This window comes from Cydia splendana, chromosome 7 (assembly GCF_910591565.1).
Source record: "Cydia splendana chromosome 7, ilCydSple1.2, whole genome shotgun sequence".
Taxonomy (NCBI): Eukaryota; Metazoa; Arthropoda; class Insecta; order Lepidoptera; family Tortricidae; genus Cydia; species Cydia splendana.
In genome coordinates, this window is record NC_085966.1 from 13,569,369 (window position 1) to 13,641,457 (window position 72,089).

Here is a 72,089-nt window from a genome sequence, read left to right on the forward strand (position 1 = left end):
ATTTGGACTTAATATAAATTGCCATTTACTTAGTAAAAAAATGCATGATCACATTGATCACATAGGCTATTATTACAGATTTCCAAAAATACTTGTTGAATATACAGGAAGTGACATGCGGTCTGGTAATGAAGTGAATGAGACTCGTAGAGTGGCCGTGATGCGAGTATGAATACTATGAATATTGTCGAATATGCCGTGTGCACGGTGGACATGAATTCATCTAATTACCACTGCTAAATAAATTGCCACGGGTAGCGGGAGGGAAACTAAAGCTTATTTTGACTTGTTGCTTGTACTAGAGCGAGCAAGTATTTTTTTCGAGTTATCTATACAGCTGCCAGATGAATGAACATTTCATAGTCCTAAGAAAAAGAAAGGTTTAGGAAGCCAGTAATAATACAGCCTCTTAAGAGGACGGGTGGTTATGCGCGTGACGAGGTTTCGCGCAAATTAACGCAAAGCCCCAGACCTTCCGGCACACGTCAGTTTAATGTGATCATTAACTTGAGTAACCAACTCACTCGATGCCATTTCGATCTCGAAGGGAATAGGGCGAGCGATTGGGCGGGCGGCCGGCGTCCGGGAGGCTGCGGCGCGGCCGCGGCGCGCGCGGCGGCAGTCACTGCTCGCCCGCCGACCCGAGCGCACGCCGCGCGCTCCGCCCCGGTACGCGGTATTTCGCATGCAAACCTACCCCTCCGCCCTGACCCGCCCCTCCCGGCCACAGCCTCCGCGACCTTCACGTGGATACATATTGCGCGGTGCATACGTCCATCACCCACTAACCGCTTGATAATCTGTTAACAGTTCATTGCTCATTGGCCGGCGTAACTATAGATTTTTTTAAACATTTTTTTATAAGCTAGTACAACGATGTTTAAGTTACTAAAGTTTCCAGAACTCTTCATTGTTTACCGGATACTTCTTGAAAGTTGGACGCGCTCTATTTCTAGATGGCGTATTTCTAGGAATACTTTGCGCAATATGTATCCCGTTAGTATCTGTTTTGAAATAAAGATTACTTTTCAATAAATGTTGCATGGTTGTACGTAGAACTTTGATCTGCTCCGTCGTTTCTCTTATTTCGATATCTATCTCTTTTACTTAAGAATAATTAGTCTGTCCATCACTAGTTACATTACTGTCAGGTCCTCATTTACAACTTTCCTTAATGAGTGTCCTATCTCTTTGTAAGTACCTACACTGTTTTGTAACTTCGCCGTTTAAATACTTCAAGTATTGGGATAGCTATAATATTCCCTGTAGATAATTAATGAACTTCATTAGCTAGTCTAGACTTAGATATTAATTACTCTCAGCGGTATCACGGACCCCCAACATCAGTCGAACATCTAGTCATTGGCTACGTACAGTCAGCTGCAATAATATGTTACACAACGAAGGCCGCAAAAGTATCTGACACGATCTTATTTGTAGAGCCATAAGAGCATGTCACATATTTTTGCGGCCTTCGAAGCGTGAAGCGTAAGCGTTTGCGTAGCGTCTGTTCGGGTTTTATTGCAGGTGACTGTACAGCCAAAGAATTTAATGTCTGTACCAATTTTTACCTTGTCACAGTGACAATCAATATGAAAGTCGCTAGGGACCTCATACTATTGTCACTGCGACAAGGTACGAAATGGTACTGAAATTAAATTCCTTCCGTACACACATAAACTTGTAAGCTTATAAAATAAAGACCGTTTCATAAGAGCTTGTAACTTCTTAATTAATACAAGCGGAAGAATTGTTTCAACTGATTTCTTTACTCGTACAAGCATTCATGATATGGACGCGTCGACGTTACATTCAAATTTAAAACCTGCATCTATTGGTGGATCGGTTGGCAAGATTAAATCAAAAGTAAACGACATTTATTGAAAAATAACTTGATAGAGATGCTGTGCTACGCAGATCGCAAAAGTACCTGAATGAATTTATTTACTTTTAATTAATGTCTAACGAACTGATTTAGAAAGCTATAACTCGATCACAAAATATATAAATGCTAATTTCATTAAAGGGTTTTAATACTTCCTTTTCATAATTTAATCAAAACCAAAAAGTTCATTGATTCTAAAGCGAATTTTCTCCTTTCATCCCTCGCCATAAGTATTTGGTGGAAAATCAGAAGATATTTGCATTAAATTTAAATTACTCTCTTCAGTGCCTCGCGTACAACATCATAGCTTTAAAAGGTTTCGGGAGGACAGGAATATAATTTTAATGGCATTCTTTTTGTAATATTTCTTAAATGTCTAATTTGGATTTCTTTGAAATACATATATCAAAGTCTAATACTTTTTTCAATATCTCGTTCGGGTTTTTTTTCAGTTCCAGTTCAAAAGATAAAAGTTACCTTTGTTGCCGTACCGTTGTCTCACGACTTAAATAATTATCATTTTTTATAACAAGGGTACAATGTTCAACAATTTTCTATCCAATTATGTTAATTTTATTCTTTTATAGGTACTTAAAGTCTAAATGCTACCAGATTTCATTTGAATCAATTCAGGCAGCATTAGTACTACGTATTTTGAAAGCAGAGTTTAACCAGTCTTAAAATTCACATCGTAAGTATGTTGCTGTCTAGATTTGCCTGCATTTTCAAGGAACCGAATTGTAGCTGTCATATTTATGTCATCCTCTTCCACTATATACCTACGTATAACTACACTTGCCTGCAAATGAGTCTTAATCCTATTATGTGTTAGATCACCCACTCCTATGCTCGTCGCAGATGTTTATGACGTGTTTACTGAACCGTAGTGGCCGTGGCGAGGCGAATCGCGATTACACACTAGTTTACAAACAACTCTTCTGAATTAGCTCGTTTTTTCATGTAGTGCAGTAAAGGCTGCGCAGAAGCAGTCCGGTGTGCCGTCCGTGTATAACGCGGACATGGATATTTAAAACAAGTGTGGAAATAATATTAAGCCTTTGGAATAAAAGTAACCAGTAAGTCTAATGTTATATATAAAAACTTTCTTCGGCAATGTTGAATATTTTTTCAGAGTAGATTACTTTAAGGGCACCTTGCACCAATCACTAACCCGGGGTTAACCGGTTGAACCTGAAGTTACCATGGTTACCAGTTCAATCTGTGGTAACTCCAGGTTGAACCGGTTAACCCCGGGTTAGTGGTATAGTGTATGTGGCGCTTAGTGTATATAATTGCCACTTCGCAAGACGCCATGCATACTTCTGTATATTGTGTTAAGGTACTTCTAAATATTACAGATTTTCGCAAACGGTAGCTATAGCACTAAATATAGGTACTCCAGGTGCAAATAAAAAAACAAAACTATCAGTAGTCGAAAGTAACTAATTTGTGTAGTTAGTTACAGTTTAAACATAACTACTAATTTATTATTAATTGACAAATACATTAAAGTGGATTCCATTATTGGTTAAATGGAGCGTCCATATCATTTAAATTTATCGCTTGAGGTCAGTTTTCACATCCATCGCAATCACTGAAATTAATGCGCCGCGTGAATAGGTACCTATTATAAACTTGCTCAAATTGTCTACTACCTAAGTACTTTATTAAGAAAAAAAAGTTCGTGACAAATTCTTTGTCATGTAGTGGTAAGAGTAGTGTGGCTCCCACGAGTTTGGCACTGACATAAACGTTACCGAGAACGTAACTTATATTCTATGCATCTTGCTCGTACTAGCATATAGCAAGCGAGATGTATAGAAAGTAAATTACGTAGACGTTATGTCAATGTCAGTTTTGACACTGTCAGTGACTAGTAACTAATATTTTTAGACTTAATAACTTTTATAACTTGGTAACTTTTGTTACGATATTTGAAAATGAAAAGAATAGAATTTATTTGACACAACAATCTTAAGATTAACAGATACTAAATACCTATAAGACATGGTTTTGTAACTTGTTGATTCAAAGAGGATTCCACTCAGCTTGTGTCGGAGCACATAGTGCAACGAAGCTGATTTTCAGTGGACCCTTTTTAAACTTAATCCTTAAATTTAGAAATAAAATACGTTACATCATTAAGAACAATAAAAACACAATGCGGAGCAGGTAGTCTTAAAAATAATATCCAGCATAAAACAAAATTTGAATTATTCTAAAAACATGTGAACAAGAGATGAATGGAGAGTTTAATTACCTACGCAACATAAACTTTAAACTTTTTTTTTATAATAGACTAGGTGACTAGGAGTGGGAATTTTTTTTTTTTTTTATTATTTTTTTTTTTTTTTATTTATTTAACATACACACAACCATCTTTACAGGCTATCCTAATTCGACAGTATGGAATTTTAACACAAAAGAAACTAAACAACATAGGTACATTGTTACAAATTACAGTAACACAATACATATAACGTGGCCTTTGTGAATTCGTTCAAAGAACAAAAAAACAAATCTAACTCGATCGCTACTCGATTAAGGGTCCGAATTGCGCGCGTAAAGGGGGCCTGGCGAAGGAGTTGCGTTCGAGCGCGCGGCTCGGCCAGCAGGCTCGGCCGCCGCCGCCGCCACACATACCGGTCTGGTACGTTCAAACGCACCTCTGCCAGGACTCCAGGATTGCACAACTTCCCTCGTACCAACTTAAATATATATGAAGCTAGCCCCAGTTCCCTTCTAACTTCAAGTTTATTGTATCCTACCATTCCTAACACGAACAATGTAGGATACATTAATGGATAAAAAGGGTATACTCCGTATAATTTTAAATATATAAACCTAATAAATTTATTTTGAATTCTTTCCAACATTAGCCGATATTTCGACTCGTGTGGACTCCAGATGGCCGCATTACCCTCTAGATGGCTCCTGACAATTGCCTCGTACAATACACGTATCGCATTGATGTTAGTAAACGCATGAGCCTGTCTCATCACAAACCCCAGATTTCGGAAAGCCCTTTTACATACTGAAACAATATGGTCTCGAAAGGTAAGGTCGGACTTCAGCAACACCCCTAAGTCCTTCACTTCTTCCACACGCTGCATCGGTGTCTCTTCTAACACATATTGGTAGCAAATAGGATTCCGAGATCTGGTGAATGAGAGTATGGCGCACTTTGCCGCGTTGAAATGTAGCTTGTACGTTTTACTCCATTTAACCACTCGATGTATGTCCTCTTGTAATTTAATACAGTCAGAGCTGTCATTGATTCTGCAGACAAGCTTGAGGTCATCAGCAAAGAGTAGACAAATGGAGTCTCTAACAACGTCAGGAAGGTCATTTATCATTAAAATGAACTCTAAGGGACCCAAATTGCTCCCCTGACTTACGCCAGACCTCGTGAAATATGGTTCTGACACGTGACCTGCACAGTCCACATACTGGCGCCTGTTACTCATATAGCTGGCAAAGAAAGTGAGAGTATGCGGAGTGAAACCCGCGTTTGCCAATTTCACGAGTAAGACATCAAGGTCGACGGTATCAAATGCCTTCCGGAAGTCGAAGTACGCCACGTCCACCTGGTCTCCTGCATCCACTGCCGGCACTATATTAACCATGAGACGCAGTAGGTTACCTGTGGTACTGCGCGCCTTCCGGAAGCCATATTGCGCGTATGTAGTACCTGCTTAAAAAAAGTAATTATTTTCGATACTTAATCCTCGCCGACTTGATGATTTTAATGAATTCATTAACCTTTAATAAAATGTCATCATTTAATTGTTTTTATTGGCAGTTCCAAGTTCCAATACACTAAACGGTTGTAGTTTGCCTTTTGAGAGCAAATGCACGAAATTAGTATACAAAATTACCGAAATGAGGTTAGAGTGCGCCTGGTAATATTTAAGAAGTTTCCTCGATTTTTGCAGTATCACATCATCTCCCATCATCAGAAGACAATGGGACCTGACACAAAAATCACAATTTTAATTTTTCATACCGGTACAACCATTTTCGAGAAATCGAATCGAGCCCTATCCTTCGAATTAAGTTAAAATTTATTTGTTGTATCGGACATGTAATAATCGTACTAAATGTGTATATCTTACGATAGCATCATAAATGAGAACAGCAATAATAAATAAAAACAAACTACCTACTACGGCAGCAAAAATACGTTTCACACATAACACAACATTGAAAAGCGAAGTAAGCTGATGTGACATAGCTATCGAATCAAAAATATGCCTACAGCCGTGCAGACAAAGTTTGCACTCTGTTATGCCACTAGCTATTCAATGCAGTGCAACTTGTTTGCGAGGCCTAGTGGGAGCCTTTCAGACTAGTCGAGTGACACTGCAACGTTGTTGGGCATTGATAAAGTTTACTTGCTAGTTATAGTCATAAGTAGTACCAAACTTTAGCTTCAAGAATAACACATTCTTAGGTAGGTAGTAGGTAAGTTAGGTACACGTTTTTGTGCGTTCTCCAGAATGTTGAAACATTGAGACGTTTGCGTCTATTTATTTAAAAATAGTTTCAAGAAATTATTATTTTTATTAGATTTTTAAATGAATAATCGATTATTATTCGAACATATCAGGTATAACGAAATAAACGTATATTTGTCAATGTGACATTGTAACATTTGCCTGTAACTTTTGTTTTCCCGCTAGGTGCATTTTTAGCAGTACCCACCAGTACACACCAACCACCACCAGTATACCAGTACCAGTTATATGTTTTAATATACAACCTTTAAAAATAAACTCATACCTATTATTTTGAATTGCTAAGTAAAATTCTTTAAAAAAATTATATTTCAATATTTTATGTTTTCATTCATCACGCGCAAGTAGGTATCTACTTTACTGGAATACAATAGAATGTAAGAGTAAATGGCCACAATATTCACAGGTGCAAAGAAATGTTAGATTTTTTAAATTATATCTTTACTATTTATAAAGTACTACAAAGTCCTAAAACCCTAGGTTTTATTACCTACATGAATACACTAAATGAACACTGAACTGCTCAAGCTCAGGTAGGTACACGTTTATTGTCAGCTTGTAATATATTTTTTGGAGTATTTACGAATACTTTTAGCGATACTTTTCTGCCTTGTTTTACAGGCGGTTGGAGACAGTAATTTGTAAATATAATAACTTAATAATACCCAAATAACTTAGCATGTATTATTTAAACATTAGAATTAAATGTCTTGTCTAAATAATCCGCGTATATAAACCCCTGTTTGAAATCTAGATATATTATGTAAGTTCTATTAAGCCATATTTTCAAAATAAACCTGTATATTCCGATTACCCGCCGGGCGCCGTCCCAATTTTGCCGACTTCATTCTAGTAATCTAATTTTAATTAATTCAATTTAATAAGAGGTAGACCGTAGCAATTATCATTAATGAATTAATGATCTATAGTTGTTAAGACAGCTGTGTAGTTACTGACTTACTGACTACCGTGAAGGTACTGCAAATAAGTGAGCTTAAGGAGAATTTCTATTACTATTTGTCATAGAGGAAGTGGCTGCTTAGATGCTGAGAAAGTTAAAAAAAAAACACAAATAAAAATCTACATCATTTTCGCCTTTCTAAGAACTTTTTGTTTAAGTGTCAAAATTCAAAATATTCTTTATATTTGTTTTTCATCTGTTATTTATAACGTAGATACCTATGTATAGCTAATAACATAGAATTCGACTTTATAAAAGGATACACCGACCCGTCAACCCGTCATAGTTCAATATTACATTTTAAACAACATTACTGGAACAAATTAATGCAACATCCAATAGCATACATTATTTCACACACAACAGAAGACGCCAAGGAACGCTTAGAAATTATTCATATTAAGCTACGTACCAAGAGTAATCTGTTTAACCGTGACTCATGAAAATGACGTGGCTAATTATAAATATACTCTACTTTACTGTAAGTTTGTTTAGCGTGCATAAACATCGGCGAAGATAGAGCGCTCATATTTTATAAAGAAGCGGCTTAACTATTTCAGCCGCTGAAATACTCTAAATACCATGGACCTAGAATACTACGGACGTAGTTTCGCTAAAACACAACCGTGATTCCATCATTCACCAGTTTCCTAGTATTTACGCGTGGCACACACACATTGACAGCTATTGTATCTCTATGCCCACTGCTATGCCCTCATCCACCAGTTTGCCGTCAGACGGGTCGAAACGTCAGTGAAGTAAATTTGTCCAAGAAAAATGTAAAATATGCGCCGGCATAGTTAAATGCGTAGTTAAATCCTGCAAGAATTGTACCGAAAGAAAAAAGTGACGGAATAACTTTTCATAGGTAATTTTATCAATTATCACGGTATAGTACCTACGTAAAATCATGATATTTTATTGTTTATAAATGCGAAACAGGATTGTGACGAGTAAGTTGAATAGGGTAATTTCCCGAAAGTAGGGTAATTGATGACCTTCTTATTAAATCATTATGTATTTAAAGATAATTAAGGTAAATGGCTAAATTATTGATTGTGCATTTCAAACTAGGTCGGTATGGTAATTTCCCGATAATAAGGAGATTAAAGACGCTTACATGAATGATGCTTGATAGTTAACGTTTGTTTGTTATGTATATTTATTTTTTGTTTAAAACCAGAGGTTTCAAGTTAAAAGTATAAATTAAAAAAAACATCAACTGATTTCATCTGAAAATAATTATTTCACCATTGGTATCACTCGTCTACACGCACCCTTTCAAACCGTCCGCCATTGCAGTGTCACAATTTGTTTTAAGTGGCATTCCCTCTGTCAAATATTAACTTTATGCTAAATACCTATGTTTGAGCGCGTCAAATGAAGCCGTGATGTCTCAAGTCTGAAACTTCCGTTATTACACATTACACGACATAAACCGCTATCGCTAGAAAATGATTGTACGGAAATTGTTATCGGGTACGGAACTCGAAATAAATTGTAATAATTTCCGGCTTGCTTCGACTTGAGATATTTAACGGGCGACTTATTCTGATTAGCCGCGGTGCGGGAAGGCTTCGAGCTGTTCAAACAATATATAGGTAGGTAGGTACCTACAAGTTCGCTCTGGTGTTGTTAATAGGTGGATTATCTGATGACATAATTATTTGTAGGCTAAAATTTGTTTTATTTGCGCCCCATCATTATCGCAGTAACTATAATAAAGATGAAACTTATCACGAAGATAAATATTTTAGTACCTATGATACACAACGTGAAGTTTTACGAGAATTTATACCAGCCACAACTATTACTAAAGTCCACGAAATATGAACTGTGTTTACTTACATAGAATGAAGATAATATTTACTTTGAGAAATTCATCTTTACAATATACTTTAGGTACTTATATATATATAAATATGAAAAGTTCAGTTCAGTATTGACAAGGTTCCTTCGCATACTTATAGAAGTTCTCGACGGGACATTTAAAACCATTTTCAAATGCTGTGTAGTGTGGTAGTGGATAACTCAATAAGTGAACACGTCAGCTTGCTTTTCGTTTTAGTAGAAATTCAGTTTTTAATTCGGCAAATTAAAGTTTATTCGTTTATATGAGTAGGCACTAAATCCCAGGCACATACTTGAGCTGAAGGAAGCAATAACACGGGGTATATTGCGAATGTCGCCGTAAAGTGCACGAACGGCGGCGGATTACCGCAAATCCCGCCGGTGCATCATTTCTTTGAATTCGATTTGAAACGCGCTTCGTAGTCCTCGAGCGAAACTTAATATCGATTTGAATACCGTATTAACTTGATTGCAAAAGGCCTAGTACCTAACTCATTCATAGTGCACAAGCTGAACAATGTATTCATATGGTTGGCCATTAGACTCGTATTAAAACATATCGAGTAACCCATCAGTGCGATAACTTTTCTTTGAAGCCGGATTCTTCACCATGTACAACATGAGTTAAGCTTATCTAGAAGTAAACAGAGATCTTCCGAATGTCACCCCATCGAGCTGACGACCAACCACCGCGTCTATACCTTGTTTAGGCCGTTACCAGTTGGTGCAATACAAAGATTGACTATATATTAATCTACTACTAGAATACCAACAAGTGTTCTGGAGAGCTTGTCAGTGCCAGGCGTTCGACCAGTAACTCAATTGCGCCACAGCGTAAAATTTTCCGGGTTTCCATTCGCCTCGGCGACTCTGCGTTACCGGATATTGCTGTCGCTTAAAGTATTTTGGTAAAAGCCAGTAATTAAAACATTTTCACAGTGATTTAATTCGATTCGTCCATTTTACACTTATAAGACCAATTGTTTACTCATGTAGGTAATTAGGTATATCAAATTCTTAGATTTCACAAGTTTTTTACAAACCAATTCAAATATTTACTCCTGTAAAAAAATATAAATAAATACAAGTACTTAGTGCGTCACATCACAACTGTAGTAAGTGCCTGCGTGATGGGCATCTTACCAAGGGCGCAAATTTTTGTATTTATTTATTTTATTTTATTGGTATTCAGGATAACAACAGCCGTAAATATAACTAAGACATATTAATGCTTACATAAAAATAAGGCCAATAACAGTCACCCATTGAGTTACATTATATAACGATTAATAACAAAGATAAGAAAACAACGAGAATGTAAAATACACACAAATGCTCGATACGCTAGAAATACTATAAACCGGTTGTAAGATGTATAAGTAATCTAGTTAAAAATACCCAATTCTGATACAAAACAAAACCATGACATTGCATTTTGATAGGTATTTTTAATTTTTTTAGCTTTAGTTATTACCTAGTTGTAGTTAATTTTAGTTTTATATTCATTTTATAACACTTATTATACAATAAATGAGTTTATTCCACTGTAGTAAGTAGGTATAATTCATATACGTATTTTAAAGTATGTAGACATAATACGTAGATCCAAGCTTCAGCAGCTAATCGCGTTAATTCTACGCAACATAATTTAATATTACTATACATACGAAGCATGAAATATTCAATCTCAAATATACATCAGACATCATTTAAATTCACGCTTGACGTAATCATTAATATTCCGTTTCATCTGATATTTTAGATATTCCTTTAGCCGTCCACCACTTCTTCCATAATGGCTATCCACTTTTAGAAGTAACGATTTTTATAATGAACATAATAATATTAGTTTGAAGTGGTCTGTATTAACTCATAGTATAAGTAAATACGATTCAGTAGATTTAAATTGGGACTGGATTTTTTAAATTAATCTAGTCGTCTTTCATTGGTATTCAATATACCTACTCTTTTATTGAATCAGAATGAAATATTTTTTTCGTGATAAACTTAAAACTAAAATTACAGACAAAATTATAACAAAAAACTACAAGTAAGTATACATAAAATAGGTAATAGTTAAAGTTTATCACGAAATGGTCTCGTTTCAGCATACTGACCACGGTCAGGTTCGGGTCACGATCGCAGCCGTACGACACGGCCCTACCATAATTAAGCTGAACGCAGCCTTTACAGCGGCGACCGGCGCCGTCTTGTCTACTGTCTATGGCAGTAGCTGACAATGAATCTGAATCAACTGGAGTTTGAAACCGAGCCATAATACTATACCAGTACCTACCCTTGACTTCCTTCCATCTGTCCCGGGTTTTAGCCACGGCTCATGGGAGCGCTGGGGTTGGCAATTAATCCCAAGGATTGACGTAGACACTAGTTTTAAGGGGACTGCCGTCATACCTTCCATTCCAACCCAGGGGGCAACTAGGCCTTATTATGATTAGTCCGGTTTATTACGATGTTTTCTTTCATCGAAAAGCGACGGGTAAACATCAAATGATATATCGTACCGAACTTCTGGTAACATAAGTTCCGAAAATCTTATTGGTACGAACCAGGGTTTGAACCCACAATCTCCGGATTGAAAGTCGCACACTCTTACCGCTAGACTACCAGCGCTTGCAAGCGCAGCAGTTTGGCAGTGTTCATTCCACTTGTCTTATTTCTATAAAATCACCCTTCTTCTCATAAAAAGACAAGCTCCGGAAATGGCACAAAACTAAGCACCTCAAGATATACCATACTAGATTGTACCATATTTGATATTATACAGTTATATTAAACAGTTGTTTATTTTTACGGGCAACTTTATAATAGTTACTAATACTATCTGGCACTCTTCTGACCAGGGTTCCATGAGCATAAAACAGCTCACAAATAGGTCGGCTCGGCACGCACCTGCACTCTATTATACGGCGAGGAACAAAGGCCGTCGAGGCTTTTTACTCGCGCCAGTAAAATTCACACCCTCAATCTAAAGGCCCATTTACATGGAGTGAGTTTTCTTCTTGAAAGTACGACTACAAGATTAGAATAGTACCGATAACAAGTAAAATACCATGTAACATGTGTTCTCTTCTTCTTCTTCTTCGAATGAGGCAAAATAATCCAATTCGGAGACAGGTAAATGGAACGAATGATGAATGAACGGAATCACTCACAGAGTCAAATATAGATATGTAAAAATCTTGGCCAACTAGCAAAACTCGCATTTACTTAGTAATTAGACGCATTCTAAGGTAATTCTTCTAAGGTAAGGTAAAATTATAACCAGACGAGATCGTCTGGTTATAATTTTGTTAGAGTCTGTGCGAAAAGAGAGGAGTCATGTAATGTATGGGGCCCAATACATTCCACGACTCTTCTCTTTCCGAATACGAGTATTTGTATGATAATACGTATAATCGTAGGACAAATTATGGAATGTAAACGTTTTATACTGTTAACTATCGCCTGAAAATAACAACTTAAATGAGTCTTAACCATACACCACCAGTGCGCCACTCACGACAACAAGCCGTTAATTGAGAGATAGAGTCGCCAATCACGACAGTGTGTTGTTAAACTTGTATTAATGGTGGTGGAGGTGGTGTATGGCTATTTGTATTGTATTAACATAAAAATACACACACATACAAATTTAGGCTTATATGAGAGAAAATTAAATGCTCGCTCTTTTTCCACTTTTCGAGTCCCTAGTATTCCGTATCGAAACTGTTAAACCGGAACACTTATTCCTTGAAATCAAAGGACTTACAAACTAAAATACTTTTTTTTTCTTTTTATAGCTGTGTCCTGGTTTTTATTGGATATTGTTCATATTCTCAATTCTAATTTTAATTTTAAACCATTCATTTTAAATTTATTAACCAGTGTTAATAAGTAAATAAGTAAATATTCTTTATTGCCCCAATAACATTATATTTTAAAATGTTGGCAGATCTGCTGTTTACCCATTAACGCCTGATTTTTTTGGTATTATAGTTGAATTGGTAATTAAAACTCTCTTAATGTACCTATGCAGATAAAACATCTTCATGTGTCACTCTTTTGCAGAACACTTATTGGCAAGTACCCACTCACACTTGACCAATTGTTCACTTCCTTTTATTAAATCTCCAATGTGATAGAAATCCCGGAAAATGTCTCATCTTTTCATAAGTAATTCTGAGGACGGTCCCCGAAGTTATATATTGCTTTGAATCAAAGAATACAAATTTAATATTTTTCCAATCCCATGGAGTGACAACTTTTATCTCAATGCTGCAATGACAAGTCATTAGAAAGACGAAACTACGCAGAAAATCATGATTCCTCGGTCTTATTTATATGGATCTAAATCAACATTCATCATGGTGTTTCATGGGTGCCGTTATGATTATTCCTCCCCATTATTTAGTTCAAAATTTATCTAAAAATTTAATTCGCATATTAACGTTTCTCAGTAACGTTACCGGCTACAAACGGCCGTGTTCCGATCTGTCAGTGTCAAAAGTGACATTGATTTAACCAAAAAACGTCACTTTTGACACTGACAGATCGGTATCGTACCGCTGTGACTTCTTATAAGCATTGTTCGAGTCGGACCGAAAGACATTGGCAACAAGTTTTATTGTCCGTTGGACGTAAGCGGCTACTTTGCGCCGCCGCCACGAGCCCGGCCCGGCGGCGGCTCGGCAACGGCTGCTAATTCCACAATTAAGAGCGCCAAAAGCTCACCCCAGTAAATTGATATTTTACGTCCCCTGACACCATTTTCCTTCTCATTAATACAAAGCCGCTTTTTTACCTCCCCGTGTTTTATTGCCTTTATCGCCACGGTTTTTACTCATTTTTCATAAACTTTTTGCTGAGATTAATTGTTGCTCAAATACTTGGGCTCAAGGCATTCCTGGGCGGATTAATCTTTGTGGATTATACTGCCATCTTTCTTGTGCTCGTTCAACTGTGTTGTTTACTTTTGTTCTCAGGATTCTGAATTATTTGATTCTCCTAGAAAGTATAAGGAACAAATAACCCTTATTTATGTGAATGAGTTTAGAAATAGTAAAATCATAACTTAGTAGTTGAATATTAGTGGCATTTCTTTAACTGTTCTACTTTTATTTTTTGATCATTATTTTCTTTTTTGTGTTTTCTTCACTAAAGAATAATATACGATAAAGATTTTTTTGTACTTATATCCACAAACCTAGGTCTATTTCTTCGGCACGCTTTGCAACTAAACATATGTATAAAAGGAAATACCGTGTGGATGTCGTTAGATTTCTCTATTTGAATAACTTAACAAGCTGTAACTAATACATACTTACTTATAATTACGAGTATAATCAGTCGTTGGCGTTTCTTCGCAATGATAATGATATTCATGCGATCTATGGATAGTATGTGTTTCTGAAACGCGACTCCTAAGCTGTTTGGCGTTGCATATAAAATCACATTCGTCTCGTATCTCGTATTTATATTTGCAGCAAAACTGTGGTTTCATTCGACGAATGTTACAACATGTTCGCGTTACAGCATACGCGGTTATCGTATTAACGTAACAGCGCTATGCAGGCATATAGCGATGTCCCGCTCACACACCGGAGCGGCGTGCGAATCCGCATGCAATGTGAATACCGCCATACCTTGTGCGCCCTGCCAAGCCTGTGTATCCAACGGTGTTATTCCATTTGCTCCAACCACAGGTGAGTCGACCGTTCAGGCGGTAGTGGTTAAGATTATCGGAGACAAATATTTATCTATCTTTATGATTCCCGGGAGTATGCCAACATTACAGGTAACGTTACGTTTGTCGGACTCTCAAAATAATATAGACAGACCAAAAAATTACATTATATCGTAAACGGTATCTCGGACTACGAGAGTTTGTTGTTATTATTGATTGTAAAACAACGTTATTATTATTAAAACAGGAATCGCGCGAAAAGATGTTTTAATACTGGTCTAGAAATTACAAACACAGACTCGACAGAATCTGAAAGACAGATATTACGCCACGGCCACTAAAAATGGTCGGAGCAAATTCAATTCGATTATAAACGATGTTACGATACGACTTTCTCTATAAAGGCAACAAATCGGGTTGGAATTTACAGCGAGACCTTTCGCTGAGATGGTGCAAATGTTGCGCGCGATATGCTGGTCACCGTAGCTGCGTAGAGAATACGCTCTGAGCATTTCTTTCGAGGTAGAACTATAAACGTTCGACTCCGCTTCAATCTATTAGCAATAGGAACACATAGCTTGGATAAACATGCGAGTTGCGAGTCTGCAATAAAGCTCAAGCTTCTCAGCGAAAGCTTTTATCGAAGTAAATCGATTTGCATGGGAGGATTCCATGTGCCGACATGGAATTGAAACTGGTTACTTGATTTACTGTTAGTTACATATCGACGACCGAGTTTAGTAAATATACCAGGGGCCCATTAAAGTAGTAACGGTACAAGTGCGTGTTGTGTCTTGTATGCGTTAATAATAAAGTATGTAACAGTTTTAAAAATTGGAAATAAATACTTTTTACTTAAAACAAACATAGCTACACACGTGTGATTGTGTATATACATGGTACAGTCACCATCAGATATATCGGAGCGGCCAAGGTGTTCAAAAATATCTAAACACGCACTCTAACACCTTGACAATAGAGGCGTGTTCAGATATTTATATTTGTGAACACCTTGGCCGCTCCGATATATCTGATGGCGAGACTGTACCTACTTGTATACAAGACTTGGAACGTTCCTATAAGAGTGAATCTGCTTTTGCAGTTCAAAAGCGTTCTCAAACTAGGTACCTAATACAAATTGTTAGCCTACCTACGTCAAAACGGAGTATGTAAATTACATTCATCGTAGCTCTTTGCTTGCCATAGTTTGATTTGCCACAATTTGTAACGGTTACCCTAATCACATTATATTTATTTCCAAAGGCTGCGTAAGACGCAAGATCAACATAATCCAAGATATAAATGAGGGCCCACATGTGAGACAATTGAGCCTTACACCTCTGTCACCCCTGTCTCCCCTGCTTTGAGTAACTCTGAAACTGTATCCATATAGGTCACAGCTAGTGATGTGGCGTTCTTGGATATATTTCTAACCCGTGGTAACTTAAATAAATACATATTATAAGCTAATTATTAGTGTCCGACCGAAGGTTCGGTTTCGGTTTCGGTTTCGGCCAGTTTCGGCCAAAAAATCATGTTTCGGCTGTAGTTTCGGTTTCGGCCAAAAAACGGCCGAACCTTTCGGCCGGGCCGAAACTTACGAAATGGTACTTCGGACAAAGACCAAAAGTTCGGGAATAAGTAGGACAACAATATTAATACATACCTACATATACTGATTCATGTATAGGTACAGAAATTAATTGGTTTATTATAAAACACAATTCGACTAATGAGAGCGCCACTGGATGGTCGACGCAGTCTTAAGAGGCTGTCAATACCTATAACGCGCACACTGTCTAATTGTATCGGAGTGAATGAGATAGCACTGCCCCACGTAGCCGTTGGCCGAGTATCAGCTCGGCCCGAGTCGAACGATGTCTTTTTCGCTCTTATTCACTCACTTATTCAGTCATTTTTCTATCTACCTCTAATGGCAAATTTTAAGCGAGGCTAAAGGATACGCTCAACTAGTGCCGCAAAGTTGATTTTCTCAATAGTTAATATTTTGCGAAGCTGAACAGCTGACTATTGATTAAAACGAAGAAAAAACCCTTAAAAGTGTCCCCAGTACAGTTTTTCATACAAATGCTCGACCTTAGCCTCACTTTTTACCTCAATTTACCATTGGTTTGTGTTCCACATGTCCTCTACTTCAGCTTAGCCTTTGGCCTCGCTGCGCCATGCTCGGCCTGGTCTCGCTTTTTAATAAAATGGACATTGGTTGGAGTCTGTGCTTAACTACTTATCCTGAAGCCTGAAGCACGGCTTTGACTTCACATGAAAGTTCGCTTCACTGGGGCACTTCGGACTTTTAGGCCCAGGTGAAGATCGGTACTCGGCCTTGCGATATTGTTAACAAAAAAATTCGCGCTCGCTGCGCTCGCGTTTTTGGTTGGTTTTTTGCTTGACCTACATGTTGCTGTATCTACATGTTAGCTTGACTGGTGAATGAATAGAGTTAGCCCAAGAAAATTCTGCAATGATTTTGATAGCATACGCAGTGCTACTAGTGCAAATGTTATTTATACGTCATAATTTCATAGAAGTTTTGACGTTTAAAGTAACACTTGCACTGCATGTGTTATCAAAATCGTTGCAGAATTATCTTGGTCTAACTCTAGTAATTTGCTTAAAAAACTGCTTAAGTAACATCAATTTCAAGGACATTGGGTGTTGACAGCCCCATAATATGTGTGTAAAAGCGGTTTTATGACATTTTTTCAACGATTTTAACAAGTCTACAAAAGTTTCGGTTTCGGTTTCGGTTTCGGCCGACACTAGAGCCAAAGCCGAACATTCGGTTTCGGTTTCGGTTTCGGCAAAAAAACATGTTTCGGTCGGACACTACTAATTATACACAGATCGACCTACATAGGCCCACTGTGAGTTCAGTAAAGCTTGTGTTGTGGTTACTAGACGACGATATATATAATAATATATAGTTATATCTTATATATAAATACTTATAAACATAGAAAACGTTCATAACTGTATTTGTTTACTTTTTTTTTACTAAGCATCAGAGACACCTGGGTAGCGATATTACGTATACAACTTATTGGATATCTTTAAAATGTTAATTACTTATACTTACCTAATGCTATAGATATAACGCTAATAATCGAAACTAAAAATAATGACCAAACACTAAAACAATAAAAAATAAAAACCAAAATTTAGATCTAGTTTCCATATGGGGCCAATACCCTAAAATGCAACGGCCGGGAACATTGTAGGGTAATAAATACGGAACAGACTCACAACACTTCACTGGGCACGGAGACAAGATGGGTAATGCGAGATTTTGCAGCGAATGTAGGGCAAGGCTGGCGATGGGGTATTTTGTTGCAAATGGGTGTATTATTGAAAGCGCGCAGAAATTAGAGTGCTCATTTCGTAGAGGCGTACCTATTTGGAAACGTAAAATGTGTTACTGATTTAATATAACCATATCATTGTTCGCTCATGAGGTATATTGAGCTTTTCGCATACATCTCATTTGAATGTCGCTTTCAAATATAAAATTAAGTAGGTAGCTTCTAATATGTTTTATATGACTGCCGCCATGTAGGTAGGTAATTAATTGCGCTCTTCCTTTTTTGTTTTAAAATAAAACAGATAAGGTGCACGTATTACTTAATACTAATTTGTTATCAATATTTGTACTACCTAAATACAATATTTTGATGGATTTAAAATACTAGGAAGCGCTGGTGGCCTAGCGGTAAGAGCGTACGACTTTCAATCCGGAGGTTCAAACCCCGGCTCGTACAGTCAAGTGTAAAAATATGGGTGCATACAACTTACTCAAAAATATGTCCCATCATATATCTTAATTCGCTAACATAAGAGCTATGGGACATATTTTTGAGATGATTTGTGCAGCACCCATATTTTTACACTTGACTGTACCAATGAGTTTAGAGTCGGAACTTATGTACGAAATATCATTTATTTTATTTATTTGCCAGTCGCTTTTCGGTGAAGGAAAACATCGTGAGGAAACCGGACTAATCCCAATAAGGCCTAGTTTCCCCTCTGGGTTGGAAGGTCAGATGGCAGTCGCTTTGGTAAAAACTAGTGCCTATGTCAAATCATGGGATTAGTTGTCAAGCGGACCCCAGGCTCCCATGAGCCGTGGCAAAATGCCGGGATAACGCGAGGAAGAAGTTGGATTTAAACACTAAATTAATATAATTACAAATTCCAAGTGCATAAATACAATTTAGTCCTGCCCGCATACACATTAATTACCCCGCTACGAACTGTATTCAATGTCACTTCCCAAACATTTTATAAATGATAATTATTCGGGAAATAATTACAATTAGGTGTTACAAGTTACAAATATAAAAGTCTGTAGATGTTAGATGTTTAAAAAGCTATAATAAGATTACTTGCAGTGCACCTTCTCCTACTGCTGTACTTTTAGCAAGCTCCTCCTTTCCAGTAATATAATATGTAATTGCATCCTCACCTAAGGATACCTCCAACGTTGTGCCCACTGAAAACGGATCCATAAACGCAAAGAAACCACAACATGTAAGATATCGTTAAGAAATCGTTACCGTTAACGCTTCGTTAAAGTTAACGTTTGGATTTAAGTAAGCTTTCATGTTAGTATTTTATGTGCAATACGTTGTAACCAATGGCCTTTCAATACGCTTTCACGGGCCATAACGTCGGCTCGGGCGATATTATCCTCATATGAAGTACGGTAAGACCCCAGATCTTTTATCCACTAGATGAAGCATTTAAAACGACGCGCACTAACCACGAAACGATTGGAACTTCCATACAAATACACCAAAACATACAAATACAGCAAAACTACCAATAGTATATTAGTTATTTTCTGCAGAATACCTGGTTTTTCAGTTAAATTTTTCAACTGCTAGTCTCTACAGATCTTCGACGCGGGCTTCCCTATTATAAAATCATTCCTTTTGATGTCCATAGTAAATTCTAACATGATTCGTGTGACATTATTATCACTACATTTGTTTTTCTCCTGTCTGTCACACAGAATCCATTATCACCCATATCACCCGTAAAAAATGTCACCAAAAATTTACTTCCAGTACGGATATGATGGTCGAACGTGACAGCGTAATCGTGACAGAGCCCATCTCTTTCAGTCGAGTGAAGCTCAAAAGTGTTGTTTATTTTATCATGCGGCTAACGCCATCCATCATACGCCTGTAGAAATAAAAACGATGGCATGTAGGTATAAAATAGTCAGGAATGTAATTGAATCGCGACGTATCAAAGGAACTACCTACATACTTAGATACATATTACTATGCTTAATGATACAGAACCTACGGGAGGTAATCGCTGAGCAAGACGAAAAGGATTTCCTTCAGGCTTTTACAAACTAGCTTTAGCTTTCCGATTTCATTTTAGCCGACATTCTATTTCCGAATATGGAGGGAATAACTGGAAATCAGTTATTTGAGGCAACGAATTTTTATCCTTGAGTAGATGGATAGCTTTATTCTAACGTACGTCGATTTTTTTCTTAAATTACAATGTAATGTGTTTTAACTTACTGCCTTGCATTTTGCAATTAGGTTTCTCATTTTGTTTGAGTTAAATTTCTACTTAGTTATATCGATACACCTCCTCGTAAATCACTACAGCTTATAAAATAAAGTCCCCTTCTGTCTGTTTGTGTGTTTGTATGTTTGTTCGCGATAATCTCAAATACTACTGAACGGATTTTCATGCGGTTTTCACCAATCAATAGAGTGATTCTTGAGGAAGGTTTAGGTGTATAATTTGTTAACCCGTGCGAAGCCGGGGCGGGTCGTTAGTATTGACTAAGACGTACTAGGTAATTTTAATGCTGAAATAAAAAGGGGTTAACCATTCCGAGCTTTTCAGATGAAAATGGTTAAGTTGATCAGGATTAATAAAAACGCTTATCAGGATAGTGGACGATCATTTCTGCATAAAAATCTAGTCCCCATAATTATTTCCTCCATAGAAAATTACGGCAAATTTTGCTATTCCTACCTCTTTCGATCCTCGACAGGAAAACAGTTCCATATTAGTTTTTTAGGGTTCCGTACCCAAAAGATAAAACGGGACCCTATTACTAAGACTTCGCTGTCCGTCCGTCCGTCCGTCCGTCCGTCTGTCTGTCACCAGGCTGTATCTCACGAACCGTGATAGCTAGACAGTTGAAATTTTCACAGATGATGTATTTCTGTTGCCGCTATAACAACAAATACTAAAAACAGAATAATATAAAGATTTAAATGGGGCTCCCATACAACAAACGTGATTTTTGACCAAAGTTAAGCAACGTCGGGCGTGGTCAGTACTTGGATGGGTGACCGTTTTTTTTTTGCATTTTTTTCCGTTTTTTTTTTCATTATGGTACGGAACCCTTCGTGCGCGAGTCCGACTCGCACTTGCCCGGTTTTTTTATTTGCAACACTATTGTGTTGTGATGTAAATAGCATCGAGCTCTATGATTTCCGGCTAGAAATGACATAAAAGTTTCAGAAATACTCGTTTCATGCCGCAGAGAAAGTCGCCGCTTTAAGACTTGTATTCTTATAAGTGCAGCATACTCGTAAGTATAGTTAGGTCTCTAAGGGCCACTTGCACCATCCCACTAACCCGGGGTTAACCGGTTAAACCGGTAATCCAGTGTCAAATTGTTCTGTAACCATGGTAGGGTAAGACCACCAGTGAATGAACACTTAAGCAATTATCCAAGTTTGAAAAATCATTGCTCAGCATACATTAATAATTGGTATAATTAACTGCAATTTAATCAATCCTCATTTAATAAATAAGAAAGTAATTTCTGCGATTTTTAATTACTTTCATAGTTTTTGAGTTATACCAGAATTTACCAAAAACTACCCAAAAACCTAATGAATGAACATAAAAACTAGTGAATGAACACCGAAAAACCCAGTGAATGAACATTATTTAACTCTTTTAATTAGCACAATAAAATCATTTTTATCACAAACACCGTTTCCGGCTCTATTTTAATAGGTATAGCGATAGCGTTTATATCTTTTTATCCCTCCATATTGACTTCAAATCGATTAGAATGTAATAAAATTATGGTTATTCACCAATAACATAGAAACCCGTTACATATCAAAAGGAAAAAATAAAATCAACCATTAAAACAAGAACCAACGTGCATATTTTGATGAAAAGGGGTCATGCTCACCAAATAATGCTTAAAATAATAAACTTGTCACTGCATTGTTCGTGGTTACACTGTTCATACATAGAATTAGTAGAAATCCAATAAATGAACAAGCCAAATTTTGTATTGTTCATACATAGGCATGACAAATCTAGCAAATGGACTATAGAAATTTGGTTTGTTCCAATACTGGCTAAATGAATCAGAATCGTTTTCTATGCAGAATCACAAAAAACAAGCTCAATACGATTGCGTTTACATATACATTTGGGAAAAAAATTAAATCTACGCGACACCAGTAAATGAACACACTGTTCATTTACTGGTTTCAGAACATTTGATGAGCCAGTAATGGAACTATAAAAAATAAAGACTTAATCGCATAATATGCCGATAAAGTGTACATAAAGAGAAGGTTCAACTCTTAATTTAATCAAATAACTAAACTTTGTACTGGTAAAGATTAAATAAGCACTTCATATGTTGCTCCAAACGTACACTGTTCTTATCTGGGATCTAATATTTCCATACAAAACTTCAAATCCAGAAACACGTAAACTTCAAACGCCAGTCACATCCTAACTGGTCGAAAATAAATTTATTACGGGTTGTCATTGCATAGGAAATATAATTGTTAATAAGAAAAAAAATAAGACAAGTGGAAGAAATTGCTACATTTCTTATTTTAGACAAAAAACGTGATTTTGTTCATTCACTGGGGGGTGTTCATTCACTGGAGGGTTTACCCTAACTCCAAGCTGGCTTTCTCAAGGTGTTGATCTTTGGGGTACAGCTGCTAATCGCGATAGACTGCTTAGAATGCAGAAACGCGCCCTTCGTATTATTGATGGCAAACCCGTTGACTATCCTGCACAATCTCTGTTCAAAAAACACAAAATATTAACGCTACGTGTATATATATACTGACTGCGTGTATGTATGCCAGAACAAATATTCACTTGTATAAATCCAGTGGATCTACCCGCAGTCGCCCTGCCCGCAGGTTGCCTATTCTGCTCGCTCCTAAATGCCGGCTCGCGAAGTCAGGAAAGTCACTAAATATCATGGGACCAGCTCTTTATAACTCAGTACTGACTGATTTAAAGGAGTCGAAAAGTGACACAATATTTAACAAAAAGCTAAAATTGTTACTCATAGAAAAAGCTTACTACTCAATTGACGAATTCATAGAGTCTATGCGTAACGATCATTGATTTGTAGCATTATAGGCATATTAATGTATTATTGTTAATAATATTTTTAAATATAAGAACTGAATGACTTGTAAAATGTACCTAATTATTTTACCAATAAAGATCTGTATCTGTATCTGTATCTGTAGGTTTAACCGGTTAACCCCCGGGTTAGTGAATGGTGCAAGTGGCCCTAATTCTTTCAATAACGATTTGTGAGAAATGCCTACAATCTTTTCTGCTTTGCCCTAAGGTTGACTAGTAGATAAAGCCTCATGGCGTATACTTTACCTATACGATATTATTATGTTACTCAAGATCAATTTGTCCTGGCCTCAATTCCTAATTGCATTGCATTGTTAAATAAATAACCGACATGGGTCGTATCTTACATCTACAAAAAAATTAAGTGATTTACATTTACGACAAAGCGTGTCAGTAAACACAGCAGCTACCTACCTAGTGGTTCGTATTTAACCCTTTATAAGGCAGAGACGATGTGGAAACCACTTAGTTAAAAAACATTTACGGAGTAGAACATCCTCTTTTTTATTTAACTATAATGGTATTATATAGCGAATATATCAGGCTTTAATCGGTCAGTATTTAATTTTAGTGTAATTAATTAATCTATAGTATGTGGTCAATTTATGCACTATGCCTGTCAAGGGAAGCAAGCTATCGTCATTGTTTCCATTATACTATTAAAAATATACACGTCGCTGTATCTAATAATTTGAATTATAGCTCTTGCAATTCACGATGGCGAGTGGCGAGACTCTTATTGGTATGATGACAAGGTCTAATTTTGATAAATCCACTCTCCATCGTGAATTGCAATAACTGTACTACGTTGTTTGTAGTGTCAGGAAAGTGTATCATTTGCCACTTAAGATTAATAAAATTATAAAAGGTTACATGCTATATCGATAAGTATTGTAATTAGAACTTTTTGCGGAATTCTCTTTCTAACTCCTTGATAGAAAGAGACTTCCGCTTGTAAATTGTATCGTGAAACGGGCCACAGGTTATAATTTTTTCAGTGATATTCGTATATTAATCCTACCCACTACAAGATACACAATAATGTTCGATTTACCGTATGTAGTCAATTAAACGCCAGTCTGTACAGAGCACCTTATGTTTGTTATGTCAATGTCAATGAATAGGTGTATTGGAAACAGATCATCTGAAAACTCAAGTGCACTAACAGGCTGAGTGCATATATTGACCACATGTTTTTTTTTTCTTAATGATTTCGTTTTTTTTTTGCCGTAGATGTATTCCCCAGTGCATTACAAACATGGTAGTGTATTTAACTTTCACGTGTATTTAACTATCTGTATAACTGGGGCCTTATAAAGGGTTAATTGCGTCGATTAGATAAATAGGTCGTTGTGATACAACTCCAATCGATCGTGCCAACGAACATGAATTCAATATGCTGCGTTTTGTTCAACTGTAATTTACGTACCATATAAATGAATGAATAAGACGACATAAAACGACATTTTTTACAGAAATTGACAAAGCCCCACGGTAAGCTCAAGAAAGGCTTGTGTTGTGGGTACTCAGACAGCGATGTAAATACATAAGTACTTAAATATATAGAAAACAACCATGACTCGGAAACAAATATCTGTGCTCATCACACAAATAAATGCCGCTTACCGGGTTTCGAACCCAGGACCATCGGCTTCATAGGCAGGGTCACTACCGACGTACCGACTAAGCCACCGGTCGTCAAAAATAAAAATTAACAACCATGGAAGTTGGTGTCATTACACATTGAAAAACTTAAGTGTAAGGCCTGAGTGGACGCTCGATAATTGATTCGGTTAAATTGTGTTCTAATGTATGGGGAAGACAAACTAATTATAGCCAGCCTTTTATGAATGTAGTAGGATACCTTAGGGTATGGTGCTTTACGCACACTAGCGTCCCTTCCCCTCCCCCTGACGCAACCCCCCCTTTTTGCATGAAATATGTCCCGGTTCACAGTTTTTTACATTTTTTGAGGAAAGTATACATTTTAGGAAAAAAGTGTCAAAGAATGAAATAATCCTTAATAAATTCTTAATAAAAAAGTTCATATTCATTTTTGATTATATGATGCACCATATTCATGTATTAGCTTGTTAAAATTCGAAATAACATAGTTTTTACTTAGGATTCGAAACTCATTTATTATACACGGTGTAACACGAGGAATCCGAATAATTTTAACAGCGTATTCCTGATCATATTTAGAGACAAAAATGACCTATAATTTTTTTTGAAATCCGGCTAGTTTCAGAGTTAATACCAATTTAAAAAAAACAAGTTTTTATTGTTACATAGTGCAAAACGCCTTTTTGATGGCGATGTTGCTACTATAAGACGTAGTCTAAATATCCTTATTGATAGATGTCAAAACGTGACAAGTAACACTTTGCAAAAGCTAAGTTTTACGAAAAAAAAAGTAAAAATCCATTTTAACTGACAAGTTTACCAATAACATTTACTTTTTATGTACATTCAAAACATTGAAAAAAAACAAACAAAAAAATTTTTTTTGGCGAAATTGATCTAAATTCATATTACGTTTTTTCCTTCTTTTGACCTCAGAAATAAAATCTTTCGCATTTCTTGAGAACACCTTGTATAATAAGTTAATAAGTGTTATAAAATGAATATAACCTTTTTTATTAAGAATTTAATAAGGGATTATTTCTTTCATTGACACTTTTTTCCTAAAATGTATACATGAGGTCAAAAGCAGGAAAAGATGTAATATGAGTTTAGGTCAATTTCACAAAAAATATTTTTTTTTTGTTTTTTTTTTCAATTTTTTTAATGTATTTGTACATAAAAAGTAAATGCTATTGGTAAACTTGTCACCCAAAATGGATTTTTACTTTTTTTTTCGTAAAACTTAGGTTTTGCAAAGTGTTACTTGTGACTTTTTGACATCTATCAATAAGGATATTTAGACTAAATCCCATAGTAGCAACATCGCCATCAAAAAGGCGTTTTGCAGTATGTAACAATAAAAAATTGTTTTTTTTTTAATTGGTATTAACTCTGAAACTAGGCGAATTTCAAAAAAGTTTATAGGACATTTTTGTCTCTAAATATGATCAGGGATACGCTGTTAAAATTATTCAATTTCCTCATGTTACACCGTGTATAATAAATGAGTTTCGAACCCTAAGTAAAAACTATGTTATTTCGCATTTTGACAAGCTAATTCATGAATATGGTGCATCATATTAAAAATATGAATATAACCTTTTTTATTAAGAATTTATTAAGGATTATTTCTTTCATTGACACTTTTTTCCTGTAATGTATACTTTCCTTAAAAAATTTAAAAAACTGTGAACCGGGACATATTTCATGCAAAAAGGGGGGGTTGCGTCAGGGGGAGGGGAAGGGACGCTAGTGTGCGTAAAGCACGATACCCTAAGGTATCATACTATATTCATAAAAGGCTGGCTATAATTAGTTTTTCAAAAAACACAATTGGCCGAAACAAATCTGGAAATTACTTATACAAACTTTAATGATTTTTATGAGGACGAAGTCTAGTAGGAAATAAAAATATGCATCTTCTTTCTTCTTTTCATCACTCTTTTGGGGTTTAGGGCTCGAATCATAATTTTCCACTGACTACCATCCTGAGCAGTCTAGGTAACCTCATCCCACCCCATCCCCAATAAACCCAGCTCTTCTACGGAACGGCGCTAAGTAAATTTAGGACGACAATGTTTCCGTTTGCCGGGTATTTTCATGGTCAGGGCCACTTTGGATAGGTGGGTGTCAGATGAGGATATGCCCAATCCAATGCCATTTCCGCGTCTGGAACCCCTCATGTAAAAATATGCATATAATATTTTTTTAGCTACAAAACACGCAATGAATACATCTCTCTGAATCAAAATATTGAAAAAGAAGCCTATTTTTTATAAGATTTGTTTAGGTACGTACCATCGCGCTCCGCGATTGTTGCGCCATTTAGGGTCCTAGCTAAATTGGTTGTTCAAATCTTACGCTATAGAATTTCCAATTTAGTAAGAACCCTTTCTAAATGGCATAACAATCTTGTGTGGTGACTGTACATGTACAAAGAAACAAATGTCGGAGAGGTTATAAAATTCTTACGCTCATGAGTAGGTTCTTTGTCTAAACATCATTTCTCCAGTTACATGCGGACTGCATTGCGAGTCAAAGCGGCGTTGATTTAAAAGCTGCCTTTGTTGCGTTGCGAGATGAGTTTTGACAGTTACTGTGCGGCGCGGGTCGAGGCCGACACATGCGGGTCAGTGCCGGGCCTTGGCCTACCTGTTGCCGACTAATCCCGACCACACTTAACATTAATTACTGGATTAATATTTCTATTCACACGAGCCGGCGTGTGTTATGCAGGAAAAACTATAATGATACACGCTGAAACTTGAGTAAACTTTTCAATTTTTCATTCAGTAAATTACTAGGTTTCTGGTGTTTGGTCAAACATAAAAACGAATTTAATGAAATAAAGGAAAAATATAAGGAAACACGTTCCACGTGATTTGGTTTCCTTTGGGAAATATGTATAAATAACCTCTCTCATCAATTTAAATCTCGATTTATTTTCGAAGAATATTTATTTTGTATCGGAAATTATAAAGAGCCAGTAAAACTAGGGCATACTACACTTTGCATAGGTACAGTATGTAGTATATCTTTAAATTTTATCTTGCCTGGACACTTTAATTCTATTTCGTTAATTAATAAAAAAAGACTGCGGTTTTTTATTGGTATGCCCTAATGTTTTTAAAGAATTTTTTCCCGTTCCGAAGTTGTTTTTAGTAATTTCGACGGTAGGTACATGGGAGTCATGGAACATGCTTAATAATAACGATAAACATATCACTAATCGAGTATAAACAGAAATTGAATGCGTCATGATGTCTTTGTTCTTTTAGTCTGTTCGAGAAACGATTCTACAATAGTTATTTATAAATTTATTTTCGTTTTCAATAAAGAAGAATGTTCGAGAAAATTTTGTTGATTAACAATTGCATAACTTATTGAAAAAATAACTTTAAGATAAATTTATACAAGTAGGTAGTACATTGGTTAACATGTTTTAAATATACCATTTTTTTTTTTTTTTAATCAATATTTAATATCTTTAAAATTATATTTAATGTTACGTAATCGTTTTTTCACGCCACGCGCGATTCTCGAAAATGAGGCGCGGAGGGCTGTGTTCAGCGTTGAACAAAAAGTATAAATAATGGAGATACAGTTCTGTAAGTATAGAATGTTTGATTGGAAATATCCTCCTCTTTCATAATATTAATTTTGGTTTCTTAAATATTCATACTTTTTGAGATATTTGGGAAATAAGAAAAATCTACTTTTTTCTCCCTTCTTTTGTTAATAACTTTTGTAATTTTTTGTGTGTTAATACACGCTTCGAATACATTTTTCTAGACATCATTACGAATCTAATGAGGTATCACACGTATTTTTAGGAGTATTATCTCTATTTTTCACCGTTTTCCGTTTCTCGAACAGACTATTTATTCTTCATCTAAATTGAAAATTTTCTTTTTGCAAAAGAAACAAATGAATACTTAAGTAAGTACCACCCGGCCATCTATTTAAATTCGAAGCATAGTAAATACAAGTAATTTATAGAAGCAATTTAATGCAACTTAAAAAAAGCTGAAAGTTTTCCACTAACGATGAGATTTAAAACGTCTTTAATGCTCAGAACTCGACAAAAGCTAGTTCCATTAAGCGCTACAGCTTTTTCAGTTTCCACCTGGTCGTGTACTTGCGCGCTGTTTTTAATTATTTACTTAACAGACATTATCAACGTATTTAGGTAGTAAGGTTTCCGAATGTCGAAAACTGTCGGATAATTCCGAAAGAGACTTTTATTATGATGGAATTAAGGGTGATTTTCATCTGAATTTCGGAATTATCCGACATTCGGTAATACCCGAATACACCTTACCTTAAAAAAAGTTACGACAAAAGTTACATTTATTGGTTTATTAAGTAAGGCAACAGAATGTTTTTTTTTGTTTTATAATAGCTATGTAATAGTTTCGTAATCTTTTCGGTCCGCGTTCGCTCGCTGTTTAGATATTTAGATAATACAGGAAAATCAAGCGAAAACCGTTTAGCAACTTTGAAGGTCCGAACCGCCCGGTACTTAATGTTTCCACTGAAAGAGTGAATTCCTTTAAAATATTTGAAGTAGGTATCAAAATATTCTTAAACTTGATAAAACTGACTGCAAATTAACATTAATTCTATGGGCTTGAGGTTTAGTTGGCATACGTAATTATTTGTGTTGTATGAATATAATATTCTGTTAGTTATTTGAATAACAAAATTTAATATTTTCCAATAATATAATATTTTGATGGACTGCGCAATGTAACATGCATAATCTTCATTGATGCGGTTTGCACGCTCGCTTGCACGTTATCACAGTATTATTGCGGATGTGGATATATCGATGATTGGTTATGTTGCCAGGTTAATGCAGCTGCGCATTCTCAAACAATAACAAGTTATTTATGTGCGGACAAATTATCGTGAGCGTCAGGATGGCGGGTGGACCTCAGCGAATTTGAACGAAATATTTATAAACACATTGTACCTTCGGTGTACTTTAGTGTACTTTTAATAGGATTCAGTGTACTTCTCCCGGAAACGAGATATTTAACAAAGAAGGTCCACTCGCCATTCTGACGTCAGGATGGCAGGTGGACCTGTGAAATCTTGGATTATACCGCACTCGAAGTATGTAGTTATAGTGTACTTGCGTAAACTATGAATAGAAATCAGTGTACTTCTTCCGGAAACGAGACATTTAACGAAAAAGGTCCACCCGCCATTCTGACGTCAGGATGGCGGGTGTACCTGTGAAATCTTGGATTATACCGCACTCCAAGTATGTAGTTATAGTGTACTTTCAGTGTACTTGCGTAAACTATAAATAGAAATCGGTATACTTCTTCCGGAAACCATAGAGCCATAGAGTAACTTATACATAGCCAGGCCTTAAACAGTTTTTTGACAAGTTTTCACTATGATATTGATGCACCAAGGTGGTTTGTTTACAGGTGGCCTACCGCGAAATGCGAAAATCTAAATTTCTTTATCTGCCTCTCTATCGATCGAATAAGCAAGAGTGATAGAGAGGCAGAAACCGAACTTTCGATTGTCGTGTTTTACGGTAGGCCATGTGATTGACCTAGTGACGCATGATGTGTCATTATGTTGTCAATGAGGTTTGTTTACTGTATGTGCTAGTGGTGCAACGTACGCAGAGCTTTGCCTAATACTCCCTATTGTTTTAACTCTTCTACAGCCCTAAAACTTCATTAGGAAAAGATTCAAATATCGACATATTTTACTTTCAGATATTTGGGAACAAGGAAGTGAACATTAATATAATAAACAGAAATTATTTACAAATAATATTTTATTTAACCACAGAATATTTATAGTAGAGTCGGTGCCCTACATGTTTCCGCTTTTCTATTCTTGATAGTATGGCGACCTTTTTCGTTAAATATCTCGTTTCTGGAAGAAGTACACTGTTTTCTATTCATAGTTTACGCGAGTACACTGAAAGTACACTATAACTACATACTTGGAGTGCGGTATAATCCAAGATTTCACAGGTACACCCGCCATCCTGACGTCAGAATGGCGGGTGGACCTTTTTTGTTAAATATCTCGTTTCCGGGAGAAGTACACTGAATTCTATTAAAAGTACACTAAAGTACACCAAAGGTACTTACAATATGTTTATAAATATTACGTTCAAATTCGCTGAGGTCCACCCGCCATCCTGACGCTCACAAATTATTTCGTCCGCAAACATTTCCAATAAAGCTATTATATCCATCCATCAATATTTAAGAGGTATGTTCTTGTCGGTGGAGTAGGCCCAGGGTCAAATATTTCAGCCAAAAAAAAAGATAGAGTTTCTGTCGCGTCGTACGAAGGAGTTAAAAGGCTGGCCCAGCAAAAAGCTATTATATAAACCAACATTATTTCATAGGCACCAAAATCTCCGGCGAATTGTATTTTATACGTTACGGGTAATAAAGAGTTTTCATGACCCTATAAAAACTATCTTGCCAGATTTTATCTCAATAAAAATAGCCGGTTCTTGGTGTCCCTTTGAGTGAAACACTAATAAAAAGGCTACTGCGCGTTTTTACAATCTTGAGTGGAGTTTCGCAGTGATAACGTCAATCAATGGAGACGAAAATGTATGACCCCTTAATGGTTTATTTTCTTTAATATCTACTTCTAATTTATATACACGATTACGAGTATATAAGTAATTTCACGTTCTCCCATTCTCCCCTTAATCATGAGTTAAGTAATTGCGCTTTGCGAAATGATTGCGTTATTCGGTGATGGGTACCAAATGTCGGGTTAGAATAGCTGAATCAAGTTCTGAACAAACTTTGCTATCGACTGTCATAAATCACTCGAATAGTCGCTGGCTTCGAAACGTACCTGCTTGTCCGCTGCGAATTTATTACAGTTTCTGATTATACGTACACTCGACAAAGATTTATTTGTATGATAATCGTTATCTAAGAATGCATTAATAATACACACTATCGTTTTCGGTTTATTCTTGCAATTCCAGGATTTAAAGAAGTATCGATATTTATTGTTATTTAACCCTTAAATTGGCAAGAGTAAAAATTTGTCTAAACAAGTAATATAGTAGCATACCTTTATTTAATACCGTCTGAGGGTCTACAGAAAAATGTTTAAAAAAATCCAGTATTATCGGTTTTTCAGAAAATCTATGTACATCACCATGCACGTTGCCAATTTTATAACAAGAAAAGTAACATTGTTCTATGTACACGCTGGTTACCGCTGCCAAGAAGCCAGTAAAATATTATATAAAAATTAACATAAATTATTATGAAAAAACGTAATTTAGTGTGAAATTATTAAAAGCAATTTAGTTTTTTTGTTTCTCCGACAATGAAACAAAGGAGCATATTGCATTTACGCAATAAAATTTCGTCTATCCCTCCTTACAGTATCTGTAGTGTAAATTTTTCGGTCCACTCTCAGGAAAATGCCCCAAGTTGTTAAACCAAAGACTGTCTGTAACTCTGTAGGACGCTATTTCAGAGCCTTTTGTATTTTTTTTTCTTATGGCACAGTTTCTCAACTTTCATTTCATCGGTTACCAATCTTCGTCGCTTTACAATGTCCTTCGAATAGCTCAATCCGGAAGTTCTAAAAGTAACCTAAAGCTGTATCTAATTCTGTTTTTTTTTTCAGGCTGGTACATTTCACGTGTTTATATGAAGCTCTTGTTACCCTAGTATGTAGTTAATGGCGATGAGTGTTCAAGTGTAGTGTAGGCAAAGCATCATAAATAACTGTAGATGGAGATTATAGAACTCTAATACGCTCGAAAGAGAATCAACGTGCTTTCGGAATTAAATCGTGCTTGATTATATTTATCGACCTCATCCTCGTCCGACAAGCTGTCTAGCAAATTTAATCGCTCCAAAGAAGAATTTCAAGAAGGTGGATCAGAGCTATCGTCAGAATAGTATTGTTTGAATGCGCGTTGGTTCCTCATCGGAATCTGATTCATAATCAGAACATAATTTTTTTACGTGAATTAAAACTAAAATCTTATGCGATCTAGATAGTGTTGAGTACTACAGACAAAGAAAGGAAACCATTCTGTTTAAAAATATTTTAAATAAACAAGGACACGCAAAATCGTTAGATTCAAAACAAAAGTTAAGTACAGATAGGTTGGCAACGTACACGGTGGTTACCGTAGTTGAATGTAACTACATCTTTACAAACTTGTCAACGGTAACCGTGGTGTACATTCCACTTTACCAGTGATTATCTTTATTATTATGCCTTATGCACACAAAATTACCAATTGTTCATATACTTTACCATTTTCTTATAAAACACAAAACATAATAATCATAACTTGCATACAGAAAAGTTGTTAAAATTTAATAAAACTTATTAGAGGTACTGGCGAGTGTCGCCGCTTCGAACAGATTTTTTGATAGCGACGTTAATTTGAATTTTTTGCCATATCACATATTTAATTACTATCGATAATATAATTATTAAGTAGTTTCTGATAATAAAAGCTTAGGAAATTAGATATGTTTACGACATGAATTTTTACTAACTAACGTACACTGTGATGCACAATGCCAATTTAAGGGTTAAAGCAATTAATTTTCTACAAACTCAGAAAAGTCTCAGCCACGTAGCGCTATTTTTAATACTTCTTTTTTGTGGCATGATATTGATAACATTTGATAAATTAGCTTTTAATTCAAAGACTCTACAGCTTTTTGCAATTTGTCAAACGCGTAAAATTGACTATTTGGTGGAATGCCCCCTTTTAACGGCAGGACCAATAAAGTCAAGTAAGATACTCGTACGTACTTTATTTAAATTATTTTTTTTCTTTGTCCAGGCATGATGCGGCGCGGCTCAATGGCCATCCTCGGCGGCGGGGAACCGCTGATAGTGGTGGAAGAGAGCGGCGCGGAAGAAGAGGCCTCCTACCGAAGCCCGGTGGCCACGCGCGGCCTGTCCATCGACCAAGAGTCCCCGCCCGACCCGTACCATCTGTCGCCATGGCGCGACACCCGCAAGCACTCCCTGCCCACGCCTTCCTGCACAACTGGCCCTACTGCTAGTCAGGTTAGTTCAATTAAACAGTAATGAAACCTCTACACGGCTTCACTGTTACCTCGTGTCTCAAAAGTATCTTATCTCTATATTCTAAACCAAATTTTTTACTGCAGGTCCGCCGTCTATCAGAGCGAGGAGAAGGCGCCGCTCGCGAAGCGCGCGAAGCTGCCTTCCTAGCGACGCTAAGCCAGGTCCAACCACAACCTGGTGGTCGAAGGTAAGGAACAACTTGCCGATAGTTAGATTTCCACTCAAAAGTGGACGGACGACTTACTCATTAGTTCGGCACTTAAACTTGCACATAGTATGTAGTAGTAATGAGTTAGATACATGCAATAAAGAAGTCGATAAATCTCCAAATGCAGGATGCAGAAAATGATAGCGGCATAACGTAACTAAAATACAAAAATAGTATTCATTCATTTTCTGTCTAATTTTCTATATTCTATTGCGTTACTTAACTGTTTTCTAACAATATCTTTGCGTTGCCTGCCGTTTCAGACATTCCGTTGTGACAATATCACGCGTGCCACAAGCGCTGTTCGGGCGAGGTCGCCGTGAGTCCATCGCCGCCTTCCCCGCGCTGGGCCGCCGCCGGGACTCGGTTAAGAAATGTTAGTATCGCGAAATTTGACACTTTGAACTCTATTTTTCAAAGACGCGCGTAAATTTCAAAGAAATTTGATACTTCTATACGAGTACGGTGGTTCCATTAAAAATGGAATTAGCACTCACAGTCGGCTCCGTTTGGCTTTTGGCAACCAGTGGACTCTGCCAATTAAGTACCTATTAAATGTAACTATGTAAATGTGACGTTCTACGGGAAAAGGTACCTTATGAGGGTTTCTAGTTTCGGAGATATTAAATGTTTTGTAAAGAGGTGAAAAAATGCTAATTTTTTTTTTATTGTGTGATCTGAAACCTTAATGCGTAACGTTTGTTTACCTGTTTTTATTTTTGTTATAAGTTAGTTATAAGCCTAGTAATGTCGTCTCAGAGTTTAGTAGAAAAGGTACCTTATGGAAAAAAGATTGAAAATTCCCAAAAAAACTAGTCAATACGGGAAAAGAAGTTTGGTAGAGAACTGTATTAGCATTCTGCAAAACTAATTTGATAATTTCAGTTCTGGTTGGGGCGCCTCGCAAATATTATAACCGTACATTGACCGACATCACAAATCCAAGTAGACTGCTATTATACCAAAGTTACTCTCGTCAAGTCTTTCTTAACTAGAATGATCTTCATTTGGTTTGGTCGCATGCAGTAAATCAGCCATTGGTTTGCTGAAAAATGCCAATACCCGACGCATTACCTTATGTAATATCTGAGGTCATTGAACCTCAATGCCGCTCATCTTCAATAGCAACCGAAATATATTATTGATAAGAAATAGACGATTTATACCATTACCAAAATATTATTAGTTTATCCTAACTGTTCCATCATCATGCCTCATCATGTAACTTGACCACAAGGTACCTTTTCATTACATACAAATTATTGGTCTTTTTTAAGATTATTATGACGAAGAACTAATTAAATTTGGGGCAGTTTAATGTAAATTAATATTTTCTATTCATAAAAGATAAACTGTAATATGATTGATATTTTGTAGTGATGTATTATTAGATTTATTTCCATAAGGTACCTTTTCGTAAATGTATGGAGCAAATACTGTTATTGTTATGTAAGTTTAAAGTGGCATAAGGGGTTAAATATAGTATTTAGTTGGGGTTTTAGGATTTATTTCATTTGAATGACAGAATTTCTTTCATATGTGCTCAGAAAAATTGATTGTGTGTCACATTAAAAGTAAAAATATTCAATTTTGTGATTTTATATGAAAAAGTCAGAAAATACATTTTCACCTCTAAATCGGTATTGTTTTTTGCTTAAACTGCCTGTCAGTGTCGTTTTCTAATAGATAAAATTGAAATCTTGCGAGCTCATTGCAATCACTCGTGAAAAAGAAATAAAACTTTATTTTCAAGAGATTGGTTAGTATACACATAAATCAGTCGATATCAAAAGTTTCTATTTGCATTACAGAACAAGTCGCAATATTTTTTTAATCTCAGATATATAAGGTATTATTATTTGTAGTCAACTATGTAACTTACTTCAGGAACATAGTTTTTTAGGCGGCTAAACTTAAAACTTCTCTATCGTAAAGTTGCTCATTTCACAACATTATTTTCAAAAAATCATATCTCTGTAACTACGCAACCTAGAAGGTTGATCTTTTATGTTATCGATAGCTTATTTATTGTAGATTACTGGGGTATGCATAACTCCATACCCGCCATAAGGTACCTTTGACCGTGGGACGTCACAAATAGGAAGCTTCATATTCCTTTGATTTTAAGGTGCTCCTACTTCACCACATACACCTTTCCTGTAATTATTTTTCAATAATATATAGGATGTTCGTACTTATTATTATTTTCAAATCACTGTTCAGAGACTAATCACTAGGCCTGTTCTAGGTCCACCAGCAACCGAAACATTAGGCAGCACCCATAATTTACAACTCGACATCATGGATGACATCGTACAAGCCCGGAAAGTACGCATGCGGCTTTGGAATACCTCTAGTGAACGCGTCTGTGAGGTGCAGCCACTGGACGAACGCTCACCGATGAGTGGGTCCGTGCGGTACACGAACCGTGGCCGACGCCACTCTGACTTTGTCGGGTCGCCATTGCCGCCTATTCCTGCTCGCCGCCGTGCCTCCGAGATGCCACCCCCCATTCCGCCGCGAAGCGGCGCTGGCGTTGTCTGCACTGACACAGATCTCCATCACATGCTCAATGCGCTCACATCTTCTTCCACTGAAATAGACCTCTGTGGCAAGCCCGAGCGAACACGACGATTAGCCGACACGCGCTCTAGCAGCTTCGACGCGTCCACTTTACGAGACAAACCCCCGGGATCAGGCACTACTTGGTTCACACGACGCCATCAAACCTTGGCGACAAAGAAAAAAGTAAACGAACCACAGAAAAAATCCAAAGTCACTTTTGCACCAGACGCTAAACAAGCCCCGGGCGATATAGCGGCGGTCGTGTGGGATCAGCCATCTGGTTCAATCGTAGATGCTAGCGCCCTCGGAAGTGCAATCGAAGTGTTTCTCAGGAAGGGTGGAGCAGGAGACCCTGGAGTTTCGGGTACTACGGCCAACACTTTGAAAGAAACAGGAAAAAGTACTGGCGCACGGCCCAAAGTGCCGGAGCCGCCAGGAGTATCTCGGTCGTCGGGCCGTCCCGGCGACGAGCGCTGGTGTCCCACCAGGCCCGAAGACGATGAAGGAGCGCAGGGATGCGATGCAACCCTATGCTCATCATTAAAAGACCTTTTCGTGTAGACGCACCCAGTGCGGATTACCCTTGTAAATTATTACTTAGCCGTTACTGATTGATTTCTTAAGAGGAGAGTGAGATGTGCGAGAGGGTCCATGGTCTGCGGTCCGCCGCGACTCGTTCCACGTCCCTTTCTCGCGTTCGATGTACCTTTTGTACTTTATGAATCTTCAATGTGATAGTCTGTGCGCTGAGCCTTGCGCCGGTCGTCCTCGCTGTCTCATTTCTAAGGGTGAATGCATACATATTGACCTGTATTACCGTCGGTGGTTAAAAAAATCCTTACATGCATTCGCACAAAATTGGACCGTTTCATACCTGCGACCGACGCCCCGCTTCGCGCGCAATTATTTTTAGAGTGAATTCTATTTTCATTGTACATTTTAAATATTAGCAAGCAAAATATTGACTTATTGTTAGATAGAGAAATATATTTGTGATGAGAGGGCGCGCGTTTTCCGCCGCCTCAGCGGTCTCCCGCCGCGCGCCCCACCCCGCTCCCCGCCCCGTGTCGTTCGACAATCTGTGTCTTGTAATCCACTGTAACATTAAACAATTCAACTTAATCATATAGCAGACAAAATTATGGAGTTTTCGGGAGAAATGTACGCTTAATAGAAGAAAGCGGCTGACTGTCGGTCGCTTCTTATCAATAAAAGTTTTTATCGATGTTATAAGTTATTTTATTTTCCTTAAAAAAATATTCGAAGTTAATAAGCGACGTTGTTCACCAAATTAAGAACTCTAAATTGGGGAAGTTACGGTCAGTTAATTTGATGTAGGCTCTTGGGCAAAGTTGTAAAGCCTCAGAGCAATCTACAGCCCTTAGCGACGACATCTGAGATCGCCCGGGGGACAAAGGCGAAGTTGGTAGACGCCAGACAATTAGTTAACTTTTACGCAGAAACTTCTCAAATTACAAGGACAGCTGCAGGTGTCACTTCTGCCCATAAAGTTTTTTTACCTACGCGAAAATCTATACGAGTAGTCGTACAGTCGCCATCAGATATATCGGAGCGTCCAAGATGCTCACAAATATCTGAACACGCCTCTATTAGAGTGTGTGTTCAGATATTTTTGAGCACCTCGTCCGCTCCGATATACTGATGGCGACTGTACGAGCAGGTACATACATAGTTTACATGACATGATTATTAAGTAGGTATATGGATGTCACGATGTCAGTAAGCTCGCTATTCCTAATCATAACAATCATAACCACACTCAGATATAGGTATTTATTTTTCACATCACCTATTCGAAAAAGGGCTTTTTCTTCCCCGCTAGGAGGGATCAAAGTGGCACTTTTCTTCCCTGCTAGGAGGGATGAAAGTTGTACTTTTCTGTTCTAGGACACGATTTTTTCTTTCTTGCATACTATTTTTTTTTGGTCAAATAATACATATTAGACTGGTTTTATTTTTCATAAAATCGATTTCGACTGGCAAATCATATTACTTTTTGGCAACCGGGCTTTTTAACCTAATTAGACCCCGCTGAATCCGAATTTGCCGGTTGCTTAATCGAAATCTTGACCGGAAGTGAGATATTTGACATTAAAGGTCCCTTTTTTTAGTTTTTCGTAAATAACTCTTAAACGGTGGCGCATAGCAAAAAATGTTCTATTAGATAAGTAATCTGCATAAAATTGCCTACAAGAAAGATTTAGTACAATTTTTCGCTAGGATCAATATTCAAAGAGATATTAACGCGGGAAATTTAATTATAATCACTTCTAAGGTCCCTTTTTTTAGTTTTTCGTAAATAACTCATAAACGGTGGCCAATATCAAAAAATGTTGTTAAACGATAATAATCTACACAAAATTTTTAACAAAAAAGATTCAGTACACTTTTCGCAGGGATAATATTTAAAAAGATAATAAAGAGGGAAAGTTCTAGTATAATAAATTCTAAGTTTCCCTGTTTTTATTTATTCGTTAATAATTTGAAAAGTGTGACTCATAGCAAAAAATATCTTATACATAAATAATAAAAATAAAATTTCCTACGAGAAACATGTAGAACACTTTTCGCTAGGATCAATATTTAAAAAGACAGAGCAGCGGGTAAGTTATAAATAATCAATTTTAAAGTCCCTTTTTAGTTTTTTGTAAATAACTCGTAAACGGTGTCCCATAGCAAAATAGGTTTTTAAGAATAAATTATCTACATAAAATTTCCTCCAAAAAATATCTCGAATACTTTTCTCTAGGATCAATATTTAAAGCGACATTAAAGGAAGAAAGTTGATTACAATCAGTTCACAGGTCACTTTTTTTTAGTTTTTCGTAAATAACTCGTAAACGGTGGCCCGTTGCAAAACAATATTATACATAAACATTAAACATAAAATTGTCCACAAAAAAGGTTCTGTACACTTTTTCGTTACGATCAATATTTAAAGAGGCATTAAAGGGGGTAAGTTAATTGTAATCAATTTCCAGGTCCCTATTTTTAGGTTTTCGTAAATGACTAATACATTGTTAAAAATTGGGTAATGTACAGTCGCCATCAGATATATCGGAGCGGCCAAGGTGTTCATAATATCTGAACACGCGCCCTAACGCCTTGACAACAGAGGCGTGTTCAGATATTTGTGAGCACCTTGGCCGTTCTGATATATCTGATGGCGACTGTACATTACCCAATTTTTAACAATGTATTAGTCATTTACGAAAACCTAAACCCCCCCCCCCCCTTTATCTCCGAAACTACTGGGTCTACAATTTTGAAAAAAAAAAACATACAAAATAGTTCTTTACCTATAGATGATAGGAAAACCTATTAGAAATATGCAGTCAAGCGTGAGTCGGACCAATTTCTTAGTTTTTGAACCGACCCCTACAGGATTTTTAAAGGCAATTCACTCGCGTTTCACATATAAAAAATACATTGTTAAAAATTGGGTAATGTACAGTCGCCATCAGATATATCAGAACGGCCAAGGTGCTCACAAATATCTGAACACGCCTCTATTGTCAAGGCGTTAGGGCGCGTGTTCAGATATTATGAACACCTTGGCCGCTCCGATATATCTGATGGCGACTGTACATTACCCAATTTTTAACAATGTATTAGTCATTTACGAAAACCTAAAAATAGGGACCTGGAAATTGATTACAATTAACTTACCCCCTTTAATACCTCTTTAAATATTGATCGTAACGAAAAAGTGTACAGAACCTTTTTTGTGGACAATTTTATGTTTAATGTTTATGTATAATATTGTTTTGCAACGGGCCACCGTTTACGAGTTATTTACGAAAAACTAAAAAAAAGTGACCTGTGAACTGATTGTAATCAACTTTCTTCCTTTAATGTCGCTTTAAATATTGATCCTAGAGAAAAGTATTCGAGATATTTTTTGGAGGAAATTTTATGTAGATAATTTATTCTTAAAAACCTATTTTGCTATGGGACACCGTTTACGAGTTATTTACAAAAAACTAAAAAGGGACTTTAAAATTGATTATTTATAACTTACCCGCTGCTCTGTCTTTTTAAATATTGATCCTAGCGAAAAGTGTTCTACATGTTTCTCGTAGGAAATTTTATTTTTATTATTTATGTATAAGATATTTTTTGCTATGAGTCACACTTTTCAAATTATTAACGAATAAATAAAAACAAGGAAACTTAGAATTTATTATACTAGAACTTTCCCTCTTTATTATCTTTTTAAATATTCATCTCTGCGAAAAGTGTACTGAATCTTTTTTGTTCAAAATTTTGAGTAGATTATTATCGTTTAACAACATTTTTTGATATTGGCCACCGTTTATGAGTTATTTACGAAAAACTAAAAAAAGGGACCTTAGAAGTGATTATAATTAAATTTCCCGCGTTAATATCTCTTTGAATATTGATCATAGCGAAAAATTGTACTGAATCTTTCTTGTAGGCAATTTCATGCAGATTACTTATGTAAATAGAACATTTTTTGCTATGCGCTACCGTTTAAGAGTTATTTACGAAAAACTAAAAAAAGGGACTTTTAATGTCAAATATCTCACTTCCGGTCAAGATTTCGATTAATCAACCGGCAAATTCGGATTCAGCGGGGTCTAATTAGGTTAAAAAACCCGGTTTCCAAAAAGTAATATGATTTGCCAGTCGAATCAAGAAGGAGAGCGATTTTGAATTTTTATGTCTAGTCTATATTTTGGAACATAACAATTTCCTCATAGTTGATGTGAAAAGCAGTATGTGTCACACGGTATCAAAATTATTTCGTCTTGGGCGTTAACACTTGAATCCCTCATTACGCTCAGGATTTTACTTTAGAATCCATCGCTTCATTCAGGATTCAATGTACGCCCTTGACGGAAATATATCATTTTGATCCCTTGTAACACAAACTACTATTGAACTGAGAACATGATCAGATGCCAGGTCGGGAAAATGATAGCTGAAAACTGTGGTAAGTAACGGTGATCTGTTGAGAACGTGGTGAGTTGCAAATATCGTACGTGCGTGCGTGCATGAAGCGCTATTCGCATTGGTGTAAGCTTTTTCTAATTGATCTTATTTCAAAAACATTACAACTGGTTATTATTTACTTAAACGGGACTTAATCGCGTATAATAATGGTCTTCAAGAGGGAAGTGATACATTACAACAACCGCAACCGGTGTCCATATGTTGCGTGCTCGTTTTTGACATAATTCTAAGCTTGATTGCCATGCACAATCGATATAATTAGTATCTACAATCTACATCGTCATTAGCCACCATACTAAGGAGGTATTCTGAGAAGGTAGTTTACAGCCTACATCGACTGCGATGGCTGTATAAAGCACTGGCCGATCGGCATTTCTTGCCGCATCGATCACAGATCACAGGTCCTGGGGTGTTCCAGCAGCTCTGTAAAGTCCTTTCTGCTTCAGTTGATTCAACTAGAGCTCGTCGTGCTTTGGCATCCCTTCCTGCAGGTCGCCACTCCGGTCTCATCTTCGTATCTTCGTAGTAGGTACCTACAAGGTATTAAATGTAACTGACAAATAAAAACCATTAAACGACGATAACGTGCCCCAAAAGTTCCAAAACTGAACAAATTGCGTAAAGTGCAAACATTGTCGAGCGATAATGTCAGGCGACTCAGGTCAGGCGTAGGTATCTCGCCCATAAATCTCACTTCAGTCAAACATGACATTACAGTGTAGAAGGCGTTTAATGAGTTGATATTAAAAATACTTGTGCTCTTCCAACGATCCTTACACTTGGCTGGCGTCGTAATAAAAGTATCCAGCCCTTCTGTACTAGGACAGCTGCGCAATGAGTTTGTCTTAAAAATATTTAAACAAGCAATTCTGTTGTCATCTGATCCGTTCTATGTCAGTAAGCATATTTTAGTGTACAACCCGGCGCGGCGGCCTAGACAAGGTGACAATAGATTGCGCTTCGCTATCGAATCGCTTTGTGCCTCTCTATCACTCTTCCATATTAGTGTGACAGTGATAGTTGCGTTTCGTTCGCTACGGAGCGTTAGCGATTGGTATGTTGTCTACGGGACCCGGTATACAAAATTCCATGTATTGATTCATACTAAGTAAACTACTTTGCTTTGTGTATTTACATTAATTTATTTACACATCTTCAGTCAATGTGTACGGGGACAAAATTAGTTTAGAAAATTGATTCGTAATTGTATACTAATGGATAAAAAAACAGATATAGATAAAGAACAATAAATAATTAATACTACTTTTGTAATAGTTCATTAGTTCTAGTTATGTTCTAACGGTTTAAAACTGCGTAACCAATGTTATTAAATCCGGTACCTACCTACCTATTAATTCCAAGAGCAAATCCGCGAATTTACGATTAGGTACGTATGATCATAAATTACATATAAGTAGAGTTAGACCAAGAAAAGTCTGCAGCGATTTTGATAGCCCATGCAGTGCAAATGTTATTTACACGTCATAATTTCATAGAAGTTTGACGTTTAAAATGACACTTGCACTGTGTGGGTTATCAAAATCGCTGCAGACTTTTCTCGGTCTTACTCTATAAATCTTCGGTTCATATTTACTTTTACTCTAAGTGTTATGTAAAAAGCTATAACAAACGTACAGAGTACAGACAGAAACGACTACCTAGTAATAATTAAATTTTTCCTTTCCCCGAGCGAAGTGCCTGGGGCGATATCAATTCCATATTTCAAGCGAAATATTAGTTAGGCAAAGTGCAAACAGAAGCCTGATATTAGAACGGGTTTCAGTTAGTTCAGTTTAATGAGCAACTTTTGCAATATTGCTTCATTCATACTTTTAACTTGGTCGGTTCTTATTTTAGCGATGTCGAGTTTCCAGTAGATTTCGATATGATAAGGCATAAATTTACATGATATTATAATGAGTGGGTATGACTGGCGCTTGTCTCTTACTTCGCTGTGTCAGAGTGGTGGTACTGCATGGTATGTATATTGTATTATGTCATTGCATGCGAAAAGTATGATCAGAACTCCTGGTGATACAATGTGTTAAAGGCAATGGACCTGCTTTATCTAATAATTACGATTATGGTGAGTCCTAATCGTCCATATACTATGTTACATCTACGATGATCAGAGGGCGGAATTGCTCATGGCAAAAATCAAACGTCAATAGAGTTGCAACGTTGAATTTTATCGACTATCGAATAAACTGAAATTATATTTACCTAGCGTATCTTTATTTATTTATTAACAAAACTAAACCTCAAATCCATAAGCAAACAATAATAGACTTCATATGAACATTACGGAATAACATTTAAATAAAAGACATAAAACGATAATTTTAAAAACTACTTAACTTAGTACTGCATTATTAAAACTAGCTAGTCAACTAGCTAATCAAAGAGGTTAATATTAAAGTCAGAAATGTAAAAGGTGACTGAACTTATCGATAGTTCAAAAAGTCGATAAAATTCAACGTTCCAACTCGATTGACGTTTGATTTTTGCCATGAGCAATTCCACCCTCTGACGATGATCATACGAAGAGCAGACTAACTAATAAATTGTAGGTAGTATTTGCGAAAGGAATTCCACAGTGTGCGAACATTTAGGCTCCAGGGTGTGATTATAACAACCCTGCCGTCGGCGAGCGGTGTGGTTGGAGATTACGACAAATTGTTCTTCTCAACCCAAATCATTATAGTTACAAGCGGTAAGTGGAAAATATCAAGGAAATGCTTTGGGTAGTCCGGCAAGGTGCAATCACCTGGCGCCTATACGCACAGTCGTAACATTTGCCGGTTTATTGTCCAAACATTAAAACCGCTACAAACAACAGTTTAATTTAAGAATGTCGGTCGAGTTGAAGAAACTCGCAGTGTGTGTTATAAAACAAACGTGGGAACACTAAAACGTCTTCCTATTATCTATTCTAGTGCCCATAACGAGGAGTAGAAATTCCTTGATGCATTTAACATTTTCAAAAAAAATATCGCCATAGTGCATTCGACTACTCTATAAGAAAAAGGGTTGGAAATGGAAACCTAGTTATAATTTTATAGAAGTTCAACAAAACCACAATTATCAACTTTCGTTATAAGTATGTAGGTTCTGTACGATATACCTATTTGTACACATTTTTTAGTTCGTATTTATTCAAACAAATGCGCTAAACATGAATACGTTTTACATTAAATATATCACAAAAGGGCGTTTGGGCAAATATTTATTAAATCTCATAAATGAATATCAGCACATACTTAATTTTATTAATTTTAGGCAAAGGTAAAACAACACAGTTAACGACTCGTTAAATTTGCCTGGCTCGTTTCAAAAGGATATTCACTCTACCTGTTGCGCTGACATAATACTTTTTGTTACTACGTCAAAGGAAACAGATGCAACACGGATATTCGGCAACGTCATGAACAAAAATACCTCTATTTCACGTGAATACATAAGGACCCTTTTAGGCTCGCTCCGACAAACGCAATCCCATGCTTCTACTATAGATTGCCAATCGCACTTATTTGTGTTTGCTAGCGAGGAACAGAAGCCTATGGAGGAATCTGCTCATCAACAGAAGGACATGATGTGATGATGTCACGATCCTCAGGATTGAGAGAACGACTAAAGAAGAAACCGGGGCAGTTCTTAAAGTTTGCTTAAACTCATTGCCTTCGAGAGCTTTTATTTGAACAGGCAACTTGTTATAGATCACAATACTCATATTAAAAGCATTTTTTTTATAAATGCTGGTCATACATCGTGGCTGATCGGGGAGATTTTTATATTGTGGTCTTGGATTAGCACAATTATGATACTGACTGATACTGACAACATATGTACCTATTAACAGTATAAGTGCCTTGGCTGGAGCTGTAAACTTATACATAGTGTTTACCTGAATAAAGAATAAAGAATAAAACAAGTCTGAACGCTTTACAAAATAATTTGGAGATCGCTTAACAAAAGTACAAATTTTTAATATATATATGCATGCCAAAGGCAAGATGTTGAACTGTTTAAACAAAGGTCTACAACTGCTACCTACAGGAGCATTTGCAATTACACGTATACATTTTTTTGAAGCTTGAATGCCCTTTCAACATCCACAGAGTTACCCCATAGGATGAGGCCGTAGTTGAGAATAGATGCTACATGACCATGGTAAGCCACAAGTGCAGCTTCACGAGATACAGAATCGCGTAACTTTCTTAAGGCAAATACTAAACGATCGAGCCTTGAACATACGATTACGATTGTACGATGAATGTACGATTTAGGTACCAACTTATCATGGACGGACGCTTGTACCTTACCTAGCCTAGACGTTAGCCGATCTTTAGACGCGCGTTAGCATAACGTGTGTTTATAAGTAAACGAATATTCGTGTAGTTATCTGTGATAATTATTCATGTAATTATAATTTGATGCTTGAAACATGCTGTTAATTACGCTACCTGCGATGGGAAACGGGCTGTGCCTGCGAGTTAATGCGTATTGGCGGCACATGCCAAACACCACAAACAAGCGACGAACACTATTAATTAGCAACACATATACAACAGGCGATAGCAACATATTAAAACATACTTTTCAGCGGGTCTATCTCGAATAAATTTTGTTTTACTTCGCGGATAACTGATGTCTAAAATATTTTCATATGTGTTCACAACGCGAAAGTTAAAAATGTTATATAGACCATGGGTAGATTTTATCTCTTTTGTATATGTCTTACCAACAGCTTTCTGAAAGTATTATCCGATAGAATACGATTGTTGAATATGGAGACACCTGGGAGCTGGGTGCGTAGACAAGATGCCAATCGTTAACGCTCCGTAGCGAACGAAACGCAACTGTCTGTGTCGCACTAATATGGAAGAGTGATAGAGAGAAATAACTACAGTAACACTACGGAGCGTGAACGATTGGCATCTTATCTCGTCTACGCACCCTGGTGGTTTTGACACTTTTGACTGGGCGACCTGTAGGTAATTGAAATTGAAATTGAAATCGTTTATTGCATATCACATAGCAGGTACAGGTGTTCTTAAATATAAGCAGTTCATGTGACGCCCTGTTAGGGCACAGCAACATGGTTCCACATAGGACAAGATACTAATATAATCTAAAATTGTACATATTATTTACATGGTATGTTGTTTAGTTCCTTTTTAGTTGTAGGTTAATTAGTAAATAAATAAATACTAACACTATTTATTAATTAGGTACTTAGCTTAGATAAAGTAACAAAATCTATGGATTGTAAAGATTTTAAATAAATGATTATTTAATTTTAATTTAATTAATTGTATTTTAAATTTAATTTGTATTTTTATTTACGGATCGGTGGGCTAAACTGGCTACTGAATGGACACCGCAGACTGGCCGGAGCAGAGGCAGACCAAAAAAGAAATGGCGGGATAACCTCGACGCTTTTCGCAACGACTGGCGGGAGCTTGCACCAAACCGTGATGGGTGGCGGAAGAAAGGGGAGGCCTTTGCCCAGCAGTGGGACACAACATAGGCTATTAAAAAATATACAATTGCCAGCTGTGTCGACGCTGATAATACACGATTAATTTTTGTAGCGTAAAAGTAACATTACAACTCTATATAAAGGAAGAAAAATGTTTAAGCCAGCATTTCAGATTACCGCCTTCGCTGAAAAGTGTTATTAACGTCGCTTAACTTATCAACCTCCGGGATTACCTGAATTTCAGATAGAGAGCCTTTAATTTAAACTCCGTTGTAAGGAGGATTAATTACGGAGTGTGAAATAGGACGTACAAGATTGTAGCTTTACCTAAATGTAATTAACCAGCTATTAACTTGTAGGTACTCGTAGTTGTATGTAGGGGTATGTGTAAGGTAAACGTACTGGTGCTCGATGCGGTCCCAGTACATGTCATCTTGAAACTTAAGTCATTGTCAATAGAGCTGACAGCAAGGTGTCATCTATTGGGCATTAGCATGTCGAGCACTAGTACGGTTACCATACGTGAGTTGTGTAATGTTGAACTAATTTCTTCTTCTTCTTCTTCAGCGTGCCATATCCTAAAGGATGTCGGCGATCACCATGCGAAAGTCCTCTCTGTGTTTCGCCACTCTGCCCAGAGTGGTAGCGTCCGTAATACCGGTCCAACTCCTTATATTACCGCACCATGATGTTCTGGGTCTTCTTTTACCTCTTTTTCCATCAATTTTTCCCTCAATAATATTTTTTAGTAACGCATATTTGGTGTTTCTGTAGATATGTCGAAAATATGCTGATTTTCTTCTAACTAATTTCTTCTTACTAATTAATTCTTATTTTCATACATCTTAAATATTACGTATTTTATTGTGTGTCGTCGAGTGATGAACAAAAAGACGATTAGCATTATATTTTTTAACTTGTGGTTTCTATTCTACAGTTTTCTTTACACGTGTAGTTATTTTGCTTCAACGGAAATTGTAAGACTCTCTGAAACTGACGGTAGGTAAATTAATTGCTTGTCAAGAGATAATATACGGAAACACTCGCGCATTTGCAAAGCGCCATTTGGTAAAATGGATTAAAGATCTTTATACATTTTGGCATTTTTGTTTTTTTTTTAATTTGGTATTCATAGTTATTTTAATTTAAAAGATTCCGCGACGATATGAGAAAACCTCCTCCTTTTTTAAAGTCCCTTTAAAACTCTTCACCAACGTGTAGAGATATTAATGACAGTGACCAACAATTAAGCAAGGATAAATGCAACGTCACGGATTCATTTCATTAGATAGAAGGCTGTTTTCGCTCGTCTAGGTTAATCGGCCTCCCTTATGGGATCGTAGCTTCGTAGCGGCCTACGAACTTACTAGTCGTAGCCGGCGGCTACGGAATTCTGTCGAGGGCGGAGCTGTAGGCAATTTCATTTTTTATACGATCTTGTTTGATAATATTCTTAATTCATCTTACTTTCACGTATATATAAATGAGAGTGTGTACTATGAACAAATGAAGTTATTTTACCTCATAAACCGCCCCAAAAAATCCTCATGCATTCTGCGGAGATTTTCTAATCCTGGAAATAAACGCAGTAAATTGTGTAATGAAAGTCCGAATAGAAACAAAATATCAGATTACGGAATGTTTGCGGGCACGCTTAGCCACCAGCCGCTGTAATTTAATTAGGACGGGAAAGTGTATTAACCAATTTAAAGGATTGAGCGGTATTCACTGGGGTTTTAGGTACCGCCGCCATTTATTTTCCTGTTGGTCTACCCAACTGTTAACGTTTAAAAAATAGAGAGAGAAAGAAAGACTAAAGCAAAAGGTTATAAACTCCTATAAAAAGGTGCACGATAAAATATTAAAGCGTAAAAATTCAATAGAGGTATTCCTGATAGGTACAATGCAATCTCTACGTGTGTTTACTGCCATTAAAAAAGATTGCACGCGTTTTTCAGGCCCTGAAATTTTATAAACTTAAGATCTTTATGTACAATTCATATTGTCTAGCCAACCATTTCCGCCTCTATAAAAAAGGCTAAATGAATGAAGATACGTTTTTCAAATTATGCCACCTTTTTAAATAACGTACAGCCACCGCACGGGATTTTTATGCTATTTAGTGTTCTTGCTAAATTGGAAATTCTATAACGTAAGTATTGAACAACCAATTTAGCTGGGACCATAAATGGCGCAACAATCGCGGAACGTGATGGTACATAGCTAGAATATAAATAGATATTGCTAGGAAAGATGTTGCTGTTAACACGATCGATGATAGGATTATCGTTATAGCCTTCGGCAATATTTTGCGGGGTGCGCAGTACGTATAGGAACCTATCTGAGATTAAATTAACGCCCTCTTGACCTGCATACTGACCAATTCGAACGTACGCTGATATCAGAATGACATCTAAATGATGTAGAATATGGATTTTTTTTTAATAGCCTATATTGTGTCCCACTGCTGGGCAAAGGCCTCCCCTGTCTTTCGCCACACGTCACGGCTTTGTGCATGTAATTGTTCGCGCAATATTTTAATTCGTGAGCACAAACACAATAAAGAAAATTATACACGCAGAGAAACATAAAAAACGAGAAAGTGCCACGAAATGGTCTCACCTCAGCATTTTGCTGGCGACTTCCAACGCTGATCTTCCGATGAGATCCGATGAAACAAACACGACAGGTAACATGACATGTCATTCAAATATCGTGCATTTCTTGTCACACTTGTCTCTTTGGATCGAGATATAAGCACATCGGCTTTTTATGTAGTACCTACTCATTATTATCGGCATATTTCTAAGTTCCAGTTTAAGATTTGTATACTAGAGTGATTACCTACTTAAATGCACACATAATACATATACCTACATTCACACGAAATATTAAAAAAAACAACGGGTTGCACTCCGGGAGTGCCGACAGAAGTGAAAACTCAATAACTAGTCCAAAATGTTTGCAGCACTATGTATAATTGACCCATCCTCCTTTCTATTGAAAAATTTTAGTTCCGAAATTGCTGGCCAGTAAACTTAAATTTGTAGCGTTCATTGTTTAAAATTCGAATAGAAATTGTAAAGTTACCTTGCAGACCTCGCATCTAAATATATTTGGTCATGATATTTTGAGTTTTATTCACCAGTACTAGAGTTCACTTTTATTAGCGATTTCATCAAGATGAGACTTTATTGAATTATATTGGAGTGATATAAAGTTAAAATGTAACTGTGAGATCCTCGTATTTCAGCCCGTACAAGATTAGAACATTGAGCTTTATTGCATAATATAAAAGTCCAGTTTTAAATAATTGACCTGATTATGATACGTTATGACTAAAGTTCTTTGGTGAATAACATTGTCCGTCACACATGACATAAGTCACGCAAGCGCCCTGCGCCGCCTACATGAAACAGCAGGCTCAGGCATACATTTTCGCCGTGCGGTAGAAAGAGAGAAGAGACGCCTTCCGCGTTACGCGTTACGCTGTCCCGAGTTTATCATTTTTTCCCCACCTCAAAAAGTACTCAGCGCCGCTAAAGAAGTTTTCACTTCAAAAATCCTCAGTTTCCCATTGATCACGAACGCTGTAAGGCGTTTTGTAAACGTCGGAATGTATTTTAAATTCATTATACGTGTTATAATCCATTTAAAGTGTTTTTTTTTTAAGAATATATATCGTGGTAATCAAATATAATAGGTATTATATATTTAGTTAAAAATTAAAGACTCACATAAGTCAACAAGCGTGAGTAACTATTTGTTTTTCTTTTTTCTCAAATTCGGTATTATACTAAATCAAAATAAACTGAATTACAACAGATAAGTAATACAAACTAGTCAAACGTGAGTCGAAAGGCCGATTCGAAAAAAAAACTTATTGAAAAAAACATCCATGATGGTACAGAAACCTCATGGCGCAAGTCCGACTCGCATTTGGCCTGATTTTGGATACATAATATATTGATAGATAATGATAACACTTCATTTCGCATACTATACATACAAAATAACCCTCATTTCAATTGTGTTCCTAAACGGGGAATGCGTACAACGCTCAATTGATTGGTCCTCGATTGGTCAGTAATCGTGTTGCACTCACAGTACTCACACCAACTGACAATCGAAGCTGCCAGTTTATTCATGATATCGCGGTGTCGATGTCGATCGATTGGCGAACATTTGCTTTGATTTGGTTACCGTTAGTAGGAGCCTTAGCTAAGTAACGGTCGTAAAGTCGATGAAAAACATTTTCGGCCCAATTCGAAATTTAAGATACGTCAAATATTACGTCTAGATACTACAGAGCAGTACAGTAAAGTACTACATAGAGGTACAGTGACAGCAGTCATCTACATACAATTTATAACCTTAAAACGCATATAGAGTCAGACCAAGAAAATTCTGCAGCGGATTTGATAGCCCACGCAGTAAAAGTGCTATTTTAAATGTCAAACTTTTATGAAATTATGACGTATTAATAACATTTGCACTTCGTGGGCTATCAAATCCGCTGCGGACTTTTCTTGGTCCGACTCTATGTATATAATAACGGGACCCAAATAGTCTATTTCAAATGGTCACGTTTTACTATGAGCCTGATTGTATTACACGGGGATTGTATTACAGGGTCGAAGGGGCTGACGGTTCTAAAAACCCAAAAATAGTCATATTTGAAATAGAAAGTTTTCTGTAGGTTTAGATTAGTTTTCACAAAGATAATTAGAATTACCGTAGGCTGGTAGCTAACCTTTTTTGGACGCGTATTTAAAGGAAAGTCGAGATTAAATGATAGATTAAATAGATAAGACCGAGTTTAATCAATAGATACGCGCTTAAGGGGCCCACTGATTAACAGTCCGCCGGACGGTATCGGCCTGTCAGTTGTTCGGAGCTGTCAAAATTTTGTTCTAACTGACAGGCCGTTACCGTCCGGCGGACTGTTAATCAGTGGGCCCCTTTACCTATCTATTTACCCACCGATACAAACTCGATCTAATACCACAAATTAAATATAGTCAAAAGTCATCTTTGACGTCCGAGTACAGTCAAGTGTAAAAATATGGGTGCCTACAACTTACTCAAAAATATGTGACATAGTTCTTAATTCGCTGACATAAGAGCTATGGGACATATTTTTGAGTATGTTGTGTGCACCCATATTTTTACACTTGACTGTACATGTTTGAACATTGCAGTAATTACACATTAAGCTTGAAAGCACGTTGTTTAGTAAGTCACATGTATGATATACCCACTGACGTAAGTATAACACGTAAATATAATTATTGCTCATTTAATTGAAACCTCAAAATGATTTAACTGCTTTAGTTAGCAAATCAAAAATAATAATTTATTGTAATGTGACAACGGGTTCTTTACACATAGAACCTGTAGGGCTAAGATGGTCGGTATTTTATCATCTTTCATCATGCCTGCCACGTTCTAACAAGTATGTAAATGCGAAAGTGAGGCATGACATGACAAGTGATAAATCTGCAGCTTTACGACCAGTGTGAAGTGACAAATATTTCGCGATCCATTGAAAAGCTCAACCTGGACCTGGTGCACATCCAACAGTGGTCTGAGAAGTATGGGCTGTTTGTGAACCCGTCTAAATGCCAAGCCATTGTTATTGGTAGTTCTCGGCAGATTGCCAGACTGGACCTTGACACGATTGCCCCAGTAAACTTCAACGGTACACCAATACATTTCAGCCAGAGTGTTAAAGACCTAGGCTTTTTCTGGACAGTGTTATGAGCTGGAGAGCACAGGTTTCTGAGGACCGCCGGAAGGTCATGGGCTCTCTTCATTATCTTAACAAGCTTAAGCACTTTTTGCCCATTAAGACTAAAGTTCTTTTAATAAACCAAGGCTCGGATACCGGTTAAATTTCCAAACCGTTATGATGTACTCAGCGCAAAACCTTTTCGTTTCGATTTTGTTCGTAATACCGTTATTTTTAAACCAGTTTTTAGGGGAACGCTTTAATAAAGTTCTTGTCACATTAAACGGTTAAGAACTATTAAAACCGGTTTATTCCAACGCACGATAAACAAGCTTCTGTTTTCTTTAATTTTGCATTTGTAACAAACTTCTGCTTCGGGAAAGACGTTCATTTCATTCAGTGCATTAATAAAATTAGTTCCAAGTGCAAAAAATTGGTATATGATGGGAAAGTATAAGTATTTATATTTAAATGTTGTGTTGGAATCAAATACCTAATGGTGTGATTATATTTTGGTCTGCAATGTATCTACATAATAAAGGCTATAATTCGTCAACAATTTAACTGCGTCTATTGTCGTTAATAAAGCTAACTATATATGACTAATTTTCGTAACAAAAAATAATAAATTAAATTGTGGACGAATTAAAGACCTCAATTATCTACAAAAAAATATTTTGCATAAATTGTGATTTTTTTGGCATACTACATATACCCGTCACGGGTGTGTTAGAATATTGTTATTCTATGTACAAATTGTATTACGTATGAAACTGACCTGTTTCTCTTTGACATCCAATGTTGATAATATATTACACTATTTAAACACTTAACACAACATCACGTGAATTTTACTGAATTTATTATTTATGTGGGTACGATACGAAACCACGGTTAACAAGAGAAACAGTAAATTAACCTACTACTAAGATTTGTAAACTACTTTGAAGTGTAGTCGCCAGGGTTTCTTCAAGCAGCAACACAGCCAGTTCGAGCGCTGGCAACACGAACGGCGTCAATACCTGTTCCGGTGACGTCACATCGTCGTTAATAAAAACCCTGACGCAGCCAACGGAGCTCTCTCTTGCCAACCAGCCGTCGAGTTGTAAAGAAGTATCACATTAAGTATTACTTGTCTTGATTAGGTATAGGTTTTATCTAGCTATTGTTGCCTTTAGCTTTGTGTATCCATTATTAATAGTAACGTAACTACATAAATTATGATCTAATGTGCTGAGGTTGCTTACACGTTGCATTTAATAAGATAATTAATTAATGATTAAATATAATACTTGGCTTTAGTATTTCCACCCTGTTTAGCTGTAGGTTATTATGATGTAATAAAGAATATAACTTGGTATTAATCTTGTGTTTCTTTTATCAGAAGTGTTCGAAATTACGCTCACAACATGCCACGTAATCGCAAGCGCAAGAGACCGAGACGACGAACAAGGGAGCTATCCACGACCTCCAGTTCCTCTTCGGAGAGCACAGCGTCACAGGATTCGTCATCATCCACAAGCAGCGATGACCATAGAAGGAAAAGGAGGAAGAAGAGTAAACGTAAACAACCGAAAACCGTGAGTCAAAGTGTTTTATTATCGTCAGTGATTCCGGAATTTGACCCCCTTGTTGACAATATCGATATGTGGCTTAACGTGGTTGATGCAAACGCTCGTGCTTTTGGGTGGGCTGACAACATGATAAAGTATCAAGCATTGCAAAAATTGCGAAATACCGCCAAAACGTGGTTGGATTCATTGCAGAAAAATGATACTAGTTGGACCACGTGGGAGTGGAAGCAATGGCGTGACACTTTATCAGATACCTTCCAAATTAGTCGGAATATGTATGTCTTAATGAAACAGCTTATAGAAGCAAAGCCGGGACCAAATCAATCGTTATACGAATTCTTTTTCGAACAAAAGGGTAGGATAGATAAACTGCAGCTAGGGTTTAGAAGTAAAGACATTATCTCGATTATTGTTGGAACAATCGGTGATCCAAATATTACTACCGCGGCAGATGCAGGAAGCTTTAGGTATTGTGATGAGTTAGCGTCCTTTTTGCACAGCAAAGTGAATACGGTCCATGATAAACAAGCACCTGTAAGAAACTTTGTAGGTAGCAAATCAAATGTTCGACAATCACACGGGAGTCATTCTAGTAATGATAGGGCTGAAAGTAGCATTAAAACGGAGACGCCTGTAAATCATAATAATGCGCATAGTTCCAATTTAACTTGCTTTCGTTGCGGTGAGGTCGGTCACAAAAGAAATCTTTGCACGATTAAAGACAATGTCCGTTGCAACGTATGTAGCAAATCAGGTCACCTAGAAGCCGCTTGTAAATCAAAACCAAAACCGAAAATAGAAAAGGAATCGGAAGTAAAATTAATTACGGAGTGTAATTCTAAACAGAAGTTCTACAAACAGGTTTTTGTTAACAACGTTAAGAGCGAGGCATTTATTGACATGGGCAGCGAGTGCTCCTTAATGACACGTGAATTTGTAGAACAGAATCAGTTATCCGTGTTCCATTTGAACAGTCCCATTAATTTGGTAGGTTGGAACAACGACTCCGTAACCCAAGTGACTGAAGCTGTAGCAACCACTCTGAAAGTTGACTCTGTTGAACTGTTCATTACATTTTACGTAGTAGATACGGTGTTAGGGTGTAACATACTCATAGGTCGGAACTTTACTGAGGATAGGAGCATAATGTATTCCCGAGTAGGTGACGTGTTAACTAGGGCTTCCAAATACCGGACTTCTCCCAATACCGGTATTAATACCGAAACTGTCTTCATCAATACCGGGATCCCGGGATCCCGGTATTGAATATGAATCGCTTAAAAAAATATAGTTTTATTAAAAAGGGAATTAAAAAGGGTTACTGTAACACCAGATATGTCCTAAAAGCTTTTAGAACAATAAACAATCAATGTCGCCATCTGCATTAATTTTATTTCACACTCCAGGCGGCTTAGCACGGTCGCGTTTTTATCCCTTGTCACCATGCCTGTCACGTTCTAACAAGTACGTAAGTGCGAAAGGGACGCGCATAGTGATAGACGATAAAAATGGAACCGTGCTGCGCCCACAGGTTGGCAATAATTTTATCCAACTTGTTAACTTCACCAGTCACATTTTTAGTCCAACAACCCACCAGCCAACTTTTTTTCTAATTTCCGCCTAAATTAGTTTGCCATACTACAGTATGTATGTATGTATGTAAACACTTTATTGTACATAAGACAGTTTAAGATACAATTAAAAGAAAGTATACAATGTACAAAGGCGAACTTATCCCTATAAGGGATCTCTTCCAGTCAACCTTTGAGCAATTGAGAGTAGACAAATGAAAATGACAGACAAACGAACACATGTACAGAAAAGTAAATTATGGTTCAATTATTACCCAAGTAAATAATTAAAACCTTTAACCTACATTCTAATATAAATACACATATATAATACATATTAATATAAATACATACATAGAAATAAATATATACATAAACATAATTAAATAAAAATACTTAGTACTCAACCAGAACACAAGTCATTGGACAGTTCACACACACACACATCCACACTGAAGCGGTTAAGGCTGGGTGGTCAAGGAAAACACCCAGTTGCTTACAAATAAATAATTTATTATTAAAAAAAAAACTATCCAATTTTGCCGAGCGAGGGCCGTGGTAAAGGTCCGTTATGATTTAAAAAAAAAAAAAAAAATGGCCGTCTGGTTCCGTGGCATGGACGGTACTCCCCTGTCGCGCTAGCTGGTCGTGTCGCTGGACCGCTCCGGGTTGATGGGGAACAGTGGGAAGGTGCCGTGACCCGCTGGTGCTGGAGTGGACGGAGGCCTCTGCGTCCTGGGGTACTCTGCGGCCGGCCGGGAGCAAAATACCGCGCCGCCGCCCAGGTTCTGAATCCGGAACTTGCACCCTGGAATTTATTATGTCCATCCTTAAGCACACGTATAAAATAGCCGCTCAGATTGAACCCCATTGATGTCGCTAAGCTAGGCGGTAGGGAGCAGAAAGCAGCTGGTGGGTGTTCATTATCAGAACGGAGTTACAGCAGGTGCAAAACAAAGAGGCAAGAATATAAATTGGAATACCGTTAAAAATACTAAAATATATCTAATAGTTTGGAGTACTAAGCTCTATTAATCGAAACTACAAGATGATTTAGCGGAATTTAAGGTTGGGCCAAATGTATGGGCAGCCATTTTGTAACGGGACTTTACAGTTACGCCGTAGCGGTTAACAAGCGATGACTCGGCGGATAAAAGAAATTGCAAGACTCTAAGCATGAAATGAGATACAATTAACACTATTTAAAGCATATTAGCACTATAAGCCAGCACACTCTTAAATCTAATAACGTTTCAACACTTACCCTTTACTCGGGGTGCAAGACGGAACTTAATTACGTTTTGATTTATGCAATAGCATAATTACTTATGTTATTTTCTTACTTTTACTGGTTTAAACTTTTTCTCAATATAACAATTAAAATTTTAAATAAAACGAGGACCGGCCGGCGCGTGTAGGGTCACGGCGCGAGGCTCGTGAACGCAGCCGGCACGGCCGTTCTCTAAGACGAATGGAAGCAGAGTGGGGCGCTGAGTGATGGCCGGTCGTATAAGTAGGGCAAATCTGCTGACAACGTTGTTCGGCCGAAAGTACACTCGCGCACAGAAACGTTAAGTCCATTTCATAAATTAACATAATAATATTGTTAACTCAAATAATTATTTATTATTTTATGTGTTACTTAAAGAATACTTTTAATTTAAATACCTATAGTAACGTGCATCGTTACAACACACACACACACATCACACATTGTCACAGTTCCTTGTTCCTTGCTCTTTTCTTTAATCATCTCATCTCATCTCAGCCTATATACGTCCCACTGCTGGGCACAGGCCTCCTCTCATGCGCGAGAGGGCTTGGGCTATAGTCCCCACGCTAGCCCAATGCGGATTGGGGACTTCACATACACCTTTGAATTTCTTCGCAGATGTATGCAGGTTTCCTCACGATGTTTTCCTTCACCTAAAAGCTAGTGTTAAATGTCAAATGATATTTCGTACATAAGTTTCGAAAAACTCATTGTTACGAGCCAGGATTTGAACCCGCGACCTCCGGATTGAAAGTCAGACGTCATATCCACTCGGCCACCACTGCTTTTTCTTTAAAATTTTTGATAAAATTTTAAGAACTAACTATATTAATCTCACTGTCAGGATTCATCGACCACCAACCACCTAATATTTATCTGACGTTCAGGCATCGATCTTATTTCAAAAATAAAATAAGGGGTAAATGCAATTTAGATGCGTCTGACGTGTAGTAAGCTTTTTAATACAGCCGAATATGACCATTTCAATGGATATAAATGGTTTATACTGCAAATTTTCCTTGTTTTTGAAAATACCGGGATCCCGGTATTGCATTTAAAAATACCGGTATTGAAAAATGCGTTTAAAAAGACGGGATCCCGGTATTTCGGGATCCCGGGATCCCGGTATTGGAAGCCCTAGTGTTAACGTTTGAGCATGTTCAAGCATTGCAATTAAATAAAATCGACACTAGCGTGATCAGTGACGTATCTCATGAACATAAGTCGCTATTACATAATATTTTAGAAAAATATCCTCAATGTTTTTCTCAGGACTTGGCCACTCTCGGCAAAACTTCTTGCGTTGAATTAGAGATAGAACTGACTTCAAGTAAACCGGTTTGCTCACGACCTTACAGAATGTCGGAATCCGAAAAAGTTATCATGCGCGAATTGACTGATGAACTATTAAATAACGGTATTATACGACATAGTTCTTCAGCGTATGCAAGTCCCGCTCTCCTCGTTGATAAAGCATCTGGATCTAAGCGTCTGTGCGTTGATTATCGACAGCTTAACAAAATTACCGTAAAAGAAAAGTACCCAATGCCCGTTATAGAGGATCTAATTGATCGCTTACAAGGTTGCAAATATTACACATCGCTTGACTTGAAAAGTGGATACCACCAAATTTGTGTTAAGGCAGAGGATATTCACAAAACTGGATTCGTGACCCCTGATGGACATTTTGAGTACGTTCGTGTCCCGTTCGGGGTTTGTAACGGGCCGTCCGTCTTTCAGAGGCTAATGAATACAGTTTTGGGGAATTTACGTTTCGGCAGAGTAGTTTGTTATATGGACGATTTGCTTATCGCCACCGAAACTTTAGAAGAGAATATAGCGTGTTTAGATTCGGTACTTAACCTTTTTTCAAAAAACGGGTTAACGGTAAATCTAGACAAATGCTCATTTTTCAAAAATGAAATTACGTTTTTGGGATATGTGATCTCTGAAAATGGGATTAGTCCCAGCCCCAAGAAGCTCAAAGCGGTGGCAGAATATCCTACTCCAAAAACTGTGCATCAAGTGCGACAATTCGTAGGATTGATAAGTTACTTTCGCAAGTTTATTCATAACTGTGCATTATTATGCAAACCGTTAACCAGTTTGTTGAAAAAGGGGAGTACATGGAAATGGAATGACGAACATGAACAAGCGGTAACTAAGCTAAAACGAGCACTAATTGATAACGCTGTACTCAATATTTTCGACCCCAAGCTGCCGATAAATCTTTACACAGACGCCAGTAGGGACGGGATAGCATGTATTATGACTCAGTTAACCGACAAAGGCGAGAGACCTATACATTTCTATAGCCGTCAAACTACCAATGAAGAAAAAAAATATCATTCATTCGAGTTAGAACTTCTAGCTATAATAACAGGGTTACAAAAGTTTAGGCATTATTTAATAGGGACGTCCTTTAAAATCACGACGGATTGCAATGCTGTCAGGCATGCTTTAAGTAAGCAGGAGATTGTGCCTCGAATCAGTCGATGGGTGTTATATGCGCAAGAGTTCACATATGAGATAGTTCACAGAGCGGGTAGTCAAATGCAGCATGTGGACGCCCTCAGTAGAAATCCGGTTTGTGACAACGTCAAGGTTGAAACTGTTTTATCGTTAACGGAAGGTGATTGGTTGCTATCGGTTCAGCTGCAAGACCCCAGTATATGTAGCATTCGTGAAATTTTGTTGTCAGGCGAGGCCGACGCTAACAAACGTATATTTCAGGATTACGAATTATTAGGAAATAAAGTATATCGACGGACGGAGTATGGTAGACGTTGGCTTGTACCTAAGCGCTGTATTTGGAATGTGATACATGCTAATCATGATAACGTGGGCCATTTTGCTGTCGACAAGACAATAGAAAGAATTCGCGCAAAATATTGGTTTCCACACTTAAAGAGAACTGTATCAAAATATATTAAAAACTGCTTGAATTGCATATATTACAAAAACATTCACGGCAAAAAGCCAGGAAAATTGTATCCCATTCCCAAATACGCGAGACCATTTCATACATTACATGTAGATCATCTCGGACCCTTCATAAAAACGACACAAAAAAATTGCTATCTGTTAGTTCTCGTAGACGCGTTTACCAAATTTGTGTTTATAGCTGCGGTGAAAAATACTAAAAGTCAGTTAGTAATCAATGAACTACTAAAGTTATTTAAACAATTTGGAAATCCTAAACGCCTAATTTGTGATGCCGGGAGTGCATTTACATCGAAACTCTTTACACAATTTTGTAACGATAGGAATATTAGGCGACACGTTATCGCGACCGCTGTACCTAGATCGAACGGACAGGTGGAGCGATTTAATTTGACAATTCTAGAAGCTTTACGTAGTCTAGGAGCAGATACGGAAAATAACAAATGGGATCAACATGTGACTAGGATTCAGCAAGGTATCAACAGCACTATAAATAAAACCACAGCCGCAGTACCGAGTGAGGTCTTCTTTGGGTATAGAATTCGTATGGACAATGACGCAATCACTGACGATGACAACACTGAGCACCCGGTTGACGTTACCTCCTTGAGGCATATGGTCGATGCCAATATCAAAAAGGACGCCGAGAGACAAAAGGCTTCGTTTGACGCTAGACGGAAAGAGGCACCGCAGTATAAGATTGACGACTTGGTGGTCCTTAAAATTCCAAGTCATTCGAATGACGGCAACAGCACGAAGCTATTGCCGCTATACAAAGGGCCGTTCCAAGTTACAGCTGTATTAGGTCATGACCGCTATAAGGTGACAGACCTAAGAGGCGCCGAAAGGACCTCCAAACGCTACGATGGCATCGCTTGCGTCGAAAATATGAAGCCCTGGATACGCCTAGCAGATTAAATTGGTAATACCGGATGTAGTCGATAGAAAAACAAAGGTAATTTTTTCATATGTACTTTATTATCACTGTTTACATATTTCATGAAGTTATATAATGTTGGCACCATACTTCAAACATTTGCATATTTCCTTTAGTTGTGCATATTACAAGTTCAAGATAATGTGTGTATTGTCATTGGGCTAATCAGCATTATACACAATGTACATGTTCGAAGCATCAGCATGCTTCGAACATGTACATTGTGTATAAGGGAATGAGAACATGTGACAGATATCCGCGGTGAACACTGTTACATGGGGCTAAGGCGATACACAACGAAGTGATCGAGTGAGAACATCACAGAGTTAAGCCAATATACGCCCAAATCCCTCTGTACACAAACAACTGTTGTTGCATCTTAGCATGACTAATGAGATGCTTAAGTACTAATATGTAGTGTTGTCATGTTCACAGCTCCACCATCAGCCCATAACGGGAGTCGAGACGATCCCGAGGGCAGGACAGCCGGATGTAGTCGCCAGGGTTTCTTCAAGCAGCAACACAGCCAGTTCGAGCGCTGGCAACACGAACGGCGTCAATACCTGTTCCGGTGACGTCACATCGTCGTTAATAAAAACCCTGACGCAGCCAACGGAGCTCTCTCTTGCCAACCAGCCGTCGAGTTGTAAAGAAGTATCACATTAAGTATTACTTGTCTTGATTAGGTATAGGTTTTATCTAGCTATTGTTGCCTTTAGCTTTGTGTATCCATTATTAATAGTAACGTAACTACATAAATTATGATCTAATGTGCTGAGGTTGCTTACACGTTGCATTTAATAAGATAATTAATTAATGATTAAATATAATACTTGGCTTTAGTATTTCCACCCTGTTTAGCTGTAGGTTATTATGATGTAATAAAGAATATAACTTGGTATTAATCTTGTGTTTCTTTTAGAAGTGATTATATTTCGTATTAATATTACTGATTAGTAATTATGTATATTTGTATAACGGAGTTTTGTTCTAATAGTTTTATCCTGCATAATTCGATAAATGGACGAGGTACATGAGAAACTACTTCTGTGACGTCACTTATCGAATGACAAGTGGCATGATCAACCAGTTGCCAGGTAGAAATGGGTATACAAGGGATCGACCGATCCATTATTGATCATTCTGCTTTGAGCATTCTGCATTCTGCTTTGCGCTGCGGCACTGAGTTAAGCATCGCCAAAGGAATATTGAAAGTTAAGTAAATACTATGTTGGTAATTATTGTAATAATTATGTACTTACTTGATTAATTAGATGGATTAATTAATTAAATCGTCTCTTACTGAATAATAAACTAATAGTAATTGTATTTATTAGTTGTTGATGATAAGGTGAATAAATTGGATTATTATAATTTAATAAAACAGTTTTATTTTCAATTACTTACATCTGTTTATTATTTTATTTATCTTGCTTAAAACTTAAATAGTATACAGTTATTGATTTAGCAGTTTTACATAATTATGAATCAAGGTAAATAAATAACTTAATGACAAGTTTTGACTTGAAAGTATAATATTGACTATGAATTGTGAGTTTTTAATATTTAATATTTTAAAAATTATTCATTTAACTAACAGGTGCGTTTTAAAAAAAAAACATTGTTTCGATGGAAAAGCACAAAAACCAAAGTCAACATTTTAAGGTATTTTTGATTGAAATGGGTTTTGCCCAGTATGTTTATGCTAAAGGGGCCCACTGATTAACAGTCCACCGGACGGTATCGGCCTGTCAGTTGTTCGGATCTGTCAAAATTTTGTTCTAACTGACAGGCCGATACCGTCCGGCGGACTGTTAATCAGTGGGCCCCTTAAGTTATAAGTTTCAGACGTTTTGAGATAAAAATAGTAGAGTTATGATTTAAAAAAAAATGTATAGAGCCGGGAAAAAAACAAAATATGTATCTCAAGAACCGCAACAAATACGGCAATATCCACGCAGATGGTTATTCTTAGAATTTTTTTTTGGCATACTACATATATCCGTCATGGGTGCGTTTTTTTTTTAAATCATTAATTGTTTTTAAGGAAAAGCACAAAAACCAAAGTCAACATTTTAAGGTTTTTTTTATTGAAATGGGTGTTGCCCAGTATGTTTATGCTAAGTTATAAGTTTCAGACGTTTTGAGTTGTAAATAGCAGTTTTTTATATTTTTATTATTGAGCCCGGTCAAAAAATTATCCCCGCAGACGGTTATTCTTCGAATTATTTGTGATTTTTTGGCATACTACATACATATATCCGTCACGGGTGCGTTTTTTTAAATCATTAATTGTTTCTATGGAAAAGCACAAAAACCAATGTCAACATTTTAAGGTTTTTTTATTGAAATGGGTTTTGCCCAGTATGTTTATATGCTAAGTTATAAGTTTCGGACGTTTTGAGTTGAAAACGGTAGATTTATGTTATTTTTTCAAAAAAAAATTATGTAGCCCGAATAAAAATCAAAATATCTCAAGAACCGCAAGATATACGGTAATATCCTCGCAGACTGTTATTCTACGAAATATTTGTGATGTTTTGGCATACTAAAATGTCTGAAACTTATAACTTAGCATAAACATACTGGGCAAAACCCATTTCAATCAATAATACCTTAAAATGTTGACTTTGGTTTTTGTGCTTTTCCCGTGACGGATATATGAAGTATGCCAAAAAATCACAAATAATTCGTAGTATCACCACCTGCGAGGTTATTACCGTTTGGTTTGCGGTTCTTGAGTAAAAACGACAATTTTCATCGCAAATCGTCTAAAATTCATAGGTTACCATAACAATGCTGGGCAAAACCTAATATTTCAATCAAAAAATTATAAAAATAACAACTTCGGTTTCTATGTCAATGAGAGCCGAATTTCAGCCCACAGTGCGGCGTACGCGTCTTTCTAAACTAAACACAAAAGTCTCAAAACAAAACAAGTACCTAATTGCTTTGCTTGTGCCGTGACCTTGTGCGCGCCGGCCCGGCCGTCTCGTCGCTCGCTCGTCGAATAAACCGGTTTATTTAGGTTAAAATAAAGTTCTTTAAACGTTCGCGTTCTTATGAAAGTTCGGAGTAAAACCGAAATAAACCGGTATTAACCGCTATTTTTAAAACCGGTTCCGAGCCTTGTAATAAACACTCATATTCTACCTATTATTGATTACGGTGATGTGTGTTATCCGGACCTAACCGAAGAACTTCTTGATAAATTAGATCGCCTTCTCAATAACTGTATTCGGTTCATTTTTTGCCTCCGCAATTACGATCATATCTCTGCTTTTCGCTCTCAGCTTGGCTGGCTTCCGATCCGTCAACGACGTAGTGTCCGCATGCTTTGTTCTTTATATTCGGTTTTCAACGATCCACTTTCTCCTGTGTATCTCAAGTCGCTCTTTCAGTTTTACGGCCTGGCCACGACATTAATCTAAGGCGATCGGCGGCGGCGACCGGCGGTAAGTCGCAAAAACAATAACCCGGCGATGCATAATGCATGCCACGAGCCTTGTCGCCGTACCGAGCGGCAACGCGCGCGGCGTGCACCGGGCGACCGGCGGCGGCGGCGAGCGGGGCGGCGCGCGACTCGAACATTTGTATCGGGCAGCGCGGGCGATGCCACGACTTTAGAGCGACGAGACCGGCCTAGGCGGCGAGACGGATCGAGCGGTGCCATACGGAACAAAACATTTTGTTTTTTTTTCGAGCGACATGGACATGGAAGCGTTTATTATTGAAATTTTAAATGTACTTTCGCGTATTTAAGTATGTTGTGACACTTGTGACGTCTCCACACTCATTCTTGTGTACTCGCTTCTTTTCTGGGTGCTTTCTATATACAATATATAAAATACTAAACTAAATGTAAATAAATTTGTCGTCCTGTATTTAGCCCATGCACCCATTGACAAACAATTAAAAATATATTCTAGGCACTGAAGTGCCACTTTTGAAAAAAAAACATGTTTTTAAATACGTCTACGTCCCAGCCGCTCTTAGTCGCTGCCGCCGCTACTGAAAGTACGTGGCATGCCTGGCGGTCGCTCACGTTTGCCGCGCCGCCAGACGCCCCGCCAGTCGCCTTAGACCAATGTCGTGGCCAGGCCGTTATGGTGTTTCTCGCGGCCGTCAGCTCCGCTCTTCTGGCAATATGTCTTTGTCCAATCCCCCACATCGAAAACTTCAAATTGATATCGAAAGTGCGTTACCCAATGAGTAAAATTGCATTAATAACTTTTTTTAAATAAACGTAGAAATATCCCAAACATTAACTTCAAACCCTCCCATAAATTTAGTACGACGACTCACCCCTAGAGATAAAAGTGCTTGAGATTCATTATTTGCGATAGTAAACTGTAATAAAATAATAAAACTACCGTTTATGAAATAATAAATCTAATGTTTATTTTTTAATCACAACGCAAATTTTAAGAAAAGTTCATTTAGAAACATTTAAGAGAGTCCGTCAATGTATCGCACAAGAAGGGCGTCACTTCGAGCAATTACTGTAAACAAAAAATGTACTTCCTTAAAAAATAAGTTAAATTTTAGATTTATTATTTCATAAACGGTAGTTTTATTATTTTATTACAGTTTATTATCGACGCCTGGCATTGTTATATTTGAATTAAATACATAATTAGCTATTAAGTATATCACACCAAACACAGAGCTCTATAAATTGCACACCTTCAATTGATTTTACAACCACTTTGTTGCCCATCCACTCCCACACCCACCGCTAGACAGCTGCCAGGCGCCCGGATTAATTAATAATGATAGTATGGCATACTAACTAGAGGGATTTCGTTACTCTATAAATTGCATACCTATTTCCGTGGCTAGCTCTCCGTCTATTAGTGATTAGTAGCACCGCCCACAAACTCTCTGCTTTGCCTTAAGGTTGACTGGTAGAGAATGCTTTTGGCATTAAGTCCGCCTTTTGTACTATAAGTTTTCTTTTGTGCAATAAAGTTTAAATAAATAAATAAATAATTAAAAATGCGACCATACGGCTGCTTCAATATGGAAGTCGATGAAAATGTGACCTATATCAACTGAATCATAATAAGTTTTTGGCAAAAATTTCATTTTTAGTACAAGCTTTTATCGCTGACTGTACTTTTCTTACGACAGACAACTGATACTCATCGAGACAATTCTAAAAACCCCTAACACAATTAGGTTGCGTTGTTTCATCACAGAGTTCCTATGGCCACCTCCTGTCTCCATCGTCAGATCAGCTCGATGGTACCATAATATTGCATTGTCATCCGATTTATACATGCATGCAAAATTTCAGCTCAATCGGAAACCGGGAAGTGGATCAAATTTAACTTGCAAGATTTGATTACAGACCGACACAACGGTCAGGTGAAACTAAATAAAAGCTTGTAAAAAAATAAATCGATCGACATCAAATCAAGTTTATTAGTTTCAACGATACGGTCCTAAGGAAGATCACACTCATGAAGTAAATAAACATATATCTATGCTCCAAAAATTAATGATAAAACTTTCATCTTCTTTTTCATCGTCTTCTTGAAACCTTTTTCCGAAGATTCCCTAATTCATTACTTATACAATATTTTACTTATAGAGGTTTTTATTTTAAATGAATAAGAAACCCTGCTTTCAAATTCGTCTGAAAAGTTTTTAAGAGCCATAAAAGTCCATTACGAGTTGATCAGTAAATGTTATTCCGATTGAGAGTTGAACTCGCAAAATCAGTTTATCTCAATTGATCTGTTGCCTCAATGAATTGACGCTCACTCCAATTTATACAATATCAGAAATGTGATCTAATATTGTATTTATCTCTGTTTATCAATGGAGCTTTTTCCTCATTAAATGTTGTTATTATAGCATTTATATCCAAAAGTAAGTAACAACTACAATAATTTAATAAACGTAAACAGTGTGTAATTTCTTTTATCTTCACTCAATAGGGTGAGAGGGAATCAATGTGATATAAAGTGCTTTTCACAAAAGTATTGAGGGTTTCTCCTTACTGATATAATTTGATTCCCAGACTTATAACTTATAATACTATTAGAACAAATTAAATTAACTAGTTCGATTCCAGCCTGGATAATGGAAGAAAAATATTTTTTTTGGCTCTGAAAAGTTTATATCTATTCTAACAATGTTTAGATAGTTTTTAGCCTGTATTTGTGTCTATAATTGAAGGCAGAATAGAAAAACAGAGAGGCAGAGGAAGACCGAGACGTGCGTATTTGGACCAGGCCAAAGAGAAAATCAACGTAATGACGTAAGGAGCTCAAAACAGTGGCAGAGAGAAGAACGGAATGGCGACTACTCCACCGACAAGAGCCAGGCTCTTAAGAATAATTATGATGATTGTGTGAATAAAGTTTTGTAATTAGACACTTATAATATAAGTCATTCTAACAATAATTATTAAAGCAATGTATTTTCCTAAAAACTATATATTTGGTGAAACCCTGCAACATTTTCATTGGAGATCTTAATCTTCAATGCACACGAGGGCAATAAATTTTCTTTTGTGTCCAATGAATGTATACTTTTTAAGCTGTGTCATTATTTTCAGCCAAATATTTCACACTATTATACCGTTCATTGACTCCCAAAAACACAGTTACAAAGTAAGATATATCAAGCTCAAATTATGGTACCAAATACAATTACATTGGAAGGTTAGGAGTCTCAGTTCAACGGCAGTGTTTGTGCTTCTCAGACCCGCTATTACCTTCGCTGACCAAGCGCAAGTCCAAGGTTTAACTAAACCAGTGTAACTATGATCTCGTGAATCGTTACAACTATGCGTAGTCAAAAAAGGACTCTTGACAAATCGGTTTTCCTTAAGTAGCGTTTACCTCTGTAAACGTATATAATAACAACAACCTAGCTCTCCACAACGTCCCGTAACTACGTTTGCTTCGGGTCGCCACTGATTGCCTATTAGTCTGCCTAGAATGACAAATCAGAGTGGCTTTTTGCTTCTTAAAGGGAAATAAACACCACGAGACCTTCTATATTTTAGAACTGACTGAGACTTTGTACTATGACAACAAAATGCTTTGTAAAAAAAATTGATGTCATTTACTTATTTCAAGATATTTTTTTCCATTCAATGAGCAGATATTTTATAATAAATATTGCTGGGTTTCTTTTTAAATATATATCGTTACAGTGTATGTGCGAGGAAGGTTTCTGAGGTTAAAATACCTTTTATCAGTGTGTATTTTGATAGAGTTTTATATTCTCAGCTTAACGTTAGGTACTTATAGGTACTATCCTCGACCCTTTTACTTAGCCGGGGCTCTTACGGGCCATTAAGTTGTTTGGAACACCGAATCAAGTTCAAATTTGTCTCTAAATGTGTAATACACCGATGCAATATCTCCGAGGCTTAGTTTTACACTAATTTAATAAGAATTCAGTTTAAGTAATATCGAGGTTATTTGACCTCGGCCATCAACCAATAACAGTGTTTGCCCGGGGCCCGGGTTGGCCGTTGGTTTTCTATATTAGTTTGCGAGAAATGCCGAAGTAGATTGCCCTTTAGTATTTCTAATATTCGTTGGTACAAGTTACGGAGCAGTTTAATTTATGGTAGGGATGAAAGTTTGTTAAGTACATATAGGTAATAGGTCCTCTTAATTAATTCTCATTGTTTTACTTGATTTTCTTTTTCTTACTTGAATATTGAATATTCTTGATTTTCTGTTAATTCGATTTTCCTTGTAATAAAAAACATTTACAATGTAGGTATTGTTTATGTTTGGAAATTGTTGTTCTTAGAAGCTTCCGCACACGTGCGGAAAGCAAATTGGGTCCCTCGCCTTAAAACATGTCGTGTTGACAAGTCGGTAACAGTGAGGTGCTTTTACGCGGGATGGGCACGTTTTGGGTTTATGCCCAAAAACGATATTTTAAGCGTCTGAAAAATTGTTTTTTTGCGTCCGAAAAAAATCATTTCAGTTGTAGAACGTGGTATTCTTGCAGCTACCCGTGTACCTACAATGTTACCAGTAGTTAAAAATAGCTTAATTCGATACTCCCTCATACCTCATACCTCAGAACTCTTGTACCACATAAATAGAACCTAATGTACCTATACCAAGTTAACACTGAATACAAAACATTATCTAAGATCATGTATTGTTCTGGGGCCTATTTGGATTCTGGGGGGTAATCGAAACTCACATAATGCATGGAAATGATCACGTGACTTTTCGTTCGCATCTGTCATTCCGATAATTTTTGTTTTCGATTGGCGTTTGCCGATATACGATTGTTATCTTGGATCTACGAGTCTGCCCTATAGGTTCGTTTTCCTTTAAAATTATTTGGCTTGTTAATAATTTAGTTAATTATTCAATTAGTAATATTGGTTTTTAAATTGTGTATTGATTGACATTACTGACATCAATATTTATGAATTATATATTTCCTATATTTGATGTGATAATAATAATAAATGTTATGTCACAGTCGTTGGGTGTTGAGGAAGAGGGTATTAGACGGTCGGTGAAGGAGCGCTTTTTCAGTCGGCTCACAAAAGTACTCAACAGTCTTTTGTCAGGAGGCAACAAAGTGCGCGCCTTCAACGCCTGGGTAATGCCTCTACTCACATACTCCTTTGGCATACTAAGGTGGACTCAGACCGAGCTGGATGCCCTGGATCGGAGGGTCCGACAGCTGCTCACCACTCACCGTATGTTGCACCCACGCTCGTCTGTTATGAGATTGTACATCCCACGGAAATGTGGAGGTCGCGGCTTTCTAAACGCCAAAAATCTCCACAACCGTGAGGTGTACAATCTCAGGAATTATTTCCTCAACAACGAGTGTGGGATGCATCGTGATGTGGTGGCAGCTGACAAGGGCCTCACGCCGCTCTCCTTGGCGAACGAGAACTGGCGCAAACCTGTAGTACTAAGCACCGAGGACCGCAAGGCGGTATGGAAGGATAAGCAGCTACACGGGCGGTTCTACAAGGCCCTCACGGGACCCGATGTGGACCTGCTCGCGTCGGTGAACTGGTTACGATTCGGGGACCTCTTCGGAGAAACCGAGGGTTTTGCCTGTGCAATTGCGGACGAAGTGATGATGACGAACAACTATCGGAAATATATCCTGAAGGACGGTACGGTCGACATTTGTCGGGCATGCCGCCGTCCCGGAGAGTCACTCAGGCATATTATCTCCGGTTGTTCTCATCTTGCTAACGGCGAGTACTTGCACAGACATAACCTCGTAGCCAGAATTATTCACCAGCAGCTTGCCCTCCTATACGGCCTTGTGGACCGCGAAGTGCCGTACTACAAGTACTCACCTGCGCCAGTTCTCGAAAATGGTCGTGCCACGCTCTATTGGGATCGATCTATCATCACTGACAGGACTATTGTAGCCAATAAGCCTGACATCGTGCTGATAGATCGATCGCAGCGCCGGACCGTGCTCGTCGACGTCACCATCCCCCATGATGAGAACCTCGTGAAGGCCGAGAAGGACAAGTCCAGCAAGTACCTAGACTTAGCCCACGAGATAACCGCTATGTGGGATGTTGACTCGACGATCATTGTTCCTATAGTCGTGTCAGCGAACGGTCTCATAGCGAAGAGTCTCGACCAACACCTAGAGAGACTCTCGCTGGGTGGTTGGATCAAGGGTCAGATGCAGAAGGCGGTAATTTTGGACACGGCGCGTATAGTACGTCGATTCCTCACTCTGCGGCCCTGACCACCGGCAGCTTGGACCCTGCCCCGCTGCCGGCGGCACCCTAGGTTAGGTTTTTTATAATGTGTTTATATATTTTTGTTATGTTTTGTAAGTGTTTTTATATTTTACTTTTATACTCACATTGTAAAACCCTAACCTAAGACCCTAATTGAATAAAGAGAATAATAAATGTTATAAAGTAATTATACTTACCCCACGCCTACACAATAATGTAATTAATTATGTTATGACGGCCTAAGTGATTAAACAATCTACAATAGTCAATGCATATAATTAAAAACTACTCGTAACACACATAACGTGATCACTGCCGCTACTACATGAATTTTGGTTATTAAATTGTGTATTGATTGACATTTGTATATAATCAATATTTATTTATTATTTCCTATGTTTGATTTGATAATATTAAAAAATGTTTAAGTATTTACCTCACGCCTACATATTATAATGGAATTAATTAACGTTATAACGGCCTAAGTGATTAAACAATTTACAATATTCAATGCGTATAACTAAAAGCTACTTGTAACATACATGATTACGTGATCATTGATCACTGCCGATACTACATTAATTAGTATTTTATACAATCGTGATATAATAGAGAGTTTTTCAGTCGAGTACCGTGTTTAGGCAACGAAGCTTGCTGAGTTGCCTAAGTAAGGTACGAGATTGAAAAGCTTGATTATATCACTATTGTATACAATACTTTTTTTTACGACTCAACAAAAATAATACTTTAAACTAGTAGAATCATACAAACAAACCAAACCAAAAGTATACAGCTAAGATACACGAGCAGCCGCGATACCTTCATACTGGTACGCGCCTCGGCCACCGCGTTGGTCAACGGTCAACGACACCTTCTCGTAACTCATGAGGCCCTGGTACTTGCTCCGCGCTAAATTAAATGTTTATACAGTTGTTTTCTCGATTTTGGCCACCGTAGCCTATGGAGACTAACAAGCAACACTAAGTGGTTTTCGTAGTCTATGGATGTTGCTATATTAAGAGTGTCACATGCGCGTTTCTGACATATGAACCAATTGCTTA

At 37.2% G+C, this 72,089-nt stretch overlaps 1 protein-coding gene across 4 annotated transcripts; it reads left to right on the plus strand.

The window, feature by feature from the left end:
• Positions 1 to 569: 569 nt before the first annotated feature.
• On the plus strand, positions 570 to 38,024 carry LOC134792213 (uncharacterized). 4 transcript variants are annotated; one of them, XM_063763461.1, is made up of 6 exons: positions 618 to 669; positions 2,850 to 2,961; positions 33,775 to 34,004; positions 34,109 to 34,212; positions 34,497 to 34,609; positions 36,482 to 38,024. In XM_063763461.1, the coding sequence occupies exons 3-6, from the start codon at positions 33,777 to 33,779 to the stop codon at positions 37,357 to 37,359; spliced, it is 1,323 nt and encodes a 440-aa protein (XP_063619531.1). In that variant the 5' UTR covers positions 618 to 669; positions 2,850 to 2,961; positions 33,775 to 33,776; the 3' UTR covers positions 37,360 to 38,024. The 4 variants fall into 4 exon arrangements, with proteins under 4 accessions (XP_063619532.1, XP_063619531.1, XP_063619530.1 ...); XM_063763460.1 differs by having other exon boundaries at positions 628 to 676; XM_063763462.1 differs by lacking the exon at positions 2,850 to 2,961 and having other exon boundaries at positions 570 to 669.
• The last annotated feature ends 34,065 nt before the right edge of the window (positions 38,025 to 72,089 follow it).

What these genes read in the sequence shown, in the direction of transcription:
- LOC134792213 (XM_063763462.1), top strand. Translation starts at nt 33,777, where the DNA reads ATGATGCGGCGCGGCTCAATGGCCATCCTCGGCGGCGGGGAACCGCTG. An exon ending in CTGGCCCTACTGCTAGTCAG is followed by an intron (nt 34,005 to 34,108) that starts GTTAGTTCAATT and finishes TTTTTACTGCAG; the next exon opens with GTCCGCCGTCTATCAGAGCG. An exon ending in CCGGGACTCGGTTAAGAAAT is followed by an intron (nt 34,610 to 36,481) that starts GTTAGTATCGCG and finishes GGCCTGTTCTAG; the next exon opens with GTCCACCAGCAACCGAAACA.